General features: G+C 42.2%; 3 long non-coding RNA genes across 4 annotated transcripts; 1 reads left to right on the top strand and 2 right to left on the bottom strand.

Annotated features, from left to right (window-relative positions):
• Positions 1–27,089: 27,089 nt before the first annotated feature.
• On the bottom strand, positions 27,090–42,361 carry LOC120371469. The gene is made up of 4 exons (XR_005584373.1): positions 42,247–42,361; positions 37,284–37,374; positions 32,188–32,248; positions 27,090–27,190 (listed from the first exon to the last, which is right to left on the bottom strand). It is a non-coding gene; the product is annotated as an uncharacterized LOC120371469 (long non-coding RNA).
• Positions 28,037–45,836, top strand: LOC120371470. Of its 2 annotated transcripts, none has more exons than XR_005584374.1 (2): positions 28,037–28,140; positions 45,377–45,836. It is a non-coding gene; the product is annotated as an uncharacterized LOC120371470 (long non-coding RNA). The 2 variants fall into 2 exon arrangements; XR_005584375.1 differs by having other exon boundaries at positions 28,038–28,136.
• On the bottom strand, positions 44,455–63,032 carry LOC120371468. Its single transcript, XR_005584372.1, has 3 exons — positions 62,881–63,032; positions 47,956–48,054; positions 44,455–44,614 (listed from the first exon to the last, which is right to left on the bottom strand). It is a non-coding gene; the product is annotated as an uncharacterized LOC120371468 (long non-coding RNA).
• Positions 63,033–72,089: the final 9,057 nt, after the last annotated feature.

Raw genomic sequence — 72,089 nt, 5'->3', positions numbered from 1 at the left:
CCCAAGGTTGATATTAGTCATGTCTCTCCTCCCTCACCCCACCCCGGCATACAATCCTATAATAATATATAAACATTTGCATTTTTAATATAATGAACTCCTAAACTAATTGAACTTAATTCAAAAAGATTTATCCAGGATATTGACACATCTACATAAGAACTGCCATACTGGGTCAGACCAATGGTCCATCTAGCCCAGTATCCTGTCTTCTGACAGTGACCAATGCCAAGAACTTCAGAGGGAATGAACAGAACAGACAGTTATCAAGTGGGACTTCCTTTAGTTGTGCTATCGTTCTTTACTGCATCATGTGAAGATACTCTGTATTTATGCTTAAAACCATTAGAACATAATGTTATTTTTTTGAAAACAGGCAAAAGCAGGAAAATTAATCTTTATTTTTGCCAAAGTGAAGTGGGAAAACTTCACATGTGCAGGAACAGCAAAAAGGTGCATTGTCTCTTCCATTAATTCTCTTCTCCACATTTCGTTGAATCCTGCAAAATTAGCGTAAGAATAAAAACTGATTCACTGCAAGTCTTGTAATGGGTTATATGCATAAAAATATCCCTATTGATATGCCTAGAGCCAGTATGTTTTATCTGTTAGGGACAAAAGGGATTCATTCAATTCAGCTACTGGCATGAAGGCCAATTCCTATGTTCTTTATACAGTGTACTGGTACATGGACAAAAAAAGGAAACAAACAGTCAATCTAAGACTCATCGGGTGTTCATGTTTACCCAGAAGAGATCATTTAGTGGCTACTGCACAGCCCTGTATAAACTACAAGGACATCCAGTCTAACAAGGGTTATTTAAGCTTGTTTTTGTTTCAAGTGTACTTGGAGTTAGGCCTGGCCTATGTAGATAGGCCTAAAGCAAGTCATAAAATCATGTTGGACTTCAGGTGGAACTTTAAACTACAGCATAGTTACTGAATCCATTTATAACATAATTTGGACCTGTTCACAATGGGCTAAGTTCAATCCTGTTTGAAAGATGATCGATCCTGCAATTGACTTCATCAGCCATTCTTAAAATTAATTATTCGTAGTGTGGATGGGTTGTGTGATTTAAAAAAAATTTTTTTTTTTTAAACTGCACACTGCTAGGGTAATAATAGAATTGTAGGTCTGGAAGGAACCTCGAGAGGTCATTTAGTTCAGTCCCCTGCACTCAAGGCAGGACTAAGTATTATCTAGACCAGTGCTTCTCAAAGTTGGGCTGCCACTTGTTCAGGGAAAGCCCCTGGTGGTCTGGGCCAGTTTGTTTACCTGCTGCGTCCACAGGTTCGGCTGATTGCGGCTCCCACTGGCCGGCTGCAGGAAGAGGTGCAGGCTGAGGGATGTGCTGGCTGCCCTTCCCGCAGCCCCCATTGGCCTGGAGCGGTGAACCGTGGGCAGTAGGAGCTGCGATCGGCCAAACCTGTGGACGTGGCAGGTAAACAAACCGGCCCGGACTGTTCCCTGAACAAGCGGCGGACCGGCTTTGAGAAGCACTGATCTAGACCATCCCTGACAGGTGTTTATCTAATCTATTCTTAAAAATTTCCAGTGATGAAGATTCCACAACCTCTCTATGCAATTTATTCCAGTGTTTAACCATCCTGATGAAATTTTTCTTAATGGCCAACCTAAACTTCCCTTGCTGCAATTTGAGCCCATTGCTTCTTGTCCTATCCTCAGAGGTTAAAGAGAACAATTTTTCTCCCTCCTCCTTGTAACCTTTTATGTACTTGAAAACTGTTATGTTCCCGCTGTCTTTTCTTCTCCAGAATAAACAAACCCATTTTTTAAATCTTTCCTCATAGATCATGTTTTCTAGATCTTTAATAATTTTTGTTGCTCTTCTCGGGACTTTCTCCAGTTTGTTCACATCTTTTCTGAAATGTGGCACCCACAACTGGACACAGTACTCCAGTTGAGGCCTTACCAACATGGAGTAGAGAGGAAGAATTACTTCTCATGTCTTGCTTACTACACTCCTGCTAATGCATCCCAGAATGATGTTTGCTTTTTTTGCACTAGAATCATAGAATCATAGAATCATAGAATTGAAGATCAGAAGGGACCATTATGATCATCTAGTCTGACCTCCTGCAAGATGCAGGCCACACCTCCAGGGCCATTGCCAATCTTCCCTGGAGGAAAATTCGACCCCAAATATGGCGGAGCATGCGGGCAAGACTCTCCAGCCAAACCCTCTGGAAAAGGTTATATCATACCATTGACCCATTGTACTATTTACCAGTGTGGCACTTAATTGACCTATTGACTAAGCCCGTTATCCTATCATACCATCTCCTCCATAAACTTATCTAGCTTAATCTTAAAGTCATGGAGGTCCTGTTTCTAGGCTGTTCCAGTATTGCACTCCCTGATGGTTAGAAACTCTAATTTCAAGCCTGAATTTCCTGACTGACAATTTATATCCATTTGTCCTCGTGTCCACATTAGCACTGAGCTGAAATAATTCCTCTCCTTCCTGGTATTTATCCCTCTGATATATTTAAAGAGTGTAATCATATCTCCTCTTATCCTTCTTTTGGTTAAGGAAAACAAACCGAGCTCCTCAAGTCTCCTTTCAGGCCTTCCATTCCTCGGATCATTCTAGTGGCCCTTCTTTGTACCTGTTCTAGTTTGAATTCATCCTTCTTAAACATGGGAGACCAAAACTGCACACAATACTCCAAATGAGGTCTCTATATAACGGGACTAGCACCTCCTTATCCCTACTAGAAATACCTCGCCTAATGCAACCCAAGACCGCATTAGCTTTTCCACATCACATTGCCTACTCATAGTCATCCTACGATCAACCAGGACTCCTAGGTCCTTCTCCTCCTCCGTTACTTCCAACTGGTGCGTCCCCAGCTTATAACTAAAGTTCTTGTTAGTGTTGTACTGTTCACTCATATCTAGCTTGTGATCCGCTATGATCCCAGATCCCTTTCAGCAGTACTCCATCCTAGGCAGTCATTTCCCAGTTTGTATGTGTGCAACTGATTGTTCCTTCCTAAGTGGAGTACTTTGCATTTGTCCTTATTGACTTTCATCCTATTTACTTTAGACCATTTCTCCAGTTTGTCCAGATCATTTTGAATTTTAATCCTGTCCTCAAAAGCACTTGTGACCCCTTCCAGCTTGGCATCATCCACAAACTTTATAAGTGTACTCTCTATGCCATCGTCTAAATAATTGACAAAGATATTGAACAGAACCGGACCCAGAACTGATCCCTGTGGAACCCAACTCGATATGCCCTTCTAGCTTGATTGTGAACCACTGATAACTATTCTCTGAGAATGGTTTTCCAACCAGTTATGTACCCACTTTATAGTAGCTCCATCTAGGTTATATTTCCCTAGTTTGTTTAAGAGAAGGTCATGCGAGACAGTATCAAAAGCCTTCCTTAAGTCAAGATATACCACATTTACCACCTCCTCCCATCTACAAAGCTTGCTACCCTGTCAAAGAAAGCTATTAAGTTGGTTTGACGTGATTTGTTCTTGACAAATCAATGCTGACAGTTACTTATCTTATTATCTTCTAGATGTCTGCAAACATTGCTTAATTATTTGCTTCATTATCTTTCTGGGTACTGAAGTTAAGCTGACTGGTCTGTAATTCCCCGGATTGTCCTTATTTCCCTTTTTATAGGTTGGCACTATATTTGCCCTTCCTCTGGAATCTCTCCTGTCTTCCATGACTTTTCAAAGATAATTGCTAGTGGCTCAGATATCTCCTCAGTCAGCTCCTTGAGTATTCTAGGATGTATTTCATTAGGCCCTGGTGACTTGAAGACATCTAACTTGTCTAAGTAATTTTTAACTTGTTCTTTTCCCTGTTTCCCATAATGGTGGATGCTGACATAACTCTACTTCCGAGGAACCTCGTAATAGGATGTCTGTCTGCTTGAGGTCAAAAGGCCGGGTGGTGGTGTTCCAGATGACCAGCTGTTAATTAGTTATTTAGTTCTAAGTTCTAGTCTTTCTATTGATTCTCTAGCCATCCATTTAGATTCTGAACAAACTGGCTGGGAAATAGTTCAGCTCATTGAAAACAAACTATGAATTAGCTAAAGGGGAGAAAGGCTGATCAATGTTTTGAGGTGACGTTTTATTAGTTTGATAATAGGCAATTGTTTGTGAAAACACAAGCATAAAGATATAACAGCTTGGTTGCAATTAGAGCTTTATGAAACAGTTTTTACCTAAAGTAAAACTCATTCTCCGCTGATTCCATTACAAGATGGAAATACTTCTTGCAAATTTGGCAATGAGAGCAAAATACTTCTTGTCAGCAGAAATGGGCTTATCTGTTTTTAAAATGCAAAACATACCCAGACAAAAACTTTGCTATGCTAAAGTCAGGGTCATTTGGGCTCTGCATTTCCATACTTTAAAAATGATGATTTTAAGGTGAAATTTTAAAATTTTGTGTCCTGATGTTCTGCCAATTTTTAATTACAATGTCATTTAAAGGTTCTATTGCTTGGGATATTGGTACAAATTTAACTCAATCTTAACATATTTTTGATTCAGTAACTTTTAAAAATGTCTTTGCTTTGAAAAATTAAACTTATATTTATGTCTGCAAAGGGTGATCTTGACAGCTGGTCAGTATGTGACACACATGCCCCTGCAGAAGTCGCTTTAACTCCATAGTCTTATATACATAACATATAACAGATATTACAATGTGTATTAGATTAATGAGATTGTAATGTTGGCACCAAACAATTAATCATTTCCAGTGATTAGGTTAATCTCTTTCCTGCTGCTTAGATCTGGACTCTCCCCTATCTTTTTGTTCTGGAGTCCTCTCTTTTGTCTGAGTCCCAAATCTCATGAACCATAATTCTTGGTTATAGCAACTTCTGGAGACCGGTCCACCATATTTTTTAAAAGTACCATCAGAACTCAGCAAATATTAGTGTAAGCATGAAACCTTATGGAACTTTCCAAGGTTCACCAAAACCAGATTGAACAAATGAACTTTAGCAGATATGATGAAAGGTACCAGTTGTCACTGAGACCAAAAACTGGTAATCTGAATTTGTGGTCTCTAAACCAAGTCATGTTTTGAGATTCTAAAGACGCTGAAGAGCACACATGAATATGCTGTTTAAATATGAGGTAGAAGTGGGTGGAACGTCTCTTGTCTTGTTCAGTGAAGCAGCAGTCAGCTAAGGATTTGAAGTCTTAGAGCAACCAGATCAATAGAAAGAAAAGCAGCTAACAACCAAAAATAAGGGTGAGCCAGTGGCAACAGTGTTGAAGACTTGTGAAGGGGCAGTGAGCCCACAAATTGCAACAAGTTTAAAATACAAATATATCGAGTGTTGTAGCTGAAAATGTCAGGATGGGTTTGACATTATGCACTTTCCAGCCCCATGATTCTAGCTTGCCAGATTCATGTTCATTTTATTTATACTGAGACATGTTAGAAAGGCTCTTCTCCTGAAAATGACTTTGACTAGCTTTCTACTCTCTAAATTTGAAAAAGCTCTAGCATTGATCCAGCATTTTTACACTGTGACCATAGCAGTTAAATTTAGCATTTGTAGGCCCAATCAGCACTCTTTTCACCTCTCATTTTTCTGCAACAGCTACTTTTATTTAAAGCCTTCTCAGCAGCCATGAATATGCCTTCCCTTCTTTCACATTTCTGCTTCATCCTCCATGTATGTGAATAAATCATACACACTCCTGTTCAGTTTCACTTTCTCCAGGAGAAAATATAAGCTACAGCTGTAGGACGGGTGAAAAGCAAATTAAAGTATCTTATGCTCAAATGAATTCCTGTAACTGAGGGTACGTCCATACTACCCGCCCGGGTCAGTGGGTAGCGATCGACTTCTCAGAGTTCGATATATCGCGTCTCATCTAGATGCGATATATCAAACTCTGAACGCGCTCCCGTCGACTCCGGAACTCCACCACCACGAACGGCGGTGGCGGAGTCGACAGGGGAGCTGCGCACTTCAATCCCGCGCCGTGAGGACGGGTAAGTACTTCGAACTAAGGTACTTCGAGTTCAGCTACGCTATTAGCGTAGCTGAACTTGCGTACCTTAGTTTGAACCCCCTCCCCCCCCAGTGTAGACTAGGCCTCAGAGAAAGTAGAGAGGAGCGACATAGCAGGGGAGAGAAGATGTGGAGGTGATATAAGGGCCTGCCACTGGGTCATCTGATATTGCATATCCACCCCATATTCTAACTGTCCTTTACTGTCATTCAGGTCCTTGCTCTGTGATCCTCCCCCAGGGACTGTCCTTATACAAGTAAACCCATTAAACTGGACAGATCAACTTATGTAAATACTACTCGCAGGAGTAATGGCTTCAGTCTTTCATTCTAATCAAGCATGTATATAAATAAGGATCCCATCACCACAAACTATAACTGCCAAAAAGTCAGTTCTTGGCAGAAAAAGCACTTCTGGGCTTTCATTCAAGTTCTCATAAGGAGAAGGCACATAAATTGGACAATATCAGTGTTAAAAATGACTCGATTTTCTAAGGGCCAGAGTCTGCACCTTGAATATAAATGTACTCCTCAATTAGCCTGACTGATTTTAATGGGATTACTTGTGGAATAGTGTTTCTGCAGCAGAGTAAGAGTATGAGACTCTGGCCCTAACTCTGTTGCTTCAGCTAAGTAATGTCGGGTGTGCATTCTAACAGTTCTTACGGTGGACTTGCCCCCATGTCTCAAGAACCACCATGAATGACAGAAATGACATGGAGTTTGACTTGGGGCAATTTTAAGTTGCAAATGTTATGTGAATAATGGGGATAGAAAAAGGGATCCCTTTAAGAAGCTGTGTGCATTGCTGCCAGACACAAGTGCCCAATGAGCTAAAGTGGGGAGGGGAGAAACATGAGCTGCATTGAAATAAATTTCATATTGCAGAGACTCTTTCCTTGCTCAGCACATCTTATTCTAGCTCCCTATTGGTGAGCTCTTGAAAGTATTCTGCCACCCACCAGCTGGACTCTCACAAAATAATTTCTCTGGCCCTATCTGATAACTATAATTTCCATTTATATTTATATATCCCTTTTATTGTGAAGCATGTTACAAACTACTAGTTCATATAGAAATCACTTCACCTATGACTGACCTGTAATTGGTGAAATAGGGCATCCCTTTCACAGTGCACAGAAATACTTCCTGTCCTAAACTCAGGGTCGGCTCTACTGTTTTTGCTGCCCCAAGCAGCGCGCTGAATTGCTGCCGCGGATGGCGGGGGCAGTCCGTGTGCCATTCGGGTGGCACGCGTGTTTCTGCGGCGGCGGCAATTCAGCAGCAGCTTCTGTCTTCAGCTGAAAGACAGAAGTTGCGCTGCCACAGACAGCTGAACATAGAAGCTGCCACTGAATTGCCGCTGCCATGGAAACGCGTGTGCTGCCCTAACGGCACATGGACTGCCCCCGCCGTCCGCAGTGGCAATTCGGCGTGCTGTTTGGGGGCAAAAACACACAGACTGCCGCCCCTTGAAGATTGCCGCCCCAAGCACCTGCTTGGAATGCTGGTGCTTGGAGCCGGCCCTGCCTAAACTATTGCATAGTAAAGAATACTGTACCCAATTAAATTGCAGAGGGAATTAAGGTGCACAGAATAACTCTTCATCTTGGATTACATTTAGGGCTGATAGAAAATTTTCCATCAAAACTGTTCTTGATGTTGTCTGTTGCAGCTGCCTCCCTGCTGCATTCCTTTTTGTTTTCCTCTCTGTGTGGCCGCCCCTCCCGGCCATGGGGCTAGCAAAAGTCATAGCCTGGCCCTGCTCAGTGGAATGGCCTTTGCAGACTAACCGGAGCCATTGCTCTGCTCAGGTGGGGGTGGGCCCCTGCCTCCTTTGTTCAGACCTGGGCTCGGTGTAGGGGGCGCTGCCCAAGAATGCAAGACCTTATATGGCCACATAGCTGAGCATGTAAGTCATGCCTGTGACTTAGGACTAGCCCGGACACGTCTGTGCACACCTGAAGACTTTTCCCTGCTTTCTCTCCTCCCCTCTAAGAAGGGGAACCAATCAAAGTTACTGGCGGGAAACTGCCTAAGTCTGCCTATATAACCAGACATTTTCTAATCAGACCTCGGAGAAGGTCCTTGCTTTGCCACCTGGTCTGATCAGCTAGGGGTCTTTGGGAGGCCCTCTCCCCGCTCTCGTTTGTTTTTGAGCGTACCCCCGTTTTTAAACTCCCCTCCCACGAACAACGAATTTTGCCTGGAGATCTCCTGATTATTGTGAACGAATTGAGTCCTCTCTGCATCCTCTCTGTGTCCTCTGATGCTGATGCTGTGCCTGCCTCTGCTGTTGTCCTGGGGATTGGTAAGAACTCTCTCTTGCAGACCCTCCCTGTTCTAGCTGCTGGCTTTTCTTTCCCCAACAGACAGACCCAAGTTAACTCCTTGGTCTGCATCTGTAATCTGTTTCTGGTTCTGCAGCTCCTTTGCTGCTAGAAATAAACCTGTGCCTCCCTGGATTCTATCCTGGGCAGCTCACTTGCAGTTGCTCCACTGCTGCAGCCACACCCTTGGAGAACCACCCCTAGTATAAGGTGCACTCATTAGGTTAAGTTAGGTTTAGCATTATACTCTGTAAGTTAGGCTTAGAGAATTGTTGCATTGTGTTTTGTTACTTGCTAATTTGTGTAGTCTTGGTTAAGTTAGATCATAGATAAGATTTTGCTGTGTTTTGTATAATTGTGGTTAAGTCTGTCTTTCTACTGCACCCCCCCCCCCCCAAGCTTCTCTGTGTCCCTCTGACTCCTTACAGTCTGTCTGTTCTCTGTGTCTCTCTAAGTTTAAATCTCCCTCCGCTCCACCACGTGCTTCTCTTCCCCCATCCCAATCTAGCATAAAACCCCACTGGTTACCTTTTTCTCTCTGATACACCACACATTCTACATTTACCCCACTGTGACACATTTTTACCTAAAATTGTTTGTTATTTAACATATTTTTCCATAACTGTTAGTTGGTTATATGCTGCTGTGACACACCTTTTTACATAGAAATTGTTAGCTACCTGTTACATTTATACTTCAGTGTTAATTGTTTACCAACTGTATTGTACCCCACTATTGAAACCCCCTATACTGTTCACCAAAAGAAACCCCTCCCCAATTGTCTACCTTAACAAACCCCACACCCCTCACTATTGAATTTTCCCTGTTTTTGCATTTTCTTAATACAGTTTATTTTGCACCCCACCCGTGTGGTAATTGCTCCCCAAGATCCCATATACCTGCTGGCAGGGACATGGCGTCACGAACAGGATCTTGGGGTAACAATTGCTGCCTCCCCTGTCCCTGGAAAGAGGCAAAAACCTCTGGGACAGAGGAAGATCAGACTAACCATCTGCAATATCACTTGCTGCAAAGTAAGCAGCAGCCTGAAGCCCTGGAGTGGGTCTGCACGATTGGCAAAGGCCAGAGCTCCAGGGTGTATACCACCCACCTGGGGCTCACTGATGTGGGGTGCCTTTTAACTTGTCACCCCACATTCAGGGCCAGCCCCGCTGATTCCAGCCTCCGGCTAACCTGCACTAAGGCAGGAGAGCCAGCTGCAGATTCAAATCCTACCCGCCTCTGGAGGGAGGTGGGGAGGGTCATGAAAGCATGCGGGGGGGCCCCATCTAAGCTCACCCCTGAACCTCGAATTTTGCAGGGGTCCCCCACCCACCAGATATTAACAGAACTGGTGCAGAAGCTGGATGAAATTCGAAAGCCTAAGAAACTGTGGCATGACATATATAAGCCCCAAAAGGTAGCCACAGTTACCTAGGACATCCTGGCTCAGGCCCTTGATAAACTAACTGTTTTCCATGGGGCCCTAACGGCCTCAGCCAGGAAGGGCCGCCACCACCTACCACTAGCCTGCCCAGTCCCAATAAAACCCCCAAACACCCACCCCCATATGTTCACCCAGAGACCCCACTCCCCCTTGAAAATACCCCGCTATACCCCACCCTACCCTCCACCCCACCAGATGCCCAAGCCCATACACCCCCACCCACTGTGACCTCCAGTGAAGCCCTGCCTGTATCCATCAGCCGAATAAAGGTTGATGGTCAGGGCAACGCCACACAGGTCACAGAATTCCGGCCCCGCTCCAAAGCAGAGATGAAGGAGTTCCCATATACCTGCTGGCAGGGACAGATGTAAAATTGAGTTTTTAACTAAAGAGTTTATTTTGCAAAATGTCTGCTTACTATGGAAAACTTCATCTTTGTCCACCCCACCCCCCCAAAAAAAACATTTTAAAAAGTGAATATCTTTTCTACCAAAAAATGTTGTTCATTTGCAAATGCTGCTATGGTATCCCATAGGAGTTGTAGTTCAAGTGCCTCATGTCCTCATTCTCCTCAGTGGGGTGGGGACCTTTGTGGGACAACATCTCCCATGATGTATGCCAGTGACTCAACAAGAAGGGAGACTGCCCCATCATGGGAGATACAGTGGGGACAGAGCAACCAGCTCATAGAGGAGAATGGGGGTGTGAGGCACTTTAACTATAATTCCCATGACGCACCATGTTGGTATTTTTGAATTAGTTTTTTCTTGAAAATCTGAAGTTTTCAAGGAAGGTGGGGGAAGGAACAATTTTTTCACAATCATCTGTAGATACAGTTCCTATTCTGACGGCAAAAAAAGAGGCACTTTAGGAATTATTGTGGGGAACTTCTATGGTCTGTGTCATACAGGAGGTCAGACTAGATAATTACAATGGTTCCGTCTGTCCTGAGAATCTATGGATCCCCTGGTGAGGCTTTCATTGAATACTGAGAGGGAAGGAATACCTTCTCCTGAGCAGCAGCACCAACTGGATTTTCCTTTGGAGGTCACCTATATTGAGCAGGCCAAGCCCTGTTTAGCTTGTGAGAGCACACAAGTTTGCAGCACAAGTCTGACCTTTGAGAAGGCTCTTTGGGTCTTCTCTCCCCTTTCTTCTTAAATATACTTTATTTTTCATCTCTCTCTGACCTCTTCTCTCTCCCAAGTAATTCTGGGCCTCTGCCAACTTCTGAACAGCTACGACATCTCTTCAGTTATTCTACTCCTGTAAGTTTCCTCCACTCCTATCATTCAGAATCTGACCTAACCTTCTGCTCTCTTTATAATGTTCTCCTGCAGATTCCTTTCCCTACCTCCTCCTCGTGCCCATATCCCACTGAGGATTCTAATCTCTTCAGAGCAATCACAAGAATCTCAGCAATTTGTTGGGACTGTCCTCCTCCATATGCACTAAATAAAATGGATGTGCCTGCAGTGCAGGCTTTCCCCAAGCTGCATGAATAGTGCTGTTTGACCACCCTCATCTCTGTATGGGTTTCATATTTCCCAGTCTTGCACTGACAGAACTCAAGCCATGTATCTGGCTGAAGACTGCTCTCAGTGGAGTCTGATAATGTCACTATCTTTTACTAACTCTGAGAGATAGCAGTCTGATATACTGGGTGAAAATAATCAATTCTGGTAATTCTTTAGCTTCAGAGCTTCTTCTCTGGCAAAGTGCCACTTATCCATTAAACATGCTGCTCCCCCATCTCTGGCAAAACTATTAACATGATGAAAACATGTACGGTGTTGTCTGATAGATCTGATTGAATGTTGGCTCTAGGGAGAGGAGCACTCTGCAGTATCTCATTTGTAAGATTGCCAATGCACATAAAAAGCTCCATTTTCACATCCTTGCTTTTTAGGAAGATGGACTATTGGGATAAAGACTTCACTGCAGCTATTGGCTCCTATCCATGTCAATAGTCATACTCCTCCTCTGCATAGCTCTGCCTGTAGGAACAAACAGTGAACTTCTTGTGTGGCAGCCAAATGCAGCTGAATCGGTTCGGAAAATAAAGCAAAACTTTATCATTTATATATAGCTAGCTCGTATATAGTACATGTCAATCTGTATGTGTGTACACATATAAAATGACTTCCAACAGCATTGTTCATTTGTCAGATAGTTCATGATAAAGATTGGTATGATAGGAGCTGTCGTTAATAACAGCTTTCTTAATCCTTCTGCCTGCAACATTTGCAGTTCAAGGTTCCTGCTGATGAAGTAGAGATTTTCAAGTTAGTTAGTTGCATATGTGATGGGTTGGACCCCCCTTTCGGGGTGCCACTGCGTGTGCCGGGGTCCCACTGAGTCCATCTGTCCTACCAGCCTGGGTTTCCCTTACTCTGTGCTGCTGTGACAGGCTCTCAAGCCCCTTTCAGGGATACATCCAGCTGTAGAATCACACAGAGTCTGCGATTAGCTCTGTCTGGGAGGGCTCAGCTAGGGGAATGCCCAGCTCCCCTGCCCACACCTTCTGGAGCCTAAACCTAAAATGATATTGTCTTGCACTGTATAGACATCTACATAGTGTAGCTCCTAAAAATCACCCCCTCCCTCAAGGTGGAGGGAGATATGCACAGCTTTTTGCCCCCACCCCCCCAGTTATGAATTGCACAAAATGGGTTTTGGAATAAATAAAAAATAAGTTTATTAACTACAAAAGGTAAATTTTAAGTGATTCTTTAGTGAATTAAACTTAGGTTGTGTGTTTTGTTTTATTTGCTCAGTTTTTAAGTGATTATAAAGGGATAGCAAAAAGAACAAACCTGATTACTGGTCAAATAAATGAATTTTTCTTCTCAGGGTGTATCTGCAAACTACCTTCCCAAGTACCTCCTAGGAAACTCACTTCAGACATATTGTCCCAAATAGTTCTTCGAAGTTCCTAGCATTTTCTCATTAGTCAGTTTCATAGCAGTGTTACCAAACACAAACAATTGTATTTTTAATACAGTGGATCCCAAAAGTATTAGTTAATTCAATAAGGTTTCTCCAGGATGTCGCAGGAAATTGCTCTGTCACTTGCATGAACCCCCAGGAGCTCTCTCTGCCTCCTTGGTAATCTGAGCCCCTCTGCTATTTCATCTTTGCTGAGGGGTGTGGGAAGAGATAAGCAAATTATTCCCACAAATTTTAAAGCGTGATTAACAATTTTTAGCAGCAATTATGGCAGCTTTGGCAATCCTCTATTCCAATGATCATGTAAACTGAAATGCTGCCTCCTATGACTCAAAAGTGGGAATAATCTCAAGGCAAACTTAAGAACCAGGGCACAAACCCAAATTGGCTGTGAATTCTATACTTAGATTTCATCAACTAATATCAAATATAAACTCTTCAGGCACTATAACAGCCTAAACATGGAGTCACAGACAGTCCCCTTTGATATGCCAATCTATCCTGCCACCCAGATAAGCATATCTTTGTAATAGATGGTCCCTGGCACGAAGAATCACAGCAATATTAAGGTTACTCCCAGTTCCAAAGGACCAATCACTTCCTGGGTCAATTGCACCTAAAGATCTCAAATCAAAGAATGCTTGTAGCTAATCCTATAATAAATTGTATATTAAATAGGAAAAGAATGAGTTATTTACAAGGTTAAAGCAGGCAAACATACAGTATATACACATGAGTTACAGTCTTAAGTTTCAAAAGGTAATAGAAGCTGCTACGATATGCAAGCTTTATATATCTTTTAGGGCTAAGCACCTGGGGATCTCTTGCTCAGCCCTAGAAAACCTCACCCCCCAAAAAAGTCCAAGCAGCACTGAGATCCATTTCCCTCTTCTTTATCCCCTTCTTCCCTTGTGCTCTAAGCTCCAAACTCAGCTGATGGGAGGAATCCACTTGCGTGACTCATCAGACAGGGACTGGGAGCAGGGGCAGGGCTGAACCACCAAGGTCTTTTGTTCTCTTGAACATCCCACAAAAGTTTGTCTGGTGTCGATGGGCCTTCTGTGAGGGGCAGGACATAACACATTCTGTTGGAGCAGCACTTGATACTAGTTAGTCTTTCGCCTGTCTGCTGATTTACACAGCCACAGAGGCTCACAATGCAACCACTCAAGTATTACCTTACAAAATAGTTGTAAATTAAATTAGAGTTTATTGAATGCTTGTGAAGTGTAGGTGTGTAGGCTTGCGTAGCCACCCCTCAGTGCCAATCTCCGAGGGTGGCCATGCCTCTTCGCTGTCATGCACCTGGAATGACGGGGAAATTAGCTGTCTTTAGGGCTCAAACCCTCAGGTAGGGTAGGGTCTAGGACCCGGCCTTCAAGCAGGGGTGTGCCTAGCACAGTCTAGGGGGCTCTGGCAAGCACAGGTGTCCTGACCTAAAGGGGTGTGGGGGAAAGTACTGACACCCCAGGGGAGGGGTAGCGGGAAGACGTGAGCCTGTCCAACTCCACTGCGTCCCAGCCACTGGGTCAGCGGGGAATCCACCCACAACACGCTGACCGTGTCTCCAGTGGCACCACAGCCAGATGGTAGTCTAGTTCCCTTGGGCTGCTTCCTATACTTCCTCTCGGGTGTACCTTCCAAGGGTCGTCCTCAATCTCCCCAGGGTACACTGGGAGCAGCAGTTCTGGCATGTCTGGCCGTACGGGTAGCTCAGGGCCCTCCTTGGGACAGTGCGGAGAACGTGCCTGTCTCCCTTAGCAGCTGCCTCCCACCTGAGCTACAGGGCCCACCTTTTATACTTCCTGTTCCTGTCCCACCAGGGGGAGACTGGCCACCCCTCACTGTCAATTTCCAAAGGTGGCCATGCCTCTTAGCTACATGTATCCATTAAACACTAAACACATTCTGCAAGAGGGGAGTTTATTGTACTCATGTGTGAACCTGAAAAGGTTCACGGGTTTGGGTTTGTTCAGATAAACATCAAAGAATTCAGATGATGGTCAGGAGCAGGAAAGTCTGCAAAATCCGAACTAGAAATGCCTGAGAATAGCCTGCCTCATGAGATTCCTGGCACTTCTGGCCAGGACCACAGGGGCGGCTCTAGACGCCTGCGGGAGGTCCACCGGAGCCGCGGGACCAGCGGACCCTCCGCAGACATGCCGCCGAAGGCTGCCTGCCTGCCGCCCTCCCAGCGACCGGCAGAGCGCCCCCCGCGGCATGCCGCCCCAAGCACGCGCTTGGCATGCTGGGGCCTGGAGCCGCCCCTGCAGGACCAGAAACAGAAAATACTATGAAAACAGCTTTTCCCATGACACTTTGGTGCCTGCATTTCTAGAGCCGTGAAGTGTAGAGGTACCTTGGCTATTTGCTGGCTATTAATTTTACCTCCAGTGGAACAGCACTTAATTTCCCCTGACACTTTCTGCATATGAGGTGCAAAAACTGTCCCTAAACCAAGATCTTTTGGCTGGAAAAGGCTGAGAATAAGATACATCTAAAGAATATACTGCTTAATTATAATAACTTCATAAGCATAATTTTTGGGAGGATTTTCTGTTTCAACTCACTTTTCTTAAGAATCTATTTTATTTTCCTTTCTTAAATGCTGCTCAAAACTCTATTTTATGTTCAGGCGTTAACCCTATCCTGCAATAAATGATATTTCCCCTTTTATGTGAACTATAGGATTCAGGAGAAGTCTCGATCAGTACTCATGCATGTGGCATCTGTTGTGGTATACAGTAATATGCAACATTTTCCATAGTGTTGATTTTTATTACAATGTGAATTAAGCGTATGATTGGTGTTTGAAATTTACTCATGCTTAGCCTTTGTGGGATTAGGCCTCTATAATTTTTTTAAATGCTTATTTTAAAGGGGACAGATATCCAATGTTAGCACCTGTCAAAGTTAGAATCAAGACTCACAATTTGTCAGACAAACAGTCTTATTTATACAGATAATGCAATTGTTCTATGTTAATGTCTGTATTCCTGACACCTGGACTCCAGCATTCCAGCTATTTTCCTTAAAGGTACAGACAGCATTTCTTTAATCCTATCTATTTTTGTAATATAATTCATTCTACTTTCACACACCATATGGTGCCATGGGGTAAAATCCTGGCTGCACTAAAGTAGTTTTGCCATTGACTTCAATGGGGCCAGGATTTTACCCTGACTTTTAGCTACTCCTAAATTCCCAGGTTAATTGGAACTATGGCCTGGTCTACACCTGGACTATATTTTGATGAGATGTATGAAAATGGTGAAAGACATAAGGTTATACTGAGTGAATATGTGGCAGAATAACATAAGGTATTAATAGCTAAAATCCAACCTGATAAAACAGGATCAAAGATGAAATTGAGGAAGAAATTGTTTTGGTAATAATGTAAAGGGGGGGGAGGGAAAGGAAGACTTCTGCCAAAAAGTAAAGAAAGGCTTTCATACCTTGCTGACAACAATGAAGTCAGTGGAGGAAGTTTAAAGAATTTTTCATTAAGGCTGTGGAGGCAACATTCAGAACAAGTGGAAAAATGGAGTGCTTTCAGAGAACAAGCTGGTGGGGGAAGTCTGATGTCCAAGAGAAGTTAAAAAGAACAAATTACCGAAAGAGTTTGAGGAAGCAGGTCCCGATAATGATAAATGCATACTGTACGAACAGGCAAAAGAAGTGGTTGCTAAGTTAAGAGGAATTATACAAAAAGCTGGAGGAAAATGATGGCAGGAAATTGGGTTTTGGATTGGCAAAAAAAGGAACAAGGAAACACAAGATATGGAAACAAATCTTTGTGTGAAGGAAACTAACCCTAAAGTGGTGGTAGATATGGAAAAAATATTTCCAAAGGCTGTTAAATGAGAAGAGAAAGTTGTGAGTGCAAGCACTGCTGATAATCACAGGGAAGTCTCAAAAGGTATCAATCTCTGCAGAGGAGGTAGAAGAAGCACTGAATATGAAGAATGGTAAACAAGATGGTGAAGATAAGAACTATTGATGTGATCAAGGCAGTTGGAGGTACTGGAATGAAGTGACTTCATAAATCACTATGTGGTTTGATGGGATCAAGTGAGGATACCAAATGACTGGAGAACAGTATTGATTTGTGCCTCTTTGGAAGGATAAGTGTGAATGCAAACGATCCCAACACCAAATAGGGGCATCACCCTGTCAAGTCAGCCTCTTAAGATCTTGAAGAGTTTTTTGGAGTCATGGTTGAGGTGCAAGGTGTAGGAAAATACTGAAGACGAGAAACATGGTTTTAGGAAGGGAAGGAGTACTACAGATACAATACTTGTGTAAGCAGAGTCAGGATGAGCTCTACCCTGACATCTGGTGGTAAATTATGAGGAGTGGGCAAAGGAATTTCAAGAATGTGCATTGGAGTGGGGAAAGGAATTTCAGGAATGTGCATTTGCATGCAGCCTGGGATGGTTATTTTCACAGCTGCTTTGTTGTTGGGGCAGGAGGAATAAAATGTTGTCACCCTGATTAAGTAAATGAGGAACTACAAAACTGTCTTATGATAAAGGGTTTCATTATCAACTAAATAGTACTTGCTAGACAAGGGACATGGGTTCCAAAACCCAGTGAATTGAGAGAGGCTGGGGACAGGTATCTGTATCTGGTGGTACAGGCGCCTTGTGTGAGCTTGGAAGCACCAGCCCTACCTATGTCTCTCTCCATTGTGGAATATCAGAGTTGATTTTTGATTCCCTTAAAGAATCTAGGTACAGGTTACTGAGCTGAACTCACTTTGGGCTAAATGGTACTGTGAGCTGAAATCACTAAGAGCTGAAATCACTAAAGAGCTGGAATTGCTGAGCTGAGAGCACTGAGTACTGTGCTAACTAGTGGGGAGCCTGAAGCTATACTGCAGGGAGCAGTTCATGATGGCTGGTGGACCAGAGCAGCTGGCAGAGCGGAGCAGCTGCTGGAGGAGCAGCACAGCTGGTGGAGTGGAGCCAGTTGTGGTGAAGGCTGCAGCAGAACTCCACGAAGAGGCAGAGCAGTCGGCTCTGGCCCACGTAAGGTGCCCCTTAACACCCTGTGTGTGCCCCCCATTTCCATCCAGGCTGGGGGGGGCGGGTAAAACTCTGCAGATAAACTTTTGAACTCTGGGGTGGCACTGACCAGAGACAGAGACTTTTGGGTTGTTGGACTTTAGGGTGATTGGACTTAAGACCCTAAGGGGGAAAGGACAGTGCCAAATGTACTTGGAGGTGGGTTTTTTGCTTATGGTTTGTGTATACTCCTGTTTGTGGTGTCTCTCCAACGTGATGCCGCATTGTTTCCCTCCTTTATTAAAAGGATTTTGCTACTCTCGGACTCTGTGCTTGCGAGTGGGGAAGTATTGCCTCCTAGAGGCGCCCAGGGGGGTGGTATGTAATTGTCCCAGGTCACTGGGTGAGGGCTCGAGCCGGTTTTGCATTGTGTTATTGACATGGAACCCCTGGATACTGAACCCGGCCCTTGTTGCTGCCAACTCAGAGGGGCAGAAGGGTTACACTTGCAATGAGATAGAAATTTGACAGAGTGATAAATGGAGGGTCTAACTGTGATGTAACATTTATTGAGCTTGAGAAAGCATATGACATGGTGCTCTGGAAGCTGGTGTTTGGAATATCGAGATGGATGGGAGGGGGACTGCAAGAAGTGGAAACAACAGAGGAGCTGTATTGAGGGCAAGAGCTAAGGTGGTAACAACACATGGAATTTCGGAGAGTTTTGAGGTGACGGTGGGATTGAGACAGCATGCTGAGTCAACTTCCCTTTATCTTTGTTATGGAGTTAATTAGTAGGAGACCCAAGCTTGTGGGGAGACAGAGAAAATTAATATACATAGATGATGTGGTCCTTTTGTCTGACAGCAAAGAGGAATTGGTAAATGTGGTCTTACAGTGGGAATCTGTGTTTGAAGCCCATGTTTGATGGTAACTGCAAAGAAAACTCAACTTATGCAAGCAGAGAAGGTAGACGACAAACCTTCTTCAGGAGTTTGGCTGAGTTTCAGGAGAGAAGTTGAATCAGAAGAAAGAATTTGTGTCGTTGGAGTGCACTGAGTGCCCTCGGAAGAGAGATCTGGAGAACTGAAAAGAAGAACCCAATGTTCATGGGTGGCAGTGAAAAAAGGTAGCAGGAGTGCTGTGGGATTGGCAATTAAGTAACAAACTGAAAAGAAAAATGTATGCTGCATGTGTCTGCCTCTGCCTTCTCTATGATTTGGAAATGGTGAGTCTTACAAGGTGGAAGAAAAGAAGATACAACAGTGGAAAATAATATACTGAGGAGAATGGCAGGAGAGACAGAGTGAGAACAGAAGAAATTAGGGGGAAGATGATAGGCTGGAAAGTGCATGTTTTAGGTGGGCTGGACATGTGATAAGAATGACCAGCAAAGAAATCATGGGAGGAAGAAGTCAGCAAGAAAGGATGTGGAAACTGAGGATACAATGGAAACACCCTGAAGAGAACAGGACTGAAACTCCAAGTCTTCTGAACCCATGTGTGGCCCGGGAGGAGTGGCAAAGAACCATGGGCACCTCCAACCCCATGTAAACACGAAAAGGAGTCAAGAACTGACGTGATGGTATCCTTTGAATATCCCCTAAATATTACCACTGTTTTTAAAGAGGCCTCTAAATATAGAGCAGACCTCTTGCAATGAATGTGTTAGGCACAGCGAGCTATCACTCTCCTCACAGTTGCATATGCCTCTGACTGATTTCATTGCATGCTGGTGACTGACAACCTCCCCGTTCTATGGCTTTTTCCTGCTTTGTACTTCAGTCTGCCTGTCTTGTGGAAGTTTTCCATTATCCTGTTCTCAATATCCTGATGAATTTCTTCACTTTTGAACCATACAAATCCTGTCCTCCTGCTTGACTTAGCTCCCCTGAGCCCTAAATGTAACAGATCAATAATCTCACACCTACAAGTTCTTATGAACAAAACAAACCCGTAGGAAGATGTGTACTGAACAAAAACCTGTTGTGATAATTACTGTGACACTCGCCTTTCAACATACTGCTCTCCCCACCCAATGCCTCCCACTGCACCCCTCACCTTGCTCTCCTTGGTCTGATTTAGGTCTAGATCCTGTAAATAGTTCCACCCAAGAACACCCCTGTGGGTTTTTTTTTAAAGGTTTAGACCCTCGATTGTAAGACTTTGGGAGCTCTGATTTGTCTCTCTGAGTTGTTTGTAAAGCACCTTACATTCCTATGGAGCCACAGTAGTAATAATCAGGGGTGGTCCTAGACTAGCTGCTAGCAATCGGCGCCTCCCACCCCCAAAGCCCAAGGGCAGATCTATGCTGAGGTTTTTGGTAAACTGGGAAACATTTTGCCCCTTTTTTCCTTTTAATGTTTTTTAAGTCTTTTTTTTTTTAAAACAGAGGCTTAATTATTCAGTTTGTCCGTCCATCCATCTGTCCAACCAATGTTTCTGAGATCAGATAAAATAGAGACACGAAATTTTCAGAATAGATTTGTACATGACAGCTAGATGATATTTCAGTCCGATTTCAAATAAAAAGGCATTAAAATGTTAATTATAATTTTTATTATTACAAATCCAAAATCATCCATTATGCTATCCTGCTTTAGCGGCCATTACCACCATATCCAATATAGAAAGAAATAAGAAAACTCTTCAATTAACTTTAACCTGTATTTACGAAACACTCCAAATAAAAAACGCTCTGTGCTCTTAAAACATGACTTTTCTTGCTTTAAGTTTTGAAAATTCAGTCACTAGTTCTTTTAGATCCAGTTTTCCAGCTATTTCATGCTCTATTGACATTGTGGCAAGTCTAAAACGTCTCTCTTGCACCATCGTTGAACACAGATATGTTTTTAACAATTTTAACTTTGAGAAGGTATGTTCCCCACTAGCTATGGAAACTGGTAAAGTTAAAAGAATGCACAGAGCTATAAAAATGTTTGGAAATCTGTCTGTGAGTTTATTTTCACAAGCAAACATCAGTACCTCTTCAGGAGTGGAATGTTTCTGAAGTCATCTTGAAAAAGCCTGAAGCTCAGTACACAAATCTGTAGCATCAATGTCTTTTGAATTTTCATGAGTCAATGCCAACTCCAGTTTTATACAAAATTATCTTATCTGTTTTGCTGTTTTCTTTTGCAAGCTGTGGATATCCTATAGAAAGCCAAATACTGACTCTAGCTGCTGCATCTGTTGAAATTTTTCATCAACCAAGTAAATAGCAGTATCAAGGACTGCGAAGTAGAAATTCACTTTGAACCTTTGTTTTGGGTTCTGAATGAGTGTGTCTCATCCTTCAGATGAACACTGCTGTTTCTTTTGCCAAATTTGAACTGGCTCTGGTTCAAATTCTGTCAGAAAGTCTATTTCTTCAGTAAGCTCAAGAGAATCTACCAGTGTTCTTTCGAACCCTTCATCACTTCCGAATTCCTCCAGAATATTTTTAGTTTGCTGCAGTTTTTGAATAACAGAATGTATGTTCAAGTTCTTTTCTTGAAGCTACTTACTAGTGAGGTTAATCTAGAAAAGGATATTACACCACAAATGAGTTAAGCCAAAAATTTGAACTTGGAAAGGCCATTTGCAAGAGCTTCTGCATCTGAACGTGCTGTATTGCCAGATGATCCAGTAAAGGTAGTATCATCGGAAATTTCAATTAGGGCATCATAAATGTTTCCAAGTTCATAGCGAAGAGGCTTCAAAGCATCAATGCGACTCTCCCATCTTGTCTGACTTAGGTCTTGGCTACACTTGCAGATGTAGAGTGCTGGGAGTTAAACCAGCCTTTGGAGACTGCAGCAGGGAAAATGCTGCTGTCTGTTTACACTGTCAGCTGCAAGCTCACTGCGTGGCCACATTAGCAGCTCTTGGAATGCCACAAAGAGCAGTGCATTGTGGTAGCTATCCCAGTGTGCAAGTGGCTGCAGCGTGCTTTTCAAATGGGGTGGGGTGGTGGAATGTGACAGGGAGTGTGTTGTATGTATGTGTGGGGAGAGACTGTGTTTTGGGGGGCAGAGAGTGTGTCAGCATGCTGTCTTGTAAGTTCAGACAGCAGCAGACTCCCCTTTCCCCCACCTCTCTCTCTCACATACACTCACAGCAACAGCATTCCACAATAATGGTTTGCTTTGTCCCAGAGCATATAAGCATGCCAGCTGTCAGAAACAGAGCTTTGAATGGGGATATCTGCATGCCTGTAGCTGGGTTCAAAACAATGACAAAAGTATCCACTTGACTTCAGGGAACTATGGGACATTTCCGGAGGCCAATCACAGTGTAGTAATGCAACACATCATCCACACTGACACCCGGGCATTTCAGCCAGGGTGCAGCAAGCTTTATGCTTCTCGTGAAGGTGGATTACCAGGAACGCTCCAGCTGCAGAGACCAGGCGCTCTAAGTGCCTTGCCAGTGTGGACACCTCAGGATTATGGCACCTGGGGCTGATTTAATGTGCTCTAACTTGCAAGTGTAGCCAAGCCGTAGGTTGTTTCACAGTTAAGAGAATTCACATGGCGAGTCAGAATCTCCCAATAGTGTGTTGAGCCTGAGAAAAACACACAAACACATTGCACCAGATCAAAGAAACTGCTTGCCTCCAAACAGCATCTAGCATCATCATTGACAACCAAATTCAGAGAATGCGCACTGCAAGGAACAAAAAGGCCCTAGGATTGATTTCCATCATTCCTCCTTTGCACACCATTGTCTTTACCCTTCATATTACTCCCATTATCATAGCCTTGGCCACGTAAGTTTTCAACAGATAATGACATTGTTTCAAGCTCTTGTAGAATAGTTTCAGTCATAAATGCTCCAGTCATCTCCTTCAGTGGTATGAAACCCCAAAAATGTTCCCTTATGAGCACTTCAAAATGATCTTCATCTGCAGACTTTTCCATATCCACAAAATGAATGATCATCGTCATTTGTACAACATGACTTACATATGGTCCACTATTATTGTAAAGTATTTTGCAGAATGGGCAGCTTCTACAATTTTCTTTTTAATGGCATTTGCGAGGATTTGAATCAGTTCATTCTGCATATTTTTTCCTAAGTAATGAACCTCTGTTTCATGATCAGTTATTTTACGTAGATGCTCCTTCATGACTGGATCAAACAAAGCTAGGTATTCAACAAATTTTTAAAAGTTTCCATTACCTGGAGTCTATAATTTTTCATTTCTACCACGGCCGTGGAATGCTAAATTTTGCCCACTGAGAACTCTCACTAAAGCAATCAGATGCTCTAAGATTTGTTGCCAATATTCTTCTTTTTCCTTGACCACCCGTAAATTTTCTTCATTGATAGTTTTTCCTTTTTTGAATTGTAATTCAAGTTCTTTCCAATTTTGAAAAATTCCAAATGTTCTGTACTTCCTTCATGTGAAGAGAGAACTGAAGATATGTTTTTCCAGTCCTTCGAACCATTTTCAGTAAGCGATGTACCAATTGCTTGATTTCTAAACAACTTGCAGCAAAAGCAAAACACAGAGTCCTTCAACACTGAATATTGCAACCAGTTATGATGAATTTCTTCCCCATTAATGAGTTTCCTCTTGTAATGCTGAGCAGAGAATTTTCTTTTATTTCCATCCTTAGGAAAGGGGAATTCATGAACTTGTTCGGGTCCATGTTCCACAAGAATTTGCCACACACCATGACCACATCTGGGCCATGAAGCTGGGTCTCCATACTGTAACTTGTTTGTAACTTCCTCATCCTTTCTTCCTTCTACTTCATTTACTTCAATTTCTGCATATGTCTCTGAAAGTGAATAAATTTTCTCCACTTCCATATCAGTCTGATGCTGTGAGCTGCCTTCATCTAGAAGTAAGTTTCCATCATCTTGAGTTTCCAAACTGCTTTTTTGTGGATGTGAGCTACCCTTATCTCGAAGTAATATACCTTCATCTTGATGTTCCAAACTGCTTCCATGCGGATGTGAGCTAACCTCCTCTCCAAGTAAAGTTCCTTCATCTGGATGCTGTGAACTGCTTCCATCTTTATTTGGATTAAAGAGAAGATATTTCAGGAAGGATCCCTGCTGTTTTGCTTGGTCCTTTTCTTTCTCAGCCTTTCGTTTATGATACTCAGCTACTGAAGGTTTTCTTTTTCCTCTTCCTGCCATAGGGTATTTGAATATTGTTATGTACTAACTGTGCTCCCGACTGCAAGCATTATAGCGGTAAGGATGGCTGACACACCACATGGTTGGCGATTTAAACCACATTGCAGCCATCCCAACATGTCTTTTCACTGCTTAAAGGTTCAGTGATTAGTGACATACACTCACTTACCTATTAAAACAGTTAGTTACAGCATTTACATGGAAACAAAATGACCTTTTTCAACTTTATAACCCGACACCGGTTGTTTGGAAAGTAATCCCCTTCCTCATGGTTACCCGCTTGGAGTGTGATGTCATCACTTTCATAGTCTATTAAGCGTTAACGCTGTTACTTTTCTTTTATGGACCTTATTTATTACATGTGAACCAGTTATAACAGAGAAAAGTTCATAATTATTCAGCCCAATAATAACACTAAGGTTTAATAATGCTTAAAGATACTCACATTTTGTATTTATAATGCTGACAGACGTTATTCTTTATTCTTTGGCAGCAAGAAACACAATTTTACACAGCATTCACGCAATTCTTAACCATCTACCTGCAACGTGTGTTAAAATGACAGTTTGACATGTATCAACTTGCAATATCTCCGCTCTACATGAATTTCCGGCTATGTGACCTTGATGTATATTTGAGTTAGGTGTCACTAGCATTGCAGCTCTTGCCACTGGCGGATGTGTTTAATTGTGGCTGAGTTATTGCTTATCAAAATTGTGGAGTGGGTCATCTTGACCTTAGGTCACAAATTGAAACAAAATTTAACTCAAATATTTATTTTTGAAGTAAATAAAAGAGTTGACATATTAATAAATTCTCAGAAATGTAGAGAAATTAATTATAATTCATATTCCCTCTGTACACGCACGAGAATTGAAATAATGACATCTTTGTTATTTTATTTGTATTTTTTCAGCTTTTTCATTTTTTTAATTTTATTTTTTTTATTTGATTTTTCCCCTCGAACTTGGTGCCTCATTTAACTTGGCACCCTAGGCGACTGCCTAGTTCACCTATATGGATGGGCCGCCCTGGTAATAATTAAGTTGTGATCATTCTACTCTTAGACTGTAGAGATTGCCCATGCTGCCATCAAATGTACTAACAAACTATTAAAACTTCCACACCATTTAAGGTAATGAAAATGTGCTCACCAAAAGTGTGTGAATCATAAAACAGCTGCATTACACACTAGCCCCTTTCAGCAGCAGCATCTCCTGGCTGATTTCAGAATATCAAAGATATCAGCATAAAAATTATACCTGTAATTGATCAGCTTTGACACTTACATCATGTAAGTATGGGGTGCACAGAGCAGGTACATGTTAACAGGATTGTTACCCATGTCTCCAGAGGAGACTGCTGCCGAAACATAGCACCTTAGACTGCTCGGCCATCATGACCTGCCCACGGCTTAATGTGATTGCTAATGCACAGATTTTGGGCATGATCCTGCAAATCCTTACTCATTTAAATAATCCTTATACATATAATCCCATTGAAGACAGTGGGACCACTCACAGGAACAGACTACTCAAATGGTTAAGGGGTTGTCTGATTGGCTCCAGGGTTAATCATTCAGCAGATGAAAAAGAGTGAAATTAATTCTTTGAAGACCATTCAGAAAATACAAAACACTTAAAAATGAAGTACGTTTAATAAATAGCTTCATAACAAAGGAAACCAGTACACAAACAGAACAGATAGAGAAGCAATCAGTTACAAGGACTCACTCTTGTCCTTGGACAAAAGAAACATATTTAATAATTCCCAATTAGTTAAGGGAAAACTATATGTTAAAGAAGTCAGAGATTGAAATCAAATTTAAATTTTCAGAACAGAATTTGATCAATACTCTTATTAATCCCACCTACCTCAAATTCTCTTCTCTAGTGAATAAAAAATATTGCAGTCATGAGTGACAATCTCAATTCCTTTTGGAAATACATTTTCATTCTGAAGTGTTTTTAATTTGCCACAGGGAAAATGAGACACTCAGCTAACATGTTCCTTTAAACAAAACTCTGCCTGTTGGGCTTTGGGGGAAACATTTCAATACAATCTTTGGCGTGGACCGGGACACAGAGAGCTGGGTTCTATTCCCAGCTCTGCCACTGGCCAGTTGCTTCACTGCTTTGTGCCTCAGTTTCCCCATTTGTAAGTTGGAGGTAATGATACTGAGCTGCTTTGTAAACTGCTTTGAAATCTATGAATGACAAGTTCTGTATGAGAGCTAGGTGGTGGTATGATTATTATGGGGAATTAGATGCATGCATTCTACTATTGCAGCAAACAAGAGTTTCATACCCAAGGGACAAATCCTTATCTCCTTATTCATGTGTGATTGACTTCAATAGAGCTAGTCACACGAGTGAAATAAATGGGGCTCTGTCAATCTCCATGAACAGCAATGAAAATCTGCCCCTTTCACTTTTTAAAGCTATGATTAAGTAGTTACTATGCGTAAAGTAGCAATAGGTCATCAGTGATACAGGGACTCCTGGATCTTAATTCTTCATGTGCATGGGATGCACTTGCTCACTTGACAAAGGCAAAAGATAAAGTCAAAATGAAAAGAAGGCATTGTTTTGGATATGGGAAAGCCTAACAAATCAGAACCTGCTATTGGCTTGTCACCATTTATTTAAATTAAAAGCTTTTAGACTTAAGTAAAAAACCACTACAAGCAATGTTTTGGATCCTATGGGGAGAAGTGGGGATAACTCCACTCACCTGTATCTGATCTCCCCTCAGAACATACACACTGAACTCATAACTCCATGCAACCTTTTGTATATGTATGTCTACACTTCTGTTGAAATGTTCCTTGGTGTCTGCCATGGTCTTCTCAGTTCCAACAGAGATGGGCACACCCTGCAAAATGGGTTCAAGAGCCAAATTTCTGCATACTTCCCAGATGTTTGGAATTGGGGTTTTGCTTTTGGCCTAGCTCTAGTTGCAGTGAAGCTCCTTATTGGCTGTTATTCTCTGAGCCAGTACTTGCATTGCTGGCTTGTTCTGTAATTTGTTTTTAATAATTGGTGACTGGCTTGTTCTCCTGAAAGCTAACAGTGGCAACAGTTGCTCTGATACAAAGTGAATTATTTAGGAGGAACAGATTGGAATATGTACTGTACTTTCTTCAGGGACTATTACAGACACTCACTCTGAAAAACAGAGGATTCCAGAACTGGGCAGCAGGAGTCACACATCTCCCTCTTGTGGCCTGGTGGGATAAATCTCTCTGTAACATGGATGCAGAATGGTTGTCTGGGAGGTCACTGATAGATGAAACTTGAAAGTTAAAGTAGTTTACATTTTAAAAATGGTTCTTTACCCTACATCCCCAAATCACTCCTTCTTTATTTAGCTTTCCCTTTTTATAAGAAGCAAATAAAATCCCCAATTGGGGGGCGGAGGGGGACATGCTCAGATTTCTCAAAGGGATGTCCCAAACCAAAACACTGAATTAAAACCCCCTTATGTTTGGGTAGGTTTGAATCTGGCTCTGAACTTTGTGAGTAGCCCTATATCTATACTGCACCAGACTAAAACCACAGAGTCAAATAATTCTTGATTTTGATTAAAATTGGACCTGGATCTCAACCAGTACCATAGAGAGACAATTCCTATTCATGCCCATACAGTACTATTTAACTATTCCCCCCATCCCCCATGTGCAATAGTCACTGAAACAAGGAGAAAATATTATAGTGCAAAGGTGAAACTGACTAGATAGAAAATGTCAAATATTCAAAAAAATGCCTATACTGTACATGCATGGTAGAGTGTTCATATATTACACTGAGGGGCAATATGAAACCCTTTATGTAACATCTTCATATTTAGTACTGCTGAGTTAGTATAATGAATGTGACAAGTATGTGTATGTGACAATTTTTATATTCTCAGCACAAATAACACAATTTGCATAATTTCATCAAGACTCTGATAGAAATACAGAATGTTTCCTTTCCTTTTTGCTTATAACTTACCACTTCTTTGTGTCATCTAAAGTTTATTGCTATGCTTTTTGGATTTCCAAGTATTTAACAATATTTACTTTGACCATCTGTTTTTCGTTTTTGTTTTAATTTATTTTAACTCCGAATTTCTCTTTATCCCTATTTCTCCTTTTTAGACCTTGACAGCAGTCTTCAAAAATGGTTCTTTCTGCTTCTGGAGAAGAGGCTATGATCAACTCTGACCTTCTCATGCGTCTTACAATGGTTATTCTGCTGTAAGTGAGTATCTCTTTTCAGAAGTCCGTCATACTTCAGGATAATGAAAGCCATTGGTTCACTCCATCAATTGAGGCCACATTTTTAACTTGATTCTCTTTGAAATTGGCAAAAAAATTCTCTATATTGACCGGTAAGCAACAGTCTTTTTTTCAAGATACCTTAAATATATCATTTGTTTTGATACATTGGAACTACGGCTCTGCTGATGTTGGTTTTATATTTCCTGTGCCAGGAATTTTTCTTGTGCATCATGTCACTTCTCAGGACCTTTCTAAACCCAGATTAGCTTTTGTTGTTCACAGTAGAGATACCATTGTTTTTTTATCTTGTTTTAGAGTTATGTGCTTGGGGCCTAATAACACAGATGTCTATTGAAGTCAAAAGAGAGCCTCTCCTTGATTTCAATGTGTTTGAATCAGGCTCGTAGAGATCCAGAAATGTGAAAGCTTCATTTTAATGTGCAATCAGCTACTTGAATGACTGCTTAATAATGTAGTCTTTATTTACATGATCACAAGTTGTGCTGTACAGGTGTATCTCTGTATCACATGGTGGTATTTGAGAAATAAAGTTGTTGTATTAGTAAAGGCTGTAGCATAATGCTTGTGGGAATGGGGCACAGTTGAGTATGAACATGGAATATATTAACAAAGTCTTCTGTATATTAAATTCCAAAGTAATAGAGAGATTCCACACAATATATAAATATTTATCTAATCAAATAGGATGTTTCAGGGAAAAGAACTACAGATGTGCAAATAATCAAGTTGTTTTTTTTCTTTGTTCCATGGCTGGCGCGAGGGAGGGAGGGATTGTTGGGTGGGTGGGTGGGTGGAAACGGGATGGAATTCATTTTGGGACAACACAAAATAAACATTTTTTAAAAATTTTGCAAACCAAAAATCGCTTGACTCCAAAACAAATGTTTTATTTCATTTGAGGTTTTTACCTTTTAAAAAAAACCGAAGAAAAATTCAAAATGAAAAGTTGTTTCAAATAAAATATTTTGTTTCAAAAATATCAAACATAAATATTTTATCATTTTCAGATTTTTTTTTCCAACCCCAAAATTTGGTGAATTCAACATGGATTTGCAAAATGTTTTCATTGACCTGAAGCTGCATTTTTGGCAAAAATGTTTTATCAAAAAAAAAACTTCTCGGCACTAAAAAGAATACATTAGCTTTTGACATTTTCAGACACATTTATTTTAAAGGTAGATGTAGACTGTTATTGTTAGGAAAGTGAAACACTTGCAGACCTTAAAGATGCTTGCACACGTATCTGTGTGTGTGTGTGTGTGTCTCTCTCTCTCTCTCTCTCTCTCTCTCTCTCTCTCTCTGCGTGTGTGTATATCTTAGACCTAAAGATCCTGTCATCCCCCAAAAGATTTGGGTTGGATATTCCGAGTTACGGGGTGGTTGTTGTTGTTGAATGCCTTGTATGCTCCAAGCTCCCTCTGAAGAAACCACATAACCTAAAACTCAAACTGTGATGCTAATAGGATGTGTAGGAACCAGCCCGGGTATGGTATTTATGTAGTTTATATATTTATATTTTGATTGTGAAAGACAGCAAAGTGTAAGCAAAACCTGTTTACTTTATTTGCTTGGCACAAAGAAATACAGAACATGTTATCTGATGACACCTATGTTTTTCCTCACATTTGAAACCAAAATTATTATTTTAAGACAACTGGATTAAGAACAGCAAGCTGCAACAAATGGCTAATGCTGTAGCAAGCTTCCTGTGCATGGGGGCTCTTCCCAGGCATATCCCAATAACCAAAGCCCACATATTTCACAGAGCAAATCTTAACATTGTTGTTATAAAAAGCCAGGTTGACTCTATTAATGAGTGTTGACTCGAAGTCTACAGTCTTGCCAGAACTGAGGGCATTTGACTAAAATCTTAATTTCCACACTTGTAGTTTGGGAACCAAATATTTTCACTATGGTTAATGTCAGGAAAATGTCACTTTTCTTCTGTTTTGAAATTCTTTGGTATGCAGTGAACAGCATCTCTCCAAATTCCCTCTCTCCTTTAATCCACCATTCTGACTCTAGTGCTACAGAGCAACTGATGGTGTTTACTGACCTCCTGCACTTCTAATCCCTTCTTTTGGAGATTGAAATGGCTTTTCCTGATGCTACCATGTGAAGACTCAGAGTACATGCCTCTCTGAAGTCTGTAGGGTGACCCTAAGCACTAACAGATGGGAAGGCAGTGATTTTCACTTATGAGAGCCTGTTTCAGTATCAGGAGTATCTAAGGATTTGTTACAATAGTCCCTTCATACTGTTTGATTAAATTAAACAATTAGGGTCCAATTCCGAATGCCTTTCACATCCAAATCACAAGCAGCACAGGATCAGGCCAACTCTGTGCAGAATGGGAGGCTATTTTCCTGAAATTGCATCGTAGCCTGTGCATTTAGTAATAAGACTTGAGCCATTTCTCCTATTTCCCCCTATTTTTCTAAATGATATGCTAAAGCGGAAAAAAGTGATGGGCTTAATCCATAAATGATTAGGTCTATGGCCTGTATTTTTCAGAAGGTCAGATAAGATTATCATAATGGTACTTCCTGGCTTTTAAATGTATGGATTCAAAATCATGTCAGCTATCACTTGCATAGAGGCATTGCACTTTTCCATACACAAGAGCAAGTTTATGCTTTTTATCTGACTTTATTAAGTTTATTTTGTTCTTCCTGTTAACATTTCAAAGTGTCTTTGGGGGAGAGAGAGCATCCTGTTTGTCTCCATTGTTCTGAAGTTAACACACAATGGTTGCATGCACTAGACAACAGAATGCTGAGAGATTTGAAGGTAGAATACACAAAGAAAAAGGTACAGTAGAAAATGGAAAATGCCCCACAGGCATCAAAGTAATTATGAAATCAGAAATAATATAAAAATAATCTGAGTTTCCCCAAAATGTTCAGGCTTCTATAGAACAACTAAGAAATATATTTTGGTGTTTCTATTGTATAATCAAATCACAATCCAAATGATCTCCTCAAACCCTAGAGCACCTATAAAGCAAAATATCTTGGTTCATTTTAAAATCAAGAATCCTAACTAAAATACTTAGTTTTCCACATAAAATAGATACTTTCCTAATTTGCAAAACTTTTAACAAGAGGACAGTGGGGTCATCCTGACTTATTGCATCCGGAGATCAAAATGGCTTTGAATTCTCCCTGCTTCTTTAATTTCGGCAGTGTGTTGGAAGATGTATCACAAGGCCCTGATTTAAGTATGTTCTATTAGAACAACACTGATGGAAGATTTAGTGCATTTGTTGTAATTACTAAACTGGCAATTCACTCATGTTGCCAGAAAGAAGGCAATATTTCAGCATGATTCTGGTGAAGGGTCTCTTTAGCGTTGTCTCTAATTGGGTTGTCGCAGTTAGGATGGAGAAATCAGCTCATAACCTCAGCTGGTCAGGAAACACGTTTCATTTCCTGAACAATTTTCAAGAGATTGTCCCTTGTATAAAGGGCAAATCATTATTTTATATAGACAGCAGAATAAAACGATGAAAAAGGGACAAATTCTCCTCTGGAATCTTTAGATAATACGGTGTTCATAAAACTTACCAAATATACTCATGGCAACTGAGGTTTCAGTTACTCCTGCTACCTTTCTAGCTGCAGGATGCTCACTTAGGTGCATAGGACTCCTGCCTGAGAACGCATAGCAGGATTGGGTTCTAATTTAGTGGAAGAATATTGTGTGTGTTTTAAACTAGAGGAGCCAATTTAAAATAAAGCTACATATAATACTCCCTTTGTGTAGGAGAGACAGCACCTGACTTTGAAACAAAAATTGTAGCCCTTTTCCATTCTGTTACTTCAAAAATATAACTAATGTGTGCATTTGAATTAAATGTACCTTTTTCTTACCCGTGTCGTCAAAATATTTTACTAAAAGTGTTGTCACTTATGAGCTCCTCTTAAAAAAGGGATGGACAAATCTTTTCAATTATTTTTGGGTGTACAGAACTAATTAAAATGTGTGAAATTGGATGGACAGGTACCTTAGAATGATATGTTGGCCACACGCTGTCATCAAGGAAAAGGATGAAGATTCTTAAATGTCTGTTGGGAAGAATGAAAATAAATTTAGTCTCATCCTGGGAGCATCCTTTGCTGAGAACAGAGGCAAGGTCTCAGGCTCTTCTGGATGGCTGAGTATGTAGCTCAGCTAAAAGGTCTCAGATATCCCTCACTTAGAATCAAAGTCAAGTTCAAACTGTGTGAGGTGAAACAATTTTAGAACAAGAGTGAGGTAAAATATCCAGTGAGTTGGGATTAGGGCTGGTGGAAAGTTTTCAAATTCCAGAATTTGGATGATATTTCTCTATCTGAAAGAAAAAATCTGAAAAAAATGGATTGAAATGTTAATGAAAAAATGTTTCACAGTGTTTTTTTCCCCCTTTTGATCAGCCGTGGAGTTGATTGACAAAAGGGGAAAATTACAAAAATTCACAATTTCCTCCATCTTTTTTAAGACTAGCTCTAGTTAGGTTCTTAAGTAAGAAAATAGCTAATGTAACCCAAAAGTATTTAATTATGCCATTATTTTTACTAGCGTGTTGGTGGCTTTCAGAGCTTTGCTTTTTTTGCTTTTTTTTTTCATTTGTCTAACTCTATCCCTTACCGCTATTAATGGACTGGTGAAAAAGATCTTTCCATTGATACTGTTAGGCAGAGTTAGAGAAGGGATAGTCTGTCATCATTGTCTTCTAAGCCTGATATTTGATCGTGAAAGAGGAGCCCACGGAGACAACACCTTTTAGTGCTTGCTAACTTAAAATATATAAAATAAAGTTCAAATTGGTGGCAAACAAAATTTATTTTATTCTCATAAAAAGATCCACAATATATTGTATTTTGTGATGGCCTGATTAGATAGGAATTGGGGGTTGGCACAGTTTTATCCATCGCTACCACAATGTAAACCCAAATTGGAGTGCTTTTAGTTTTTTCTTGGATGAGTTGAAAATTTAAAGCATGCCTTTTGAGCTTAGGAGAAGGCTGTGCTATCAGGTAGAAGACTCCCTCCTTCCCATCCACCACCACAAACTAGACTGGCAAAAGTGAGTGCTCTCAGAAAGGTCTGATAGACACAAAAGGAAAATTCTAACATTAGACTCAAGGGGAATGCTGATTTTCTGTCACATGTTACCGGGTGGTGATAGTACGCATAGTCTTCCAAATTCTTTTCCTTAGTGTGCGAGCAAATGTTCAGTCTTGACGTATGCTATGTTAATTTTGGATTATGCAAGGTGCCATGTAGAGGCAACAATCTTTGGAGAAAGAGCTGTGCAAAAAGCAGGAGAGTTTGCTCTCTGCATTGGTCTCTGTTTAGAGAGAACTGTTGAGGCAAACATGCTCTGTTGGAATTGGGCATTGATGTTGGGCTAAAATTCCTGAAAAATGGGATTGCCTTGCAAGCTGTTTGACCACCTCTGTTCTAGGACTGGTGTATGTGTAAATAAAACAAATCTCACTTAGGGATGCAGACTCTGGATATTTTCAGATTTCTATTCTACCTAAAAGCTGACCTATACAGCCTTAGACATCTGCAACCATTGGTAGACGAGCAACACTGGTATCAATAAGGGGAAAAATACAGCTGTACTAGGCATGGTATACGATCCCCCCCCAGACTCTTCCATTCTTGCTCAAAGGTTATTAGTCCAGTCTGACTTCTCGAAATCAAATAATTCCAGTTAAGTTTTCATTATTCTCTTGCTATTTTGTAATGAGAATAATCTTAGCTCTTTTGCCTTACTAGCTTAGTAGGTGAGATAATCGTTTTTTTTCTCAACTGATTCATCCCTTTGAACACATTCTCTTGGTCAGAAACATGAGCAAAATTTCACTGACAGGCCAAATCAAGGCCAGACTTTACCAGTTCGTCTTGTAGCATCGAATATCCATTCCATCAGCATGCAAACCACTGTGTAAATTGAAGCTAGCTTCTCAAGTGCATAAAGCCTCTCTGCTGCCTGAAACTAGCTAGCTTAAAAAACACTCCCTGCTGCTAATGAGAGTTGGGTTTTATTCGCTAATGACCTCAACTTTTATATACTTTCTGAAAATCTGAAGTTTCACCTAAAGTTCAGTGCAATATTATTCAATCAAAAAGTGCCTGGATGATGCCCTGGGCAGTGCTCTGCAGCCCCAAGCAGCATGATTAACCAGACAGAGGGCATGGCCAGGCCTTTTGACTCAGTGCATATCTAATGCCATTCAGGGGCAACATACACTGCTCTTTTTTGGAGGAGCAGTAAGGAGCACTGCTTAGTCCTGCTTCCTAGCCCCTCTATGCTATTCTACCCCCACACAGTCAACAAAACAGCAAAGATCTACTCCTTCTCCCCATCCCACAGGAACGAAGAAAAGACTTTTGCTGTTAATGTGATAGAAGCTGAACTGGGTTCTGACTTGAAGGGGGGATAGAACAAAGCACTATTTACGGCTTCTCCCTGGCTATATCTATCTATGAAAGGGTCACTGGGAGCGAAACACCCAGAAACAACAGGGCATGAGCTCCTACTATTTCCCCCTCCCTAGAATTTTATGGCAGGTTGGATTTGACTGGAGTTTGGCTCTTTCCTGGAAAAGAGGGAGGCAGACTTACCTGCTGCTGTGAGTATGCCTAGCTGTACAATCACTTCTCCTCTCTCTGCCCTCTGTATCGGGCCAAATCCTGCCCTTGAATGAATAGCTCCAATATGGCTCTGATTGCTGGCTACCCTTGAGTCTTGCTATTTAATTCTGTAATTTTCACCTCTTTGGTGCTCTACAGTTAAGTTTTGCATTCCGTGTTCTAGCAGCCTGGATATTTTTCTATGGGAGAACTGATACACTGTCATGGAACAGCCATCAGTAGTCAGCTGTAAAATTCTTTCCCCTGGAATAACATAAGGTATAGATTTTTCCATATGGCTGGTGAATGCTTAAATTTCTTTGCCATCTATTTCCTTGCCCTTCATAGAACTACAAAGATTCCCCAATTTAACCCTCACCTTTAAGCAGGGGCGGCTCTAGCCATTTTGCCGCCCCAAGCACGGCGGCACACCACAGGGGGCGCTCTGCCGGTCGCCGGTCCAGCGGCTGCTGCACCGAACCCGCAGGACCAACGGACCCTCCTCAGGGACGCCTGCAGGAGGTCCGCCAGAGCCGCCTGCCGCCCTCCCGGGGACCGGCAGAGCGCCCCCCGCGGCATGCTGCCCCAAGCACGCGCTTGGCGTGCTGGGGCCTGGAGCCACCCCTGCCTTTAAGGCCACAGATTCAGGTTAGTAGCAATCACCAATCGATTAGCTTATGCTATGTGTCTTTGCCTGTCACTGATTTGGATGCTGAAATTGTAGGCTATGAAAATAGATCTCTGTTCAAGCAGCACGCGAATATACAAATACTGTCATAGGGCTCACTGTTGTTGGTGCAGAGATAAATTCATGCATCTCTCTGTGCCCCAAGGAAGGTTTCTCTAACACATGAATATAACTAAGCAAAGCTGCTACAAGCCAGAGTACAATTAAATTGCCCTGGAATGAAAATAATAAATCAATATGTTCTTCTTATAAGCCCCCATGGCTGTTGCACAAGGGAGATATAATTCTGTCACTTCTCAGAGATAATGAAGATGGTGAAGCTCAATGTGCATAGCAAGAAGCTAACAAGACTGACTGACACTGCCCTTCCTACCTCTGAATCTTTCGTGTATGGCATGAGATCTTTCCAACATAGGATGATAAATTCAGAAGTAGCTCCCATTTGAAGTCACCCGCATGAGCTAAAGGCAGGATTTGGACAGAATTATTGTTGTCATTGTTACAAAAGTATTTGTGCTACATCTTTCTCTTCTACACACTAGACTGACAGTCAGGAGAAATGTTCCTCTCTTGTACATCCCTCATACATAAGTTCCTTCATTTTACCTATTTACCAGTTGTCTCTGAAAAATTCCTAGGTTATGAAAAAGCCAGTACCTCTGTTTTATTGATATATATATATATCTCCAAATTTGGGCTTTTTTGGGACCTAGGTCCTCACTCAAATTCCCCACTGGACTTCAGTGTGGCCCCATCAGCTTCCTCTACACAATAGGGGAGTGAGATGAGCTGGAAGTCAGGTCCTGGCAGCTGAAACTGCCCAGCCACAGCAGTGACAGACCCAAAGGAATCAGAAAGCTGTACCCCATGAGTACTGGCCCCCGGGCTGGACAGAGCTGCCTCCTGACCCCAGCCCTTCAGTGCAGCCCCTGTGGTGCTTGTGGGAGTCTTACCAGCTTGGACCTCATCTCCAAAGTGAACAGTCCATCTTTGCCAAAGGGACTGGGAATTGGGGGAGGTGGTTCTTCCACAGACTTCTTTTGTGATTTTAGCCACGTCACTTAGACCCTATCATCAAACATGAGTGCCTCAAGTTAGGCACTTACTGTAAGAGACCAGGGCATATGCAATCTGGTCTAGTGGTCACAGCTGAGTGAGTGTCCACAGGTCAAGGTAGTTATCAGTGAGCAGGGATCGGAATAATCACTTGAGTCAGGATTGATAAGCAAGAATCAGGTCCTAGTCAGGCTGACATCAGAGACTGGAGATCAGAGGTAGTTACCAGGCTGGAATCAGGCAATGGGGCCAGAGTGCCACTGTAAGGTCTCCCATGTAGCCACTTTTTGCCAGCAGGAGACAGCATCTCCCGCTGACATAGCGCTGTTCACACCAGCACTTCTGTCAGTGAAACTTACGCTGGTCAGGAGTGTTTTTTTTCACAACTCTGACCAACAAAAATTTTACTGACAACAGTGCAGCGTAGACAAAGCCTAGGATTTTACAACAGTTATCCTGATGTTAAAAATATACACATATTAGCAGCCGAGACTTAGCCAGAATCAGAAGTGCCTGGCAACCACAGTCCCAAATTGAGATCAGTTTAAAATATTAAGCACTAGAGCAGGCTGAACACTTTCCATTAAATTTTGATAGAAAATTACTTTTGTTGCTTTTGGATCATCATTGGTGATATGTACTTCTAGGCAAATCAGGTCCTCTGTTAAATCTGTGTATCGCCCTCTCTCTCAGTGATTTTACACAGGAATAACTCATAAGAACTTACTTACCAGTTGCATGGATGATGCACAAGGAGAAGGACACCCTTAGCTTTGCTAGCTCTGCAGGACAACCAAGTAGTGCAGTCTGAAGTAGCTGAGTCTGTGGAGAAAAAGGTACTTTTTCACAGTTACTTTTCACAGTAGAACTACACATTTAATTAATTCATATTTCAAAGATCAGATAGTAACATGAGGAGTATGGTGTTTTGAAGACTGTGTTGGAATTGCAAGTTTTACTCTTAAGAGTGGCAGTGGGGTTTTCCTGGTTCTGCTTACAGGGTAGGGGGCTCTGTCAGGAAATGTGCGATCAGACACAGTCTGCACAAAGCCAGCACAGAGTACAGTCAGAGGAGTTGTGCCTCTCTGTTTTAGGGAGCAACCTGCTTTGTCTGTCTCTGTTCTGGAGTTCTTTTGTTTATTGTTCTGAATTCTAAGGAATAACGCAGTGTTACATTTCAACCTTCCAGAAAGAGTACTTTGTTTTTATCTAATGTTTTTGTGTGTATGTCGTGAACATAATGGGTGTTTGAGTATATAATGACAAACTCTTGCTCTTGGGTTCCAAGTGATTTCTAGAGGACACAAAAGATACATTAATCTGTGATTGGGGGGATTACTGCAAATGGGAGGGGTCCTATTTCCACTGGAGTCAAAAGGATTTTTAAGCAGGATTTAAGCCCACTAGGTGAAATTAATTTAGCCTGAATAAATCCCAATTATGCAGCCTTTCTTCAGGTGTACTGTAAAGGAGAGGATAAGTCAGATGAAAGCTACCAACTAACCTGTGACCCCTGTGATGACTAGAGTGCTTGTAAACCAACACTTCGCTGGCTGGAATAGCTGATGCAATCACTCTTTACTGCTTATATCATGTAGTAGGGCCACTGAAACTGCACTGACCAGCTCTCATGGACCTTTCTCTGGCCTGTCTCTATTACAGGTCTATTTGGGTTGTACAGGGTTTGGTGTTCATCCCCCTCTGTAGCAGAGTGGTCCCCTGCTCTTGCCCTGAAGGGCTTAAAACAGCCCAGGAGGAGGGCTGTGGCTGGGGCAAGAAGCCTGGGTTGATTGGGGAAAATAGGCTCAGCTGTGGCCATGCCCCAGTCAGGCTCAGCTGGCCCCTATAAGAGGCTGGGAGCCAGACGCTCACTCAGTCTCTCTCTGTCTGTAGAGGGAGAAGGGCTTGGCTGATACTGCAGTCTGCCCCAGGGTGTGGCGCTAGATGATGACTGGCAGTAGCCTGATACTGAGGTGAGGAGGGGGATAGTGAGTGGGGCTTCCCCTGGGAGGGGGAAACCCAGAGAGAAAGGTGTTACTGCTAAGGGGCACCACCCCAGGTAAAAGGGTACCGGGGTACAGGGAGGGACACAGGGGGCCAAGAGGACAGGTGGATCACCGGCCTGCAGAAGGCACTCCTGGCTGGAAAAAGAGCTAATTCCTTGAGAGACCAGCAGGAGGTGCCGCAGGGGGTGAGTCCGCACCTCTACACCCTCATTCACACAGGGGCAGCAGAGGCTTTCATGTTACAAGGGTCCTGCATTGAATTTCACCCATAGCTAATACAAATGCAATACACATTGAGAAATGATTGCCTTAGGGGACTAAAAAAGTAACTAAGCATACCTCCCCATTGAGGAAGGCATCATTTCCCCATTGAAATTGCCTCATTTTAACCCATTGGACAATACTTCTTCAATGAGGGGAAATGAGCAGTGGGTTTAGTACTGGAACCTGAAAGCAGTAGGGGTTAGTCCAGCTGAAAGTGAGGAGAGAGAGCTCAGTGGCTTGAGCACTGGCCAGCTAAACCCACGTGCGTAAATTCAATCCTTGAGGGGGCCATTTAGGGAACTAGGCTAAAAATCTGTCTGGGGATTGGTCCTGCTTTGAGCAGGGGGTTGGACAAGATGACCTCCTGAGGTCCCTTCCAACCCTGATATTCTATGAAATCCATGATCTCTCTAGCCATTAATTCTAAAGGCAGCATTTATTTTCTCTAATGTCACTGGGGTTGCTATGGAATTCAGCTCTGCTCCACTTGAAGGTCATGCACACAGTTACTTGTACACATGCTTAAATGATTTAATGAAATGTATGCAGACTTTTATGGAGGCAGCTTCTGATTTATTGAGTGTCTGCGGTGTGCTTGGCACTGTCTAAACATCAGAGAAGACTCAGTCCCTGTCCCAAGAGAGTTACAATCTGCCTTGGCAGAGCAAGTCAGGGAGACCTTTAGTGTTTCTGAGAAGAAATTGCTTTTTATCTTTGTTAAACAGCCAAATGCTTTCCTCCCCCCAGCAGTCTGAAGTCTTAGCAGGGTTTGATTTGTGAAGCACAATCTATATTTCAATGGGATCAACATTTTCTGTTGAAAATGGCTTTGGTTACTATACATCAAGCAATAGGAAGGGGAGTAGCATGGTTCCAGATCTCTGACCCTGCCACTTCTATACAGTTCTGTTAGGCCTAGTGTCATGGGATGGCTGGCCCCTCTAAGGGGATTCAGGGCCCATCTACTCATGCTGGCCTTCTTTCAGGAGAATGTCTCCATCTTGGTCTACTTGTAAGCAATTAACTGTCTACGTACCTGGCTGGCAGTTACCTGGGAACCTGGTTCTGATCAAAAGCTACTAGAGCTCAGTTAGAGGAGAAAGGGTGCTCCTAGAAAGAGGAGGCTTCCAAGGAAAGAAACCTAGGGTGGGACTGCTGAAATAGCTGCAGGAGACCCAGCCTGCCAAGAGCTCTGTGCTGCCTGGGAGCCTGAAGGGACCCTGCATCAGCAGCAAACTGGTAGGAAGTAACACAAGGAGCCAGGACCTCCAGGGAGAAAGCACAGGAATGGCTCTGTAAAAAGGGGCATGGAGTCAGTTGAAGATTTCTTCAGGGAAGCAGAAAAACTGGAACTGAAGAAATGGGTCTATTCAAACATATCTGCAATACAGGGCCCCATCCCTGTTTCCTTTATTTTGATCACTAACTTACCCATTTTCCAGAAATAGCCTGTCATTACTCAGGATAAGTCTATGCTGCAAAACAACAACAAAAAACCAAACCAAAACAAAAAAATATAGCAGGAGTCTTGGATCCAGGGCTGGCTTCAGCTTTTTTGCCGCCCCAAGTGGCAAAGCCAAAAAAAAAAGCCACGATTGGCGGCTCTCCGGCGGCAGCTCTACTGCGCCTCTTCATTCTTCGGCCGCGGGTCCTTCCCTCCAAGAAGGAGTGAGGGACCCGCCGCCGAATTGTCGTCAAAGACCCAGACGTGCCTCCCCTTTCCATTGGCTGCCCCAAGCACCTGCTTCCTTTGCTGGTGCCTGGAGCTGGCCCTGCTTGGATGTCCAGGTCAACCGTTTCTGCTTGGGCTGGAGCCTGGGCTCTGAGACCCTCTCCACTTCCAGGCTTCAGAGCCCGGTCTCCAGCCCAAGGGGGAACATTGACACTGCTATTTTTAGCCCTGGAGTATGAGCCCAATCAGTTGATCTGGGCTCTGATACTCTCTGCCTTGGGTTGTAGGGTGGTTTCAGTGTAGACATACCCTCAGCAAGCCCTTGAAATGTATTATTGCTGTATTATAGGCTGTAATACTTCCTATTGACACAGTCAGCTTCTTCCCACTCTGCCTTTTGTGACATGCAGGTCAGGGAAAAGAGTCACTCTGGCAGCAAACAGAAAGAATCCATGATACAGATAACCTCGCTAAGTGAATGACGGATTATAAAACTCTTGTTTGTCTAGCCATAGTTCCAGTCAGGTTGCTGTGGTGATGGAGCAGTGAAATGCAGAAACACCTTTTCAGAAAACATCACCATGCTCGTATTTTACAGAGGTGTCACATCCTATAGCTTGTTCCAAATTCTGTTTTCACTCATGCCCAGGTGATTCTCTTGCCTTCACTAAGGGCCAGACTGTAAAGTGTATATATGGAGGGAGGGGGAGAGAATAGAGGGGAGGAGAGGGAGAGGGCAGAGCTGAATATCCCCAGTGGGAATCCAGGAGGTACAACTTCTCCCCTAGCTCACCATCCCTTTGCGTGGTGCAGCTTAATCTTTCCAGGAGCCTGAGGAGCATTGGGAGACAAGAAACACTGCATCACCACATTCCAGCCCCCTTTTGGCATGCTGTATGTCCCCCATACCCTGCATAGGTTCTGCTGCATAGGTTCCTGGTCATTTCACAGGTGGCATAAGGTGGGGATGGCTCCATGTGCCTACTCTAAGTCCAGGCACCATCTGGCTCTAATTACACCTCTCAGGCATTCATGTTGGTCCAACTTTAGAGATGCAAAACTTTCATTGTGCTGCTTGTGTGCTCTAATTTATCTGAAATGTCAGATTAAATAGGAAATTATAATACAAAAATAAGAGAGCAGGTGTCTCCCAGCTGTAGTAAGGACAAAACGTCTGTCAGGAAGCTGTTAAGGATGTTAACAGCGTGGCACATTTTGACAAAGCTTGCAATAAATTCTAAATGCTGCCTTTAATTCATTTGCATTGACTGATTGCTGCCTGACAGATCTGATTTGCTTTGGTGCTGGCTTAGGTGGAATTCAAGGTGTTGTATAGAGAGGAGTGTCTCTTAATAAAAAAGAATGAAGCCATTTCAGAAAAGGCTGTTGACATGAAAAGGCAAATCACACTGTTACACATTGTGAATTAAATTTACATCAGAAATGCTTGCTTCGGGGGAAACTCTTTTTTGGACTGGCATAAAACATATTCTGGGTCTGATTCTGCTCTCAGACAAGTGGAAAAAACAGTATAACTGGTGACTTCCCTGGAGTTACCCTGGTATGAATCAGATCCTTTGTTTAGTATTTACAGTGTAAAGTATATTGATAGGGAATGGACAGCTGTTTTCAAATGCTTGCAAGTTGTGCCATCTGTGGTCATGTGACACTGAATATTACCAAATTTCTGACATGACTTAGTACTAGCTATGATGTAACTTGATGCCCTGCTTAAGTAGGAGTTTTTTCTACCTGCTCAAGACTGCAAAATTTGTCCTTTAATGGAATACAGTTCACTCAGACTTTCAGGTAGAGCAGGACAACTTTTGTTTGTGAGCCATCTAGCCATGTTATCCAGAAAGAAGTCTCACTGCCCAGGCCCTCTCAGAGGTCCAGAGAGGCCCAGAACACTTCCAGCTTTTGAGGCCCCTAGCCATAATAAAAATAAAACATGATGACACATGAAAACAAAATAAGGCACCAAAAAAAGAGTGAGACATCATTAGAATATTTTTTATTTAACAAATGCTTCCCTGGTCCGATAGGGTTGCGCATAAAAACAAGTTGCAAAACTTATCAAATGCCAAAAACTTAACAAGTGTCTAAATTTGAGGCCCCCTTTGAGCTTGAGGCCCAGGCCAAATGGCCCTCCTGCCCCCTCCCCCACTCCCGATTGGCCCTGTCACTGCCTCATGTGACATTTCCAGGATGGGCCAAAACCTCTGTGGTATTTTTATGAAATGAGAATCTTTTCCAGAGCCACCCAGAGGGCGGGGGGAAGTGGGGCAATTTGCCCCGGGCGCCACAGGGGTCCCCACGACAGTTTTTCGGGGGCCCTGGAGTGGGGTCCTTCACTTGCTCTGGGGGCCCCGAAAACTCTTGTGGGGCCCGGGCCCCCGGAGCTTCTTCCACTCCAGGTCTTCAGCGGCAATTCAGCGGCAGGGGGGGTCCCCCACCACCAAAGACCCCATGCCCCCTGAATCCTCTGGGCGGCCCTGATCTTTTCACTTAAAATGTATTTGGAACTCTTACCCTACTAATGACTTACTATGAATAGGAAATACTATTTAACTCCTATTTTCCTGCAGTAAAGTGGCAGGTGTTAGAAGTGCTGAGAGATTACCAAGTGTGGTAGGCATTTGACAGGAAACACAAATGAATGGGCCCTTTCCCACTATCCTGTTCTGTATCTTGTAAAATACTCAGCTCATACATCCATTCAAAGCAGATTTCAAATAGAAAATCTGTTTGTTACAGATGAACTTCAGCAGTTGCAAAGGTTTGCTCTGGATAAATATTCCAAAGTACAGAGGCTGAGTCACAGCTCTCTTGTCTAGAACTGTGCCAGCAATCTCACAAAAGCAGGTTTGCTTGTGAACTATCTGGTACCTCCTGTTCCATGCAGCTTGGAAATACCACAAGAATATCTCTTTCATGGTATTTCAGATCTCTGGAGTTCCCCCTTCTGGTCACTTCCAATACAAGGAAGTGCAGGAATAAGTCAAAACATTATTATTATTCTATTACTAAAAGGCATTTTCTTATCAAAACTGATTAGTGAACACTAGAAATTGCTAGTCATCCACAATTCCAATATTAAAGACATTTTAAAAAGATATTAAGCAACAGTAATCTATGTAATGAGCCTAATTAGTTCAGCATACCATTGTTCTAACATACTGACGGAGTTGAAAGTTAATGATGGATGCTCAAAAGGTATGGATTTTAGAGTAAAAAAAACCACTTACCAGTTCCAATGTGGTGTTTATCCTATATAAAGATCAAACCTACTTTTCAGGATGACTTTGATTTCAAATTAGAAAAAAAAGTGCTCTAAATCTGTCAGAGCCCTTTTGAATGGATTCATAGCACTGTAGCCCAGCAGGGGAAATCTTGACCTTTTAAAGGTACATCAGACAAGAAAGCACATTTATAACATTTCTCCTACCTGCGTGTAGTGTCATACACCACACTGTTAATCTGAAACATATCCAAACTGTATGAACTTCTTGGGATTGCTGAGATCTCGTGAGGACAGACTTTTGATGCCATTTCTAGTATTTACTGCTTCTAGTTGGGCTGAAAATCATTCAAACGCAGCCTTTCTTTGCATGTTTCTTTAAAAACTTGAACATCCGCCCAATGTAATGCAACAAACCAAACTGGGTAAGGCATACATTTCAAATAAAAGGGTAATAAGTGAAGAGCAGGCTTCCTTGGGTTTTCAAAAAGCTTTTGAAAAGAGAGCTGCTAAATGATTACCCAAATACCTAAATCAGACAAATCTAGATCCAATTCAGGATTTCATGCAACACGAAGTTGGTTTGGTCCACTGTAACTTTAGCAAAGCTAAAGCAACCTAACCTCTGGCCCCCTAGAATAAACAAACCAAAATAATAGAAATGGACACCCAAAAATATAGCTCATGAGCTACCTTTCATGACTCAGACCCATCTTTGTAGGAATCAGAGTACTGCAGTGGGGAAGGGGTGGGTGCTTCTCATGTCATTTTCTCAGTACTTCCCTAGGAGATTGATTTAGTAAAGGCTGTATGGCTTGTTCTCTCTGTGAATTCTGTGGTGAAGCACAACGTCACAACCAAAGAAATGGCAATGAGTGCCTGTGGGGAAAAAACATCCAAAATATCACCCACGTAACAGTGGCACTGCTGACCTGCTTTGGCAGATACATAGATTGAGTGGGATGAATCTGTCTCTGCAGACCATAGCTTTTTAAATCATGTTCACTCACATGGAATCGGAGGAAGAACAATACCATTAACTTTGCAAAAGTCAAAACAAAATGCACCTACTCCATTTAGACACATCCACATAGCTAGAGAGTAAAATAATCTAAGATCCACAAGGTTCTTGAATCCCCTATTGTCATGTCCTTTCCTGAATAGAATTCCAACTCATACCTATGGGAGGCCTGCACAAATTAAGAGAGCAAAATACCAGTCACCATTCTCTGTGAAGAGGTGAGAGGACAATTTTGCCTACGGTGACTTGATGACAAGTTCAACAATAATTTTAAGGAAGGTTTTTATGATTCCGCCAGGGTTGGTCAGCCATGAGCTGTCACTTAGGGTTCATTTCACTAGAACTATTGAAATACTTAACTGGATAAGTAAACAGGAAAACATCCCCTGCATGAGGGACTATGATAGCAGAAGCTTAATAATGAAAACGTTTATTTTTAATAACTTTTCCTCCACAGAAAATCAATGGGGAGATATTTTCCAAATGAAGAATGAAATTGTACTAGCAGGAAATATAACTTCCCCTACGTAAAACCCCAAAGGCACAGAAATAGCCCTCAAATATCCTTTAAAGAACATATTAATCACTTTTTAAAAAATTATTATTTGCTTGGTTTTCAGACAGTTGAGAGGAAGGATTTTCCCAACCTGTTAAATAACGGACACTTTTACATGTTTGTACATCCTCTACATCGGATAAAAGAGACACACTGAGAAACAAAGGATGAGCGCTAAGGACAAGTCATCTCTGTTTGGAGCTCCCAAATTTCTATTGTGCTTTCCAGCTGAGCCATGTAGCAGGTGGAACTCTGCTTCTAATTTCTTTTGATCTCTTATTTATTTTCTGTTTGTCAAGTAAAAAAACCCAACCAAATAAACCTTCATCCAATTTATAAACTGGATGCAGATGCATAAGCTGGAATGAATGGAACCCAAAAGGGTACTGGTCTGGCTAGATTTTTAAAAAGGGGCTAGTGGTTTTTGGCTGCCCCAATCTTAGCTCCAATATGAAACAACTGAAAAGGGCCTGCTTTTCAGGGGTTGGGTGCTCATCACTCTCAGTAAATCTGTTCTCTTTAAAGTGGCTCAAGTTAGATACCCCAAAATCACTGATCACTTTTGAAAGCCTAACTCTCCTCTCGTGTACATCGGTGTCAATCAAGAATAACCCCACTGAACACCAGTGTAGAACTAATATAAATGAGAAGAGGATCAAGCCAGAGGAGGGAATTCAATGCTCTGTCATTTGTCAGTTGAAGAAGGTCAGGTGTACTTAAATTACTCAAATTAAAGGAAAAGATTTCCCAAGGGGCCCACTGATATTGCCATTGGAATCACTGGTGTTGAGAATATATGACCTGTCAGGACATGACCTGAATGCACATTTCCTTTACTACTTGCAGTCAGGTGTGTTATAGCCATAATAAACCGCACTGTCAAGGCCGTGTCAATGGCAGCTTGTGAATGATGTAATAAAATCTTTCTGTATGCTGCCTACTGCTCAGTGCATACAGATCATATAAAATGTCATGTTGGAGGTGGTTACCCTTGTTGAATGCAGAGAGAGAAAAGGAACCAGAAAAACTCAATAGCAAAGAGAAAAATCCACGCACAAAGATACAACAGATCTAAAAGGTAAATAAATCTGCTCCAATCCCTTGAAGGGTAAATAGCAACAGCAAAGAAAAGATTATCATAATTGATTATACCCTGTAGTGAGGGCACCAAATTAGAATTGGCTTTGTCTGAATTTCAGCCATATTGACAGAAGCCTCTTTAGTGATTATAGTGTATATTACTGGGTTGAAGAAACAAAACCAGTTACATGCACTTTAAAGTTTACATTTAGGTAAAGGAGCAGGAAAAACAATGTTTTCTCAGTAAACCCTTATCAAGACTGGAGCTTGGAGAAAAAGAAGCCCTTTCTCTTCTTTAACATAATCTCCTGACCACCTGATTCCTACTGCTGTCTTTATAGGAACAATGGCTTTTTATATGCAATGTGGTCTAATGGAGAGTGCTCTGGATTAGGGCTTGAGACCTGGATTTCACTCCCAGCTTTGCCACTACCATCCCAGGTGACCTTGGGCAAGTCACTGTCCCTCTCTTTGCTTCAGTTCCCCATGTAATGAGGAAAATTACATTTACTTTTCCTGCAAAGCACTTTGAGATCTACTGATGAAATGTGCCATATTTATATTTGTTATTAAAGTAGAGGTTTCCTAGCATCTGAGAAAAGGTTTTACCTTTTGTGCCACCTGACCCAGCCCACAGCCTATACTAACATAACTCAAACTTTCCTTAGAGGAGTAATGATATCAAGGCACAATTGTCCTGTGTGCGACTGCAAACTTTACTTTCATTTGGCCGTGCTTTTCTTACCCTATATACCCCTTGCTTTCCTCCCCAACCTAGCAACTACTAAAAATCCATGTAAATGATGTACTCGCTTTTTATGAAGAACCACAGGGTTGTAATTTAGATAGCAGCCAATAGCAAAAGGAAGCCAAGAGGTGACGTTAGTGCTGGAGGTGGAGAATAACAGGGAAATGAGCTTGTGGTACAATATGACTGCAAAATGTAATGAAAACATGAAATCAGAACATTTATTATAAATGTTAAATTCTATTATGTCACCCTACCCAGTTCTTGCCCCCAGTATGTCCATGTTATGCAAATATTTGTGGATAGAGAATGTTTCCTGTTAAAATGTGCTAGATTTTTGAAAAGTAAGTATTTACGTGGGGGTTAGCTGTGAGCTTGAGAAGTTGCTGGGTTCTATTTTTCTTAGCGTATGGGAGGAGGGGGAAAGATTGCTACTTTTAAAAGCTTTGGAGGCTGAGATGTTACAAAGCTTTATAAGTAGCCACCAAGGATAGTGGACAAAAATATGACTTTATGGTTATTTCTAGATGCTAGAAGAGCAAGCAGAAATTTTCTGAAAGAATATACGATATTTTTTTCTAAGCAGAAGCTACTAAATGGGATCAAAATCATGGTTTTCAAAACTAAAGCCCTGATTTGCATCTATGCAGAGCCCATTGCAGAACGGGGGCTTAAATGGATTACTATATAACCAAAGTATGTTGGGGAATATTTTTTAAAAGTCCAGACTTGCAACGTCCTAGAGATTCTGGGACAGATTTTTATTTCAATTCTGCTGATGTAGATCTGGAGAACCTGCTGAAATGGTGACTTACACAAGAGTAACTGAGATCAGTTGAGACCTTTATTCTCATTCCTCTTCTGCACAACAATTCCTCCTTTCTAGATTTCTCTTCTTTTTTCCTTCAAGGCCCCTGTTATGTTTACAGTATAAACACAGAAAAATTAGATAAAAACATGAATAATCTTGCTGACAAGTTGCAACCTAACACCACTAATTACTCAGAATTCAGAATGATAACACACAAGAACCCAAATATATATAGAGAAAGAAACTGCTCCCTAAAGCAGAGAGGCACAACTCAACACACCTGCTTTCAAATGGCTTTTTCCTTATTGACTCTGGCCCCCACTCTTCACTACAGAGCCTCCTAGCATGAAAGCGGAACCTGGAGCCTTCCCCTCGGCCGCCATCCCACTCTTAAAGTGTTAGCTTGCAATTAAAAGCACAGTCCTCTCAATACACCACAGTCTTATGGTCTCAGTATCTTATTCATCTGCCGGGGCTCTTCATCTAACAGCTGGAGTGGCAAGCTCCTCCTTTGTCTAGTCCCAGACCTGTTTCCCTTCTCTTTAATGCCTGGCTCACTTCATGTCAGTTTGCTACCAACTCTACTTCCACCTCTCCCTTTGCATTGTTTTTCAAATCAGTTCCTCTCTCATAAGGCTACATCTGCTGTTGTCACACTCCTTCAGTGGCTGTCAGGCCCCTCTCACTCTGTCTCCAAGCTTTTTGTTCCTCTCTCTCCTTCATGCTCTTTTGGCCTTTCTTTTATAGAATCATAGATGTGTAGGGCTGGATGGGACCTCAAGAAGTCATCTAGTCAATCCCCCCACATCCAGGAAGCATTAAGTATACCTAGATCATCCCTGGTAGATGTTTGGCTAACTTGATCTTAAAAACCATCAGTGATGCGGATTCTACAACCTACCTAGGTAACCTGTTCCTTTAAAGTTAGAAAGATTTTCCTAATATCTAACCAAATCTCCCTTGCTGAAGAATAAGCTTATTACATCTTGTCTGACCTTTGATGGACATGGAGAGCAATTGATCACCATCCTCTTTAAACAACCTTTTACATTTTTAAGACTGTTAACATGGCCCCCTCCGCACCTTTTCTTCTCAAAATTAAACATGTGCAATTTTCTTAACTTGCCCTCATAGTTCATGGTTTCTAAACCTTTTATCACTGAGGACTCACCAGAGCCAAATACACTGGAAGAATTATCTCCCATGTCTTATATACAACACTCTTGGTAATACATTCCAGAATGACACTTGCCTTTTTTCACAACTGCATTACGTAGGGTGACCAGTTGTCCAGTTTTCAACTGGAACAACTGGATCCAGTCAGCACCGCTGCAACCCCACGGTTGGTGGGGCTATGCTGCAGGGCTGGCAGGCTCCCTGCTAGCTGCTGTGTGGCTCCCGGGAAGCAGCGAGCATGTCCGGCTCCTAGGCTTAGGGGTGCCCAGAGGGATCTGCATGCTGCCCCGCCCACAGGCACAGCTCCCACTGGCCAGGTCAGGGCAGGGGACGAACTAGCGTGCCTAGCAGGCAGTTGTTGAGTGGTTGTGGCGCACGCCTCTTCCACCTCTGCCAACCCTGTTCTCCTCTTTGCGTTCCTCCTGTGGCTGGGCTCAAGCTGCGGTGAACCGCCCTCTGTTGCCCCATCACCAGCACCCAGGAGTTTGAGGTATGTATCTCCATCTCCAATTGCTGGGAATGGGGCTGCACCGCCATCCCCTGCACTGCTGGGTGTCTCTGTGTAGGGAAGTGCATACATGCATTGTATGTGTGTAAGAAACTGTGTGTCTTTATGTAGGGAGGTGCATATATTGCCACATGTGTGTATACCTGTCTGAATAAAATGCGCAGCCTAACTCTTTGACTTTTACTCCTTTTGCTGGCTTGTGCACAAAAAAATTGACACAAAATGTGTGTATCCATTTTAAACAAGTTTTTAAAAGAGAAGGGAACTCTAAAAGAAATGTATTATTTCTTTAAAAGTGAATGTTGTTGACTAGTAATTGCAGAAGAGCCAATGTACCATACATTTCTCCCCACTTTTGTCTAGCTACAGTATAAACTCTTTGTTGCAGACACTCTCTTTTTATGTGTATGTCCAGCACCTACCACCCTGGAGCCCTGATCTTAGATGGGATCTCTAGGTACTAAACAACAATTGTAATAATAAATAATGTGGAAGTACATGTGTTGCTGCATGCTAGATGTGTACACATGAATACACGTGTGTATCTGCATGTAGGTGTGGGAGTCAGTTTCTACAGATTTACGTATATAGGTAAATGGCCAGGTGTGCATTTCTGTGGTTGTGCTCTATAGATTTTGTGTTTGGGCTTCAGGAGTGGGCCTTTAATGGACCCATTGCAGCTGTGATAATGTGTGGTCCTAATTCCACACATAAAATTACAATAACTTTAGTGAACAAAACCTATGGAGCTGGTTACGGAAAATGGGAAGGGAGGGGAAACTTTTGTGAAATTTTGTTTTTTTAAAAATTACCGTTTTTGACTATTTTGCCACCAGCTCTAGTGTTCTGTAACAAATAAAACCTGATAATAGCATAATACATCTGTCAAAACAATCAATATGCCTGTTTTGGCCTTGCAGTGAAAATGAGCAGGTGAGCGAGGGTAGGGGAAAACAAGTGATGGAGGGGGGGAATAGAAGGAGGGGGGCAGAATGGAGGGAGGAGTGGGGCCCCAGGAAGGAGCAGGCCGTGGGTGGGTCAGTGAGCGGGGCAAGGGTGTTTGGTTTTCTGGAATTAGAAAGTTGGCAACCCTAGCATTACATTGTTGGCTTCTCTTCATTTTGTGATCCACTATAACCCCCAGATCCTTTTCTGCAGTACGGCTACCTAGCCAGTTATTCCCCACTTTGTGCATTTAGATTTTTCTTCTTTCCAAAGTGTAATACTTGTCTCTCTCAAATTTAATTTTGTTGATTTCAGACCAGTTCTCCAATTTATCCAGGTCATTTGAATTCTAATCCTATTTTTCAAAATCCTACCAACTCTTGCCATCTAGGTGTCATGTGCAAATTTTATAAGTGGACTATTCTACTCCATCGTCCAAGTTATTAATGAAAATACAAGTCTCAGGACAGAACCCCTTCTCACAGCTAATCATTCTCTCTCTTCTACCTGATGCATCCTGTCTGCTCTCAACAACCTGTATCATATTATTGCACTACTCACTGTAATGACTGCGGTGCCAATCTTCCAAGAGCAATTTTCTAATGCAATATATATAGCAAAGTTATTTCAAGCAGTACAATATTTACTAGGTTCTATACAGCAAAAATTCACTATAGCCAGGGAGACTTCACAGCCTTCATCAATTTGGCTACTTTAGGGCTTAATCCTAATTCAAGAAGCAAAATCATGTCACTTATCACTTCTTCCACCCAAGAAATATCAGGGGACATGAGCTTTTGGAGACTGCACAGTTAGTGCTTCCCTCCCCTGCATAGGGAGGTATGGGCTGGTGTGTCAGCACAGGCATTAACCCATTGCCTGCAACCCAGTGCCCACGCCTGTAACCCACCCCTGACTCTGAACCTGCTCTTCATGCTCCCAAGAATTTTAACCCAGCAGAGCAGAAATCCATGATCCACAAGTAGTTGCAGGCTCTCTGCATATTGCCCCTCCCACGCAGGGAGAGCCGGGGTTGGGCCTATACGAGAAATGCCATAGACACTGTGCTTAGAGAACCTCATCTAAGGAAAGAATATCAGGGGCTGACAATCCTTCTGCCATGGGGAACACATAGCTCTGCTGATAAAGGTCTTCTATTGCATAGTTCCTGGCTTTGCCCCGCTACTGTACAATTTCAGCATTTTCACCTACAGCATTTTAATCCTTATCCATGAGTGTCGAGACCAAGGTTTGACCCCATACACAGTCCTTAAGCTACAAATGGAATTCCCATTGGCATAAATGGCTTTGTGTGTGTGTAATTGCTCAAAAGAAATTCTTCTTTCAGTTTCAAAAATATATAGTATTATGGCTGAAAATGGATAGTTAAATGTTACCCTGTAAGAAGTAGACAGACTTGGAGAAGGTAATATTTTTCCTTTGTGTACACCACATCAGCCAGCACCTCAGCACTTACATCTCTTTCTTACGTTGTCTAAAATGTGTAGCTCTAACCTAGTATCTTTGGGCTCTCCAAACTCCCCTGACCTTTACCCCAACTCATCTCTTGTTTAAAACTGTTAAACTTATTCTGGGAAATCCAGAGCAATTGAAAGCTTTCAGCCTCAATATTCTAGATGGAGCAAGCATATCACAAATCTTATTAAATCCTCCCTTGAAAAACACCAAGCACATACCTAATACTGGGAATAAAACAGAAATGAAGGCAATCAATCATATTCAAGTCAGTTAAACAGCCCTCAGATATAAATTTCCCTGTGGTCTCATCTGGATCATGCTAGTGGGCAAATTTGCCTGTTTTATTATATCCAATATATTATCCTGTGTTATTAGAAGAACATTGGAAGCATTAGAGAAGATGTTGTGGGTGGTGATCTTTATGGGTGGGTTAGTTTGGATCTGGTTATTAATGAATGATCATATGGGTGATTGAGTGTGGCTGGATTGCTGTTAGTCTAACCTGGGAGTGTGGGTGAGGGTTTCATTTTTGTGCATCGCAATCACCCTAGATATTGTGTCTTTGAGCCGTCTCTCTGGCACAGTAAATTCCATATTCACATAGATTTACCTGTTCTGATTAGGCCCTGTTCCTGCAAATTATAAGTGTGTATAATTTATCTGGTAGAGGGCATCATGGAGGTGATCAGGGACATTTCAACATGCTTGGGGGAGGGAGGGTACTGGATGGAAAAAGACATAGAGGTGACTGACTACCTGAGCACACGGACAGTCAAATGCAGCAGGCACCCTGGAAGGAAGAAGGGGAGTGTGGTGATTTGCCAGGTCCACAGGTGTCATTGAGAGGCTAAGTGATTGGCTGATGTAACAGGTAACCAAACTCTTAAGAGGTAAGAGTTGAAAGGAGAAATCTATTTTGCTCTGCATCCACAGCTCAGAAGTTCTTCCCTCAGAGATGCAAGTATTCGGGATGGTGTGTGGAGAATTGCTGTAGGTGCATTAATTACTAGCAATAACTGAAACTGTATTTGCACACATTCAACCGATAAACACCCCAATGTGGATATTTATCCAACTCTATCTCGTGCCTATTAAGCTCTTGAATAGCTGAGGATATCTTTGCACAAGGAGGTATCTATCCTAAAAATGTATCTATTTATAGCCAGGAATTTCTGGCTTTGGGTGCTTTGGAACATTAAGTCAACCTTGTAAACATCCAACTGTACTGCGATACTAATCTTGGTATATTGATACGAGGAGTCCAGTGAAATGGGAGTGGGGTTGGTTTGAAGTATTTGTTACAAATATTATTTGTTACTATGTTAGCTCCTTTTTGGGGTAGCAAATTATTCATGAACTGATCCTGCTTTTCTTGAGCTATGTTAGTTATTTGTAAGCATTTGCTGACCATAGATTCATGCTCATGAACTCTTTGCTTGATTACTATTTGGTAATCATGTGTGGCTGGTCCTTGAGCCACATGGTGGTATTTCTTGCTTCTTAACTGGATAACAGAGAGAGCCTCAGTGAGTTTAAACACAAAAAGGAAGCTTACAAGAAGTGGAAACTTGGACAGATGACTAGGGAGGAGTAAAAAAATAGTGCTCGAGCATGCAGGAAGGCCAAAGGACAATTGGAGTTGCAGCTAGCAAGGGATGTGAAGGGTAACAAGAAGGGTTTCTACAGGTATGTTAGCAACAAGAAGAAGATCAGGGAAAGCATGGGACCCTTACTGAATGGGGAGGCAACCCAGTGACAAATGATGTGGAAAATGCTGAAGTACTCAATGCTTTTTTTGCCTTAGTCTTCACAGACAAGGTCAGCTCCCAGACTGCTGCACTGGGCAACACAGTATGGGCGGGAGGTGAGCAGCCCTCAGTGGTGAAAGAACAAGTTAAGGATTATTTAGAAAACTGGACATGCACAAGTCCTTGGGTCCAGATCTAATGCATCAGAGGGTGCTGAGGGAATTGGCTGATGTGATTGAGAGCCATTGGTCATTATCTCTGAAAACTCGTGGCGATCGTGGGAGGTCCCGGATGACAGGAAAAAGGCAAATATAGTGCCCATCTTTAAAAAAGGGAAGAAGAAGACTCCGGGGAACTACAGACTGGTCAGCCTCACCTCAGTCCCTGGAAAAATCATAGAGCAGGTCCTCAAGGAATCCATTTTGAAGCACTTGTAGGAGAGGAAGGTGATCAGGAACAGTCAACATTGATTCACCCAGGGCAAGTCATGCCTGACCAACCTTATTGTCTTCTATGATGAGATAACTGGCTCTGTGGATATGGGGAAAGCGGTGGATGTGAGATTGACTTTGGATGTGATATTGATTTGACTTGAGCAAAGCTTTTGATACAGTCTCCCACAGTATTCTTCCCAGCAAGTTAACAAAGTATGGATTGGATGAATGGACTATAAGGTAGATAGAAAGCTGGCTAGATCGTTGGGCTCAATGGGTAGTGATCAATGGCTCAGTGTCTAGTTGGCAGCCCGTATCAAGTGGAGTGACCCACGGGTCGGTCATGGGGTCAATTTTATTCAACATCTTCATTAATGATCTGGATGATGGCATGTATTGCACCCTCAGCAAGTTTGCGGATGCCACTAATCTGGGGGAGAGATAGATATGCTGGAGGATAGAGATAGGGTCCAGCGTGACCTAGACAAATTGGAGGATTGGGCCAAAAGAAATCTGATGAGGTTCAACAAGGACAAGTGCAGAGTCCTGCACTTAGGACAGAAGAATACCATGCACTACTCCAGGCTGGGGACCGACTGGCTAAGTGGCAGTTCTGCAGAAAAGGACCTGGGGATTATAGTGGATGAGATGCTGGATATGAGTCAACAGTGTGCTCTTGTTGCCAAGAAGGCCAACAGCATATTGGGCTGTATTAGTAGGAGCACTGCCAGTAGATCGAGGGAAGTGATTATTCCCCTCTATTTGGCACTGGTGAGGCCACATATGGAGTATTGCATCCAGATTTTGGCCCCCCACTACAGACAGGATGTGAACAAATTGGAGAGAGTCCAGCAGAGGGCAATGAAAATGATTAGGGGGCTGGGGCACATGACTTACGAGGAGAGGTTGAGGGAACTGGGGTTATTTAGTCTTCAGAAAAGAAGAGCGAGGGGGGATTTGATAGCAGCCTTCAACTACCTGAAGCGGGGTTCCAAAGAGGATGGAGCTAGGCTGTTCTCAGTGGTGGCAGATGACAGAACAAGGAGCAATAGTCTCAAGTTGCAGTGGGGGAGGTCTAGGCTGGATATTAGGACAAACTATTTCACTACGAGGGTGGTGAAGTACTGGATTGGTTACCTAGGGAGGTAGTGGCATCTCCATCCTTAGAGGTTTTTTAAGGCCTGGCTTGACAAAGCCCTGGCTGGGATGATTTAGTAGGTGTTGGTTCTGCTTTGAGCAGGGGGTTGGACTAGATGATCTCCTGAGGTCTCTTCCAACCCTAATCTTCTATGATTCTATGACTGAAGCTTCTTGTAAAAAAAAATGGAGAGAAAATAATGACCGTTCTGTTCTGGCCAGAATGTTTTGATGAATAAGTATTCAGGCTAACATTTGTGAAACTTCTGGGATCTGCAGATGTTTTCACAAATACCTGTCAGTTGTTTGAATACTTGTGACCGATTAACATTACAACACTAGGAAACATAGTGACCCAAACTCAGGCCTCTGATGTGTGAACAGGTTATTTTGATATTCAACCAGCTCTAAATGGGTTTGCAGCAATAAGGTTAGGAAAGAGAATTCATTAAATTGAAAGAAAAGAAAAGCATGCAGAAGGCTTATATGAACACAGCCAGAATTCTTTTCTTCTTAGCCATTGTACTATATTCATGAGTTTAATAAATTTTAAACTTCAGAGAGAATCAAAGGAAAGTATTTTCTGTCACTGAGTCAGGAGTTCAAATAGGCTGATTTCTCTCCCAACCTCTGACCCTTTAATTTTCTTCTTGCTCATGGCCAGCTAAGGAAGGCTGCCTAGGTTTATTGGATATATTGGCTCATTTAGTCAGCAGTGGATATCTCGCCCACGTACAAAGTCACTTTGGATTTCCTCCAGTGCCAGAGACGTCAACTATAACAAGTCCCTGTTAATAATTAACAGAATTCCTGTTGGGACTGGCTATACAATTTCCTTTGCTTCTCAATGTCAAAACTCTCCACTGTGATACAGCTAATTTATTTTAATCAGGTGTGTCACAGTCTCTGTCCATGATGACTGGACCCCACTTCCTTTCAGCACCTGCCTTCTGACACACTCTGAAACCTTTAAGGCAGTTTGTATTCAGACCTCAGTGTTTCAGGAGCCAAATTAGCAATCAACATTATCCAAAAGAACCACAGTAGTGTGAATTAATTGTTTCATTAGAGTACTATATATTCATATTTAGTTTTTATATATACCGTATATACTTGTTCATAAGCCAAATATTTTTGGTAAAAAAATGATGCATCAAAGAGCGGGGGTTGGCTTATAAATGGGTCTACACCAAAATTTGATGATTTTAAACTCTATGGAATCATTGAATTGAATATCTAATACATTGTCATTTTGCTTACCTGGAGCGTCTGCAGGCATGGAGCCCCTCAGCTCCCATTGGCTGGGAACGGCGAACCGCGGCCACAGGGAGCTGAGGGGCTCCATGCCTGCAGATGCTCCGAGTAAACAAAATGTCCCACCCCACTAGCGGCTTACCCTGATGGCCGGGAGCCAAAGTTTGCCAACCCCTGAGATATAGGGTCAGCTTATGAAAGGGTCATACAGTATTTGCTATTTTTACCTAACCATCTTGAGGGGTCGACTTATAAATGAACGGGCTAATGAACAAGTATATACAGTATGTATATTATTATCACAGCACAATGACTGACCAAGTATTATTATTTTATCAATTACAATTGGTTAATAATATAATAAAATAATCCAGATGGGTTAATGACTTAGACTGGTTAACAGTGTTTTAATATCATGTGCTACAGAGAGCTGCAGGAGACACATTAAAGAGTCACTTGCGGCTCCCATGCCTCAGTCTAAGTATCACTGCTTTAAGGAATGCCCGGTGTTATACCCTGGCAATGCAAGCCTCTCATACTCATCTTAACAAAGGAATCTCTTTAGCACTAGGGTTGCATTTCGGACACACTTTCCTGTATGTTCAGGCTAATGAAACCTAACGGAGCCATCCATAATCAACAAGCTTTGATAACACATCTTCCTGTGTGCTGAGAGAGTTTATTCTTGAGCCACAGAGAGATTTTAGCTACAAATCCAAATTGTGGCTGGTCCCACATGAGTAAACCCTAGAATTTAGAGGGCACAAAGACCTTCCCGCATCCTTCCACTCTGGCACAAAGGTGAGCTTGGGTCCCAGTCATTGTGCTGCCTGCACACGAGGACTATGCATGTTTCTCAATGCATCAAGCCAACCCTATTCTGCATTTCTTCTTCACCTCTTAGCATAGCTGGGCGCTCTGCACTACTGAGTCTCTGTGGGACCTTTGTGGGGAAGGCGGGGTTGGCTTGGGGAGAGCGGTCAATACCAGACATCCCATTTAAGGGTTTGATGAGCTCATATAATGTCCCTTCCCTAGCTCTGCCCCCTTAATAGCTTTGTGGAGCCCCACCACAGAGCTGCAGGGGAGCTCTTTCATGCTTCTGTCCACATCAGCATGACCCTTGGTGGGAATAGTTAGGTGGGTGCAGAGTCCCATTAAAAAAAAATAGCTAGGGCCTTCTGGGCCTCTGATTCCAACGTGTAATCAGAATGAGATTTGACACAATACGTTTAAACAAAACATAAATCTCTGTCCTTGGCTGAGATCTTGCATTCAGAGTTTTATCTTGGGGTGACTGTTTATGGCTAACATTAAAGCCTGTGGCTAACAGTGCAAAGGCTGAGAGAGTGCTTGGCAGGAAGCAAGTGATTCTAATACCTGGACTTGTCCAGCAGGGCAACATGGTAAAAATAACAAATCCTAATGGAATTCAACACTTTCTCCTTTAGGCCCTGCTTTGAAAAAAAAAAGGGGGGGGCATCAGGTTGGGTGAATAAGTGGTCTGCTCAAACTCAATCAGCAAAAGAGACCTTTTGTTATGACTCATTTTTTACAGTTGTTCTTAGTCACAGCTGAGCTCCGGCGTCTCAGAGCTTCACAAAGAATACCCCAATCTATATGAAAAGGAGTGGAGGGGGAAGATGTTTTATGCTCAGAACAGACTTCAGTTTGTCAAACATTATTTTGTTTTAATAGGGAGATATTTGAAATAATTTTCCTTTTATAAACGAATCAGAATAGTTTATTATTGTGTCACTATTGTGAAATGAGATGGTGGGGGTGGGGGTTGCTTGCTTGCTTGCTTAATGGATCAAAGCTCATTTCACTTGCTTGAAGCCTTGACCTTTAGTTACCAGTAGAATGACTTTGCTGGTTCTAGTGCTGTCCCTTCAGTGATGACGGGCACTTTCATTTCTATTTATTCAACCTTGATTTGGCTGAAGCTCATGACTCAAACTAGACCAGAGACTGTGTTCTAAAAGGCACATGACCTTTGCAGCTGAGGATTTTTAGTTACTCCTGCTGGTAAGGGTGGGAATGGGATATTCACAATGCATCCCCTTGTACCTGTACAGAGGTTCTGAACAAAGACAGTTTCCACTTTTGTTCTCATTAGATTTTGCCATTTTTTAAAGCAGCAATTTGCTATTCTGCAGCTCACCAGGAATCATTTACTTTTTTATTTTTAATTGTAACACCAGAAAGAACAACCGTAAGTACTCCGTGAGAGGATAGCGTATGTGCGATTCAATGACTGCATCCATTTTGTACTGAAATTGCTCTCCACATTGCGGAGACTCTGAACAGGCCAGCAGATTCCTTAGAAATTCAAAGATGCAGTACAGACAAAACAGGGCTTTGATAGTTACATAGAGACACAGGCTGTATTCATCTCTTCAAGATACTGTTAATATTAGAGAGTTGTGATTTTTGTCAACCCACTTAGGTGTGTTGAATCTGTAGTACTAATAGGTACAATATACAAGAACTCAGCTTCCAGCCGCTCCATGTTGGGCTCTGTGTCAGGTTTTGCATGCTAAGGGGAGTAAGCCTGGTAAGCATTTTGCTATATATGGTATATACAAAAGGGAGAAGCTTCTTTTTTTTTTTTTAAAGGTGATTTAAGTGGTGCTGGTGGCCAACTTAGTAAGTGGCACTGATCCCTCAGCATCAGCATTGAACAAATAGCCCAGCGTTTTTTAAAGATGCATCATTCTGCTTCAACAGCTGCATTTTGCAGGAGATGTACAGTTGAAATCCTGACCATTGGAGCTGGTAAAGGTTCCATGGCACTTTGCATTACAGCAGGGATGTCAGTATTCTAGCCAGATTCCATTTACATTCTGCCTACACAAAAACAAACAAAACCCCACCCCCTTACTGTCTCAGCTGGATAGTCTTCTGAAGTCCTATCTCATTAGCATTCCTGTAAGTTTAACAGTTGCTGTGTTTCATATTGGACAGTTTCCATTTCAGTGGCAGGTGGGCCCAATCCTACTCCCACTGAAGTCATTTTGTCATAAAGTTCAATGGGCCCAGTTCATGGTTGCTCTGCAGCTCCTTTGCACTGCATATGCTGGTGCAAATGGACCACAAAGCAGCTTCATGCCCACCCTACCCTATTCCTTGGGGAATGACCCTTGTGCAGAAGATCTTCCCCACTAGGCAGAGTCAGCTCTGCTAGTCCAGCATGCTCTGTGAGAGTCCTTGGGGCTCTGGTGCAAGGACCATTCTGGGGCATATATGGAAGTGGCAGAAAGGGATGTTGCTGTGATGGTCCTGTGCCCTGGTTATCCCATGATGACTGAAAATCCCATAGGGCAACCATGCACAAATTAGCAAACCCCTCAAGACTTCTCTAATCTGCATCAGGGCCAATTTGGCCCCGCAGAACAAAGAGGGCACAAAGCTCCCTCTCAGTCTCTGCATGAGGCTCTGCACTGGCACAGGGTGGATCTGGGCCAAGGGGTGCAGAAGCAATTGCATTGTTTGAAAAGCACCACAGCTTCCTTCTGGATGAAAGATACTATGTAACTGTAAGTCATTGTCACATCTAGGGGTGCTTCGTTCTCCGGTGTCATGATTTTATATTTCTAGTCTGAAAGCAAGCCTTGCTTTAATAGCCCTCACCAGCAGCTTCAAAGGTACGTTTTCAAAATGTGAGAAACAGTAAAAATCGCCTAGCAAATGAGTGTCATTTCCACATTCCTGTCACCTTCCAGTTTGTTTAAATGCAGAATTTATCATGGTACCATTGTCCGGTGGATAATTCTACAAGAAAAATAGCAAGAGGTTACTTTCCCTATTAGCTCTTACCTTAAGCAATGATCTGAACTGGGAGGCCAGGATGGGCTACTCCACACTAATAGATGCTAAATGGCACCAGTGCCTGCCTCTTGTTTCCAGGGCTTTTACATAGCTAAAATGGTGCTTTATGTTTTCACCTTAAAGGATCTCACAAACTATATGCCCATAACAGCAATGAAATGCAACTCCTTCTGTGGCAGGGGGTGGCATAAGGACTGTGCAAGAGGATACACTAGAACCTATAAATCCACCTGAAAGGATGGGATCCACTTCTAGCCTAGCCTATGAATGCTGGACCAGGTCTAGGAAAGCTCAGCAAATCTGGATTGTGATTTGCACGGCCCTAGTCCTTTCTTCTCCCAACAGAAGCCCCCAAGGCAATGGGGATCCCCAAAACCTAACGTCTTTTTGGGGAAAATGGTGAAGCTGAACCTCCTTCACCATTTTTGGCCCATTGTCCCCCTCCTCTATTTGATTCACAAACAGAGCAGCATACAGGAGCTAGAATATATTAAGGTATCTTTTACCCAAATTGTATACATGTTTGTGTTTTGCTAGACGTAAATAATTTCAGAAATCATCTTTTTAAAAACCTAAAACTTTATCATACAGCTGCATAATGCTGAGGTTATCATTCCATTTGCTTTCCCCCTATGAATTTCTTATTACAAATTACATTTAAATTTTGAACTTTGCCATGCAGTTTATTACTTTGAGCAGCATTAAATAGCCATTTTCATGGTTTCTTTGTAATGTCTGAGTCTGTTTGAAATCACAGCTGCAATCTAAAGTGCCTTATTTTGACTGATAAAAGCTTTACATTCCCAGGGATTTGTGTACATTCCATTCTTTTTCTAACAGACATCCTATCCTGAGTGAAATCAGAGGTATTTAACTACCCTTCTAGGTCTGATCAGCACTTTTCAATTTTTATAATCACTATTTACATTTCATATAAGGAGGGAAGGTCTTATGAAAGCACAACCCCTGGACATCTGGGTTCTATTGTTTGTTATCTCACAGACTTACTGTCTGATTAAAGGCTTGTAATTTAATTTCTTGATGCCTCGGTTTCCTCATCTGCAACATGGAAAATAATGAAATGTTGTAATATGATAACAATGCATGTAAGATCATCGGATATCCTGAGATGGAAGATGCTTAACGTGCAAAATACATTTCGTTATTCTTCCCAGCGATATGTGTAATCACAGGAAAATATAGCCAGTTCTGAATCATACAATTTCACCCTTCCCAAATTGGCCACCAGTGGGTATCCCAGTTTGGCAAGACCAGTGCGCCCAGAGACAATGGTCAACAAATTCACTTTTGTAAGGAACAAGTTTCCAAAAGTCCTTCTTTAATTTAGGCACAATAGATGATGTGACCACCCTGATAAGTAGCACTGTTACTCACCAGGCTGCTGCTCTGTAAAGACTGAATGGAATACTGGTTCTTAATACTCTTGAATATACTAATTAAAATAGTGTGTAAATGATGTGCTGATATTTTTCACTTATTGCCTTATTACTCACAGTGAATTTCAGTCTCTGTTTTCAGTTATCACATTATTTTTAATTCTTTCACTTAGAGGGCATAAAATGTTGGCTGGAGTGTTAAAAAATGAGTACCTGTAGATAGTCCCTAAGTCCATATTTAGGCCATGATTGTGAACAATGCCAAGCACCAGCAGTTTCCATTGACTTCCTAGGACTAAGTGCTGATTTACATAGGTGTGCGAGCACTATCAGCCCATGATTCATGTTGAGATCGTTTTCTGACAAATGACAACATTGGTATGGTCTGTGATTATCTTGGAACGTCTGTATTATCTCTGTCACTGCCCCTGCCTTTATGTACTGAGAGGCGAGAAATATTTGTCCTGCTTTTGGCTGTTTCCTGGCATATTCTATGCCAGAGATGCAGCGACTCCCACCTACATTAGCTATTCTAGTATCGGCTGTTGCTCTGTGTAGAGAGGGCTCGTTGGGGCTCGTCCCCCTCCGGGGCAGTGGGGAATCACGCTGCCTCCCTTAGTCCCTGCACTAGCCCCTGGGGAATCAGTCGGGCCACAGGAGTCCTGGCTCAAGCCGTCCACAGGTAACAGTTAGCAGTTAACAAGCCCAGGCCCTGGGTCAGGGCAGGGCTCAGGCCTCAGGCAGGGACTGAGCAAACCCAGGTGAATAGTACACCCAGGCTTCAGGCTCCGAGCAGCCTGGGAGAGGGGGAGACTACCACCCACATGTTGGGCGGCGGGGGGGACGCAGGCCCTCCCACTCCAGTGCATCCCAGCCCAGGGCCCTAGCAGCAGCCAAAGACCCGCTGCTGTGTCAGTGGGGATCCTGGCTGCAACACATTGACATATGTTCCGGCAGTGTTGCAGCCAGGCTCGGGTTGGCTGTCCCCAAGCTACTTCCCAACTCCCCTTCTGGAGGTACCTGGGTCAAGGTGGTGTCCTCAGGGGGATCCTGGTGAGGGGTAGGCTCAGCAACTCTTCTGGGTAGCTTGGAAGGGGTAGGCTCAGCAACGCTCCCACACGCTGATCTGCGTCAAGTATCGGCCGGTCAGGCCAGTCCCCAGGAGATGGGCCGGAGGCGTCTGGCCTCTCCAGCAGCTGCCTCCTGAGTGAGCTCTGGGGTTGGGCTCTTATACTTCTTGTCTGGCACCTGACCCTCTGGGAGTGCAGGCTTGGAGTGTTCTGGCTCCGCCCACTCTGGTGTCCGGCAGAGCTTGTCTCTCTCCAGGGTGGCGGGGAACCACACCGCCTCCCCTACGCCCTGTCATAGGGGTACATCCAGGAGAGGCTGCTATGTCTTCCACTGAAAAGATTTCAGATTGACTGTCTCTATCATCTACCTCTTTCTTTGGGCAGGAATCATGTTTTTGTATGTATTTGTATTGCTTTTAATATAGAGGTTCCTGATTCTGATTGCGGGGCCATGAGGCATTACTGTAATGCTAATGTTACCCATCTGCACCAGATCCAACTGAAGTTATTGTGGGGTTTCAGGAATGACTCTGAACCTACCCACAGTAACTTAAGAACTGGGGGCGGGGAGAGAGACTGTTATTCCTTCTTCAGCAGTGGCTCACACTCTCCTAATAGAACAGATTGCCGCTGCCAGTAGTCTGGGTTGCTGCCTGTTCTTTCTGGTGTTTTTGTAGAATCAAGGGACAATACAACTTCAGCACAAATCTTCCAGATTGGGAGGCTGTTACTTCTTTGCCCTAGAAGTGGATGAAGTATCTATGTATATAGACTAACAAACACTTTGGGATTCTTCAGGATGAAAGCTGATAAATACTACATTAACAACTTACATATTTATACTCACACCCTACGATAAGCACCCTCTTTCTATCTCCTTAATAGCTGTAGGTTATAGATGTTTTCATAAACAGAGGAACAGTACTTCTTAGAAAGCAACTTTTTTTCTTCAAATGGTGGATGATTAATATAGGCAGGTTCTGGCAGAAAACCCTAAGGGAAGAGGAAAATTAATTTCCTTTTATGTACTTATTTGTGTGTATGTGTGTGTGTGTGAGAGCGAGAGAGAGGTTTTCACCCCTTCTTGAATAGACAAAAAAATAAAAAACCTCTGGTACCAAAACCCTTCTAGTGCCTTGTAAGATCTGTGCAGAACTTGAATCTGCTGGGGACTACATTTGTGCCAATAACTAATTTTTTTTTTGTTTGGAGGCAGTTCTTCCTCACCCCTCCCCCGCAAAAAAAAATGGTTCAGGCCAAACTGAATCAGAAATTTTTCAGAACTTTTGGTGTCTCTTCTGCAGTGGGAATTCAAACCTGAGTCTTTCACATTCCAGGTAGGTTCCCTTAATGATACATTAGTACCTGTGCATAAGATTTTTTAAGTGAGAAGACCATTGCACTGGGGCAATCTCACTCTGTCATCTGCTGAAGTTGAAGACCAGTGGTGACATAAAACAACCATTCTGAACTTCATTAGCTGTAGTGGATTGCCGTTGACGTCTTTTGTGCCTCGTCAAGCCTTACGTATTCAATTATACATAATTTCAGTGCCTTTCTAGCTATTGGTCCAAAAGGTCTCCTCTGCCTGGTCTGCCAAAAGAGACTTAGGATATGACTATACTACAAGCAATACAGCAGCAGCTACATTGCTATAAAGTAGATACTTACTTCAGCAACTGAAAGGGTTTTTCTGTTGCTGTAGTACATCCACCCCCTTGAAAGGCAGTAGTTAGGTCAATGGAAAAATCTTCTTCAGTCAACCTAGTAGTGTCCACAGTGGGGTTAGGCTGATCTAATTTTTCATAGCCCTGAGCGATGTAGTGAGGTCAACTTACATTTTAAGCGTAGACTAGGCCTTAGTATCCTTGGGATAGATGTTTCCCCTCATGGCTAATCTCTACCTGGTTTAGGCCACCTGTTGAAGCAGTGTCCCAGGATATGGCTACTGCTGCATATTAGCAACTACTTGGAGCCACAGGTGAGAGCTAGGTGTGAAGTGAAGAGCAATGAAAGAGAACCATTCAGAGTGTAACTGCACTGACTTTCAGAGGTACTACCTCTCCTTTTTCACCCCAGTGCCTTAACCAATGGGCTAATGGTTATAAGGTGGGGGGGCACCTTCTCCTCCTCTACCTCATGTCAAATTCACAAATAGTTTTGGATCAATCAAAACTAATTTTTTTTAATTGAATAAACTATTTGTCCAAAAATTTTGCCCAGCTCTACTGAGGACTTTATGTACCTGCACTGGCCCTTTGACTCCTTCATTTTCCACCGGATTCCACTTGAACCTGTGTAAGTGTGGGGAAATGGCACACAGCTGTGTAGACAATGTGAGTTACTTACATCACTATTGGCTGTCCATGCTTGCCAATTTCACAGCTCCGGGCTTGAGCCGGGCTGTCACCAGGGGCGGATGGGGGACTCCAGCTAGGGCCCGGCTGCCCCCGGGGCTCCCCGCTCCAAGCTGGGCTGGCCTGCCAGGCGTCCCACTCCTAGCTCCCCGCCGGGAGCCTGGCTGCATCCATGCTCCTGGCAGGGAGCCGAGAGCCCTGGCAGCTGCTGTGCTCCCGACAGGGAGCTGGGAACCTCCATGTTGATATTTCTGCACCATTTAGAAAGAATCTGGTGTCCAAAATGGCTGCAAGAATGATTTCCCTTCATTATTTTTTAATGTGAATCTTAGAGCTTGCTTCATCATCCAGGGATGTTCTTGTTAAGACTATATGCATCATCTCTGCTCAAAACAGCTGAGCCAACCCAGCTACGTTGTTTTACTCAGATGTATAGGATTTGACAGGTAGCAGACCGTCCTGTCTCTCAAGGCTGTATTATCTATCACTAGCTCTCTATCTAGTATAGTGAGCAGCTGATATTGTTATTGTAAGTGGACTGCAGACTGCTTAATGTTCTGCACCAATTGCCTTCCTGATGAATATAATAAGCTCTACTGGCAGATCTCAGGCGAGGCAGCAATTGCTACAAAGCCACAAAGTAATATTAAGAGCTACAAAACAGCAACATAATTTTTTCTGTGCAAATTTCCTTGAAGTCATTGCAATAATACTTTTGTTGATCAAGTGAGAAAACCTTTTTGCTTGCACGTCTTATCTCTGCTAAATTCAAGATTCAGCTTAGAAGGATTCTGTCGACTTAAAAAAACATGCTGCTGTTTGGACTTTTTTAACTTGCTATTGTTACAAGCAATGTCTATGATGACTATACCAGAAAGATAAGGAGAGAATACTTGTGTCTTTCATTCTGTTTTCTTTCTGCACTGGAAGGCAGTAAGGGATCAATTTGTTTCGCTCTTTCCTCTGGATAGTGATTTAATTTATTCATTATAATTAATATTTGTATTGTGGTAATGCCCAGCCCAAAAGTGCTAGGAGCAAGCGTATAATAAAAAAGAGCAATGTAATGTTGCCCAAAGAGCTTGCAATCTCAGAATGATATAGGCAGTAACAGATGGATACTACAAACAGAGCACTAGGTAACAGACAATGATTAACACAACAAGCATCAGTCAGGGCACACCAGCTTCCTAGTCATTGTTGAGGGTTTTGTAGCCATCATGGCTGAAATGAGTTCTAAAGAGTTTTAATTTCCCTTGTTTTTATGGGCCTTTCACGCAGGAATAGGTGAAAGGGAAAAAAATTGTCAAGGGGACTCAAGAGCAGATTATATTATTTGAAACAACATTCAACTACTTTTTCCTGCAATTGGCTAGATTTCAAAGTGATCATGGCCCTTTTTAGGGCTTACTCCTTCCCCCAAGTAACTACAATTAGAAATTAAGCATTTACAGGCATGTAAAATAAAAGATCTTGACTATTCCTTAATATTCTATATTTGAAAGACATACACAAGTATCTAATTTTTTGGTCAAAACTTTTTCAATGGAAAATTGGGTTTTCAATTAAATGAAATTATTTTGTGAAACGTATCTTCTGTCCATGGAAAATTTTGACGTTACATAAAAAAAAATTGAACACTTAAAAAAAATTGAGACCCCCCTCCCAACCTTTTGATTTAGCAATGATGCAATGGTACATTATAGGACTGGTAGTTTGTGTGCGTATTGGAATTGGAAAAGGTTATATTGGAATTGGAAAGGTTCAGAAAAGGGAAACAAAAATTATTAGGGTATGGAATTGCTTCCATATGAGGAGAGATTAATAAAACTGGGACTTTTCAGCTCGGAAAAGAGACGACTAAGGGGGGAATATGATTTGAGGTCTATAAACTCATGATTGTGTGGAGAAAATAAATAAGGAAGTGTTAGTTACGTCTTCTCCTAACACAAGAACTAGGGGTCACCAAATGAAATTAATAGGCAGCAGGTTTAAAACAAACAAAAGGAAGTATTTCTTCACACAACACACAGTCAACCTGTGGGACTCTTTGCCAGAGGATGTTGTGAAGGCCAAGACTATAACAGGGTTAAAAAAAGAACTAGATAAATTCCTGGAGGATAGGTCCATCAATGGCTATTAGCCAGGATGGGCAGGAATGGTGTCCCTAGCCTCTGTTTGCCAGAAGCTGGGAATGGGCGACAGATCTGGTAAGGGAGCCCAACCCATAGAGGTCAATGTGGGCGTGAGGCACCACAATAACATTTTCAGTATTGTAACTTCAGATTTTGGATTTTTTTCCTACCAAAAAGTTGAAAATTTCCACACAGGGAAAGCCCCATTTTTTCACCAGCTCTAACTTATCTTCACATTTCTGTATATTTTTAACTAGCAGATCTTGCACTTTCAATGTTCTCCAGTAACCTAAACCGAAAAGCACAAATGGTGAATTACCTTCCTACTTGAACCTATACAGCTGTGTTCTCAGAAAATAACCATGAATAGCAATAATAAAAATTAATAGCAATACTTGGGGTGGGGACAACAAAACTGGACTTTTTTATAAATTAAAAACATTACAAATCAAATTGAAAATGTCAAAAAAATGTATCTTATTTTACAAATCCCATTTGAACCATTTTCAGGCAAATTAAAAACTGGCAAGGCCATGTCCTGAGGTGTTCACAATTATTTATTTTGAATGTTCATATGCTGGGTAACTGCTTTGTTCACTTATCTCATGGGTTCACTTGTGTTACATTTTAAGGAGAAAAATCGAACCTAAATTTGCATATGCACTATTCATATTTGGTCAACATTTCAACACGTGGCCAACCCTCTTGTATGGATCTGAGCGCATGACTCTTAAAACAGAGACAGACATGACTCAGAGTGTTAGAATTTTTTTGTTACAGAAGAATATAAAAAATTTGCTAGATAATAGCTAGTCACTTGTGATAGCAAAACTATAAAGGATGAGGTGATGAGAAGGATGAATTTTAAAAGTGCGCAATTACTGGAGACACTAGGTGAAAGGATAACATCTTTCTGTGAACACATTTCTTGCCGATCGCAGAGTAACTCAATTCCAGCACTCATATTGTCAGGAAAGATTGCAGGCAAAGCAGGGAGAGGAAGGAGTGCCAGCTGTATGAGAAACATTGCCAGATGGACTGGTATCCAAAGGAGAGTGGATGCTTTATAACTCTGTTGCAACTGTGAAAAATGGAAGCTAGTGATCAACAACATCCATATAAAAAATGGCACTTGAAGAGAGGGAGTATTCAATATACAATCATTTTGCACACAATATGAATTTTTTACTTGCATAGGCAAATAATTGTGCTGGCTGAATTGTATGTGCAAACCCAGAGGCCTGGTTGAGACACCATTGGAAAATATGGCCCATAAATTGTATTTATTTGTGCTGTGTATTTCCCTTATTTACTTTTACATGTATTGATTCAGATAAAGTGCCCACCATTCCCCCAAATCAGATATTCATCTGAAGAGCACTGGTGTGGAGTCTTTCATTCTGGTGTAAGCTAAGAAACACAGGGGTTTGCTAAAATTAAAAGCCAGTCAAAAATCTACAATTTAAAAAAAATTGAAAATAGATTCATAGACTTAAGGTCAGAAGGGACCATTATGGTCATCTAGTCTGACCTCCTGCACAATGCAGGCCACAGAATCTCACCCACCCACTCCTGTAACAAACCTCTAACCTATGTCTGAGTTACTGAAGTCCTCAAATTGTGGTTTAAAGACCTCAAGGTGCAGAGAATCCTCCAGCAAGTTACCTGTGCCCCATGCTGCAGAGGAAGGCGAAAAGCCTCCAGGGCCTCTGCCAATCTGCCCTGGAGGAAAATTCCTTCCCGACCCCAAATATGGCGATCAGCTACACCCTGAGCATGTGGGCAAGACTCACCAGCCAGCACCCAGGAAAGAATTCTCTGTAGTAACTCAGATCCCACCCCATCTAACATCCCATCACAGACCATTGGGCATATTTACCTGCTAATAAATAAAGATCAATTAATTGCCAAAATGTAGGGAAAAATTGGTTTGATTTGGTTTAGAAGACTTCACTTCTAAATATATTTGTTCTTAACTTTCTCTGCTATGATTGACCTTGTTTCTAACAGTCTGATACTGCATTCCTTACTCAAGCAGTGTATTCAGGGGGAATTCTGTATGATTTAGAACTTCTGAATTAGGCCATAAGTCCACAGCATGTATTTGCAGAAGCTTTCAGACCATCATTTTGATGATATGACATACCATACCTTTAGCAGCATGATAATGCATCTTTCCCATGGCCACACGCAAGCCAGCTGTCTCTTGCAGCCATAGCTTTCCTCTGACTTTACTCAAATGTATGTAACCTTCCAATTTTTTTCAGTAGATGCCTACAGATAGAAAATAAAAAGAAAAAAACACTAAAAACTAAGGGGCATGTTCTTTTCTGATTTAGTTCTGTAGCCACACAGCTAAACAGCAGTATAGTGGAGAGGGAATTTAAGGGATTTGTGCAGCCATTGCAATGTTTGCTACATTTTGCAAAATAAATAGTGAGCTCAGTCCTGCAACTTACATCACACACCTTTGAAATCAATGAGGCTTTGTTGGGTGAATAATTGCTGCAGGTTTGGTATACTGTGATCATCAGTTGCTTGTATACAACATGATACATTATTTCTCTTGCAGACTTATTCTCAGAGGGCTTGATCTGGCACCACTGAACCCTTTGGGAGTTTTTCCATTGATTTCAGTGGGAGCAAGCCTAAAGTTTACTACTTAGTGACAGAGAAGGTCTTTTGGTATGAGGGAATCTTGGCTGCATCTTTGGACTGCTTAGTCAAGGACTCTCAGATACAAAGTTTAATTACTAGTAAAGTATCACAGATTTTTAATAACTCTATCTGAAGGTGGTACCATGTGACTGGAGAATAGCTAACGTCAAACCTACGTTTAAGACAGGGAAATTATAGACCTGTTCGTTTGACCTAAATGCAAGGATTTAACAAAAAGTGTGAAGGAAAGAATAATTAAGTTCATAGACGTAAAGGGGATGTAATGCAACGTGGTTTATCAAAGGCAGATCATGCCAGACTAACCAGATTTCCTTCTTTCAGAAAATAACTGATTTTTTTAGATAAGGGAAGTGCAGTGGAGCTAGTATACTTGGACGTTAGTAAAGCACATGACACAATACCACATGAGAAATTATTAGTTATACTAGGGAAGGTGTGGATCAGCACAAGCATTGTAAGGTGGATAAGGAACTGACAAAAGGAGAGAAGGCAGCGGGTTGTATTGAAAGGTGAATTATCAGATTAGAGGGATTTTACTAATGGGGTTTCTCAAGCATCGGTCTTGGGACCAATCTTATTCAATATTTTTACTAATGACATTGGCACAAAAACTAGGAGTCTTTTAATGAAATTTGCTGATATAAAGTTGGGCAGCAGCATCAATACAGAGGAGGATCACAATATTATATAGCAGTAAAGAGTCCTGTGGCACCTTATAGACTAACAGGTGTATTGGAGCATGAGCTTTTGTGGGTGAATACCCACTTCGTCGGATGCTGCTTTTACAGATCCAGACTAACATGGCTACCCCTCTGATATTATATAGGAAGATTTTGATGAATTTGAAGATGAGTGATAGAAATTCAGTAACACAAAGTGCAAAGTCATGCACTTAGGGTCCAATAACACAAATTTCTGCTCCAAACTGGAGACTCATCAGTTGGACACAACAAGGAAGAGAGAGACCTGGTACCTGAGTCATCCTGTGATTGACGATGAGGAGCCACCAATGTGATATGGCTGTGAAAAAGGCAAATCAGTGCTAGGATGTATTAGGAAGGCATCTTCAGTAGAGACAGAGAAGTGGCAATGCCATTGTACAAGGCACTGGTAAGACCTCATTTTGAATTCTGTGTACAATACTGGTCTCCCATGTTCAAATAAAGCTTAATTTAAATTGGAACAGGTGCAGAGAAGAGCTACTAAGATGACAGGGGAATGGAGGGCCTAACTTCTGAGAGGAGTCTGGAAGAACTTGGCTTGTTTAGTTTAACAAATTTCAATAGTAAGTCACATACCCGGAGCAAGGTCCAGAAAACTTAAATGAATTTGATAGGCTACTCACTTCTTACCCTGATCATTTCAGAATTATTTACATGGTCTGAACAGACTTCTTACTCTTGTTAATGCAGAGTGGTTAAACCATTGCCAAAAATACAGTAAATAGTAGACCGATGAGAAGCACAGGTATATCCATACCACATCCCCACACATGCTTATGCCTCCTGTTGCTGAAGCTGGTTTGGAACCGTTATTTTCAGTGTGTTGTTGCAGAAATTAATTAGCAAAAGGTGCTATCAGAGCATCACAGAAGTGTAGGACTGGAAAGGACCTCATTAGATCATCTAGTCCAGTCCCCTGCACTCAGAGCAGGACTAAGTAGTAACTAGACCACTCCTGACAGATGTTTGTCTAACCTGCTCTTAAAAACTGATGGAGATTCCACAACTTCCCTCAATTTATTCCAGTGCTTAACTACCCTGACAGTTAGGACATTTTTTGTAATATCCAACCTAAACCTCCCTTGCTGCAATTTAAGCCTGTTGGCTTCTTGTTCTATCCTCAGAAGTTAACAAGAACAATTTTCACCCTCCTCTTTGTAACAAAACTGTTATCACGTTCCCCCCTCGGTCTTCTCTTCTCCAGACTAAACAAACCCATTTTTTTCAATCTTTCAACATGGGTCAAGTTTTCTAGACCTTTAATCA

The sequence above is a fragment of the Mauremys reevesii genome, linkage group 9 (assembly GCF_016161935.1).
Source record: "Mauremys reevesii isolate NIE-2019 linkage group 9, ASM1616193v1, whole genome shotgun sequence".
Taxonomy (NCBI): Eukaryota; Metazoa; Chordata; order Testudines; family Geoemydidae; genus Mauremys; species Mauremys reevesii.
This window is presented reverse-complemented; position numbering and strand designations above follow the sequence as displayed.